At 33.3% G+C, this 62,610-nt stretch overlaps 4 protein-coding genes across 4 annotated transcripts; 3 read left to right on the forward strand and 1 right to left on the reverse strand.

Moving 5' to 3' along the window:
• The first annotated feature begins 6,987 nt into the window (after positions 1-6,987).
• Positions 6,988-35,884, forward strand: YAK1 (YAK1-like protein 1). The gene is made up of 18 exons (XM_088104527.1): positions 6,988-7,739; positions 12,714-12,913; positions 13,068-13,221; positions 13,312-13,421; positions 13,603-13,672; positions 13,761-13,843; positions 14,192-14,273; positions 14,364-14,404; positions 15,050-15,172; positions 21,533-21,683; positions 21,830-21,944; positions 22,060-22,142; positions 22,258-22,332; positions 24,872-24,946; positions 32,340-33,136; positions 34,178-34,330; positions 34,739-35,028; positions 35,548-35,884. Exons 1-18 carry the CDS (start codon positions 7,572-7,574, stop codon positions 35,622-35,624), a joined length of 2,847 nt encoding a protein of 948 aa, XP_087960653.1. The 5' UTR covers positions 6,988-7,571; the 3' UTR covers positions 35,625-35,884.
• Positions 35,885-40,535: 4,651 nt separating this feature from the next.
• CEST (death domain associated protein) lies at positions 40,536-46,533 on the forward strand. Its single transcript, XM_047298379.2, has 6 exons — positions 40,536-40,873; positions 40,958-41,002; positions 41,519-41,632; positions 42,509-42,589; positions 45,000-45,167; positions 46,296-46,533. The coding sequence occupies exons 1-6, from the start codon at positions 40,610-40,612 to the stop codon at positions 46,383-46,385; spliced, it is 762 nt and encodes a 253-aa protein (XP_047154335.1). The 5' UTR covers positions 40,536-40,609; the 3' UTR covers positions 46,386-46,533.
• A 139-nt stretch (positions 46,534-46,672) lies between these two features.
• On the forward strand, positions 46,673-48,095 carry LOC124825687 (uncharacterized). The gene has a single exon (XM_047298367.2). It carries the CDS (start codon positions 46,952-46,954, stop codon positions 47,861-47,863), a length of 912 nt encoding a protein of 303 aa, XP_047154323.2. The 5' UTR covers positions 46,673-46,951; the 3' UTR covers positions 47,864-48,095.
• A 4,129-nt stretch (positions 48,096-52,224) lies between these two features.
• LOC124845622 (galactan beta-1,4-galactosyltransferase GALS3-like) lies at positions 52,225-54,993 on the reverse strand. The gene is made up of 2 exons (XM_047322747.2): positions 53,534-54,993; positions 52,225-52,836 (listed from the first exon to the last, which is right to left on the reverse strand). Exons 1-2 carry the CDS (start codon positions 54,706-54,708, stop codon positions 52,491-52,493), a joined length of 1,521 nt encoding a protein of 506 aa, XP_047178703.1. The 5' UTR covers positions 54,709-54,993; the 3' UTR covers positions 52,225-52,490.
• Between the last annotated feature and the right edge of the window lie 7,617 nt (positions 54,994-62,610).

The raw sequence follows: 62,610 nt of genomic DNA on the forward strand, positions 1-62,610 counted from the left end.
AATGGATATTTTAATTTAAACTACATTTTTTAAAATATTTGTATTTTTATATGCTTTTTATACATTGAAATTTTATTTTAAAATAGTAGAGACCTTATGTTGGATTTATATTACGATAAATAGTTAGTTTTTGGAGTGTTACATGTTTCAAATAATATATACATATAATATAAGTTATAGAAAATACACTATCTTTTTAATTAAATATAAGTAAATTATAACTGTTTTTTACTTCATTTACTCAAGTTAATCGTGTATTATAATATTTTTTTCACATTTTTTTTAAAAAGAAAACATTTTTAATTATTTAATTGATAAAAATTAAAAATTATCAAAATACTCGTAGTTTTAAAAGTAATATGAAATGATAATTATTAATTTATATATAATTATAAAAATATTTATAAAAAGAAAAATTAATTTTTGAAATGTAAAAAGTAGTAATATAGTAAATTGAAATAAAAATAATAATAATAATTATTATTATTATTAATATTATTAATTTTTTTTATTATTATTATTTTTATAAAAAGAGAAAAAAATATTATTATTACTATTATTAATTATTATTATTAATTATTATTATTATTAATTATTATTTTTGTTTTCTTGGTTGAAGATGAAATACATTACAGTGGTAATAGAATGTATTTACATGATCATAAATGCAAGGGCTAAACGGACATATGATTATAAATTATCTCAAATTCACGCATAAGACCGATAAAAATACTTGATCCCGCAAATCATCCCTTTTAATGGCTCGTGATTGTTTCAAAACGAACATGAAATAAACTCTAAATCCATCTTCGTGAACTAACGTTAACAGTAATATACCTTAAAATTAACATAGTGTTAAGATTTCCAGAGATGAAAAGATTAACGTAGTGTTAAGATTTCCAGAGATGAAAAGACAGCGTGGAAATATTTTTAATGCCACATAACACCAATGCAATTTTCTTTTATTTTTTTTTTAATTTTCACCACAAAGATTTGCGAAGAAAGTGTCAATCTTTCGCCTCATTCAGTTATATAATAATTTTAATCAATTAAAACAATTAAATAATTAATATTAAAATATTATGTAAAATAAAATTAGTTTATTTCATTTTTTTCATAATTTATTTTAATGTATTTTAACTTGAGTTCACATTAAAAAATATATATTTAACTTTTTTAAAATGTATTTTATATTTAATTTAATTTTAACTTTTTTTATCATCTACAACAATGAAATCATTCAATAATATTATGTAATCCAAACAACTTTGCTTTTTACCTGTATTTTTCTTCAAATTCATTCATTTTTATTCCACAAATCATTTATTTGGTCTAAACACAAGCTGAAAGGGAGGTAAATAAAAATTATTTTAGTTGCTCTTTTACAATCAAAAGTAATAAAATAATTATTAATGTATGTTTACCTATATATGATTTTATTATTAAGAATATTTTTAATATGTTTTATTTTAAGTTTTTGAATAATTTTGTTTTAGTTATAATAAATTAAATTTTGTGACATATAAAGATATACAAAGTAATATTTTTCAAAGACAATATATTTTATATTATGTATGAATTATATGAATATTTTATTGTTTTCGTAAAATAATATAAAACTTAAATAGAAATGAGACAATTATTTGGGGGAAGTATTATCCCTCTCGTATACCCATACTTAGATGTATGTATATATACAATTGGAACAAAACAAATCAAATTACAAAGTGAAAAAAAAAAATAGTTGAATCCAAACTATGCAATTATTAAAGAGTCTTTAACTACTAGTGAACTTAAAGAAAAAAAGAGATGACAGAAGCAAAAAAGATAAGTATACTTTACATTCCTAAACACAAGAGAGTACGTAAAGAAGAAAAAGAGTAAGTAAAATTTATATTTTTAAACAATTTCAAGCGACTGGAATTATGCCTTAGTTTACTACGTAAAGAAAACCTCTTACTCCAAAGCATGACATGATACTTAAAAATAACTATCTTTCTACCCATTTCAAAATGTACTGTTATATCAAGTCATATAATTCTTCATTTCAAGTTTTGAAATTATCGTATTTTAAAAGACTCAATACATATTAAGGCTTAGATTTAGACAAAAGAATTAAAATAATAATGTTGATTTTGTTAAACTAAGATGGATGAACTGATTTTGAAAACTTTTTTGAATAAATATTTTTTTCTATATTTTTTCAAATATTTAATAACATAATGTACTTTTAATCAAAGTAGAGTGATTTTAAACTTTTTTTGAGTGATTTTAGGAAGATACTCCAGTGAGTCTTCTCACATATATCCTCTGTAATTCGAAGACGTATCTTTAGAGAATTAGAAGATGTTTTTTTCCTCTTTTTTTGCACTTCTTCATCATTCATGAGGAGCTAAATCTCTCCCTTGTCTTGAGGCATGATATAAAAGATTTAAACTCTTTTGTATTTGGTAAAACTTTTTATTTATGAATATTTCCATTTGATTTAAAGTGGTTAATTGGTTTATGCTTATTGTTTGATGAACTTTATACTGTCTAATTGGCTTAAAATTGAGTGAAATCTAGTCTTAAGTAGTGATCCAATCAGTTTTCCTGTATGCTTCTGGATGTTAAGAATAGATATGGGGTGTGTAATTGGGATAAAGTTTTAATCGTAATGCAGGTTAGTCATACACGATAACTGACAGGTTTCATACAAGACAACAACATACTAGTCTTTAGGTGCTAGGAATGGACCTAGAGTACCATGAACAGTACTCCAAGGACTTGGTCATCTGAGGCTTCATATTTGGAGATGGATATGATACAAGAGAGAAGAAATCTATGAAGTCAAGCTTCAACACAGTTTAATCACAAAAATTACTCTTTTGATCACTTAAACTGAATTCTAAGTTAGTTTTACAACACTATCAACTCTCACACTCACACTTTCTACACAAAACGGTTTTACAACAGATCAAGCTAGTCAAAACACTGTTATTTATGTCAAATCAATATGGATACGACACTTGTTTACTATAACAACTCATTATACTTGTTGGTATATTTCGGGTGTTGCAATTCCATCGCGAACAAGTTTTTGGCACCGTTGCCGATGATTTGAGTCAAGAAATATTTGTTTAAACCAGATTGATCATTGTACAAATCTATAATTAGTTATAAAAAGAGCTAACTCATTGTTTTTCTATTTTCATTTTACTGTTTTATTGGTTACTGTTGCATTGAGTTTCAACATTGTTTCCGCATAAAACTTGTGCTGAAAAGTTGTTCATCCATGTTGTATGATTCTTAACTTATTGGCAAGCATACAAAATCATTCAAGTAATAAAACCATGGTATGACCAAATATCATTTTCCTAAGATACTCATGTAATACTAGTTAATTGTACGATTATTAACTCATCTAGACTAACGAGTAGTTCATGAATTTACAACTATATGCAAGTAAATAAAGATTTACAAAGAAGGGTGGACTTTGGTAATTGGAGACACTTAGGAGTGGAAAAAAGGGTAGAAATCGTATGGAATGGCAATGCTAGGGGTAGATTTCACCGACTTCACTCTCTTGAACACACAAAATCATCTCATCTACATTAAATACTAATGTCAACCCTCTAAAACACTTAAACCCTAATCCCTTAGGTGAGAAAACCTATGTTTTCTAGCTAAGCACCAATCCCTTAATCACTCAACAAGTCAACCCGCATTAGGACCTAGGGTTTAAGACAACTAATGGGTCAAACTTCATTCCTAGCACACCTCAAAATATCCGAAGAACATTTATGCAACTAAAAAACTATTTTTATCATGTTTTTGTATCTCATGCTCAATAAACCCCAATTATAACAAATTATAATTAAAATATTCTATTAAAGTACAAAAACCAATTAAGAATCTAATATTAAAGGCTAAATAAGGGCATAAATATGCAGTCATCAAGATACCTTATGACATTGCCACAACTCACCATCTAGAGGTCGTTTCAGTGGAGAAAGGACTGCTGCAAAGGTCCTTCAAGCTGATTTCTTTTGGATTTCATTGTTTAAATATGCTTTTGATTATTGTAGAAGTTAAGACGATTTCCAAAGATCAACTAACATCTCAAGGAGGTATGTGATGCCTCTACAAAAACATATTGAAGTTGAACTATTCGACTATTGGGGCATAAATTTCGTTAGCCCTTTACCTAAGTCTAATTCAAAAGAGTATATTCTAGTGGTTGTAGATTATGTGTTCAAATGGGTGGAAACAATTGTAATTCAACAAGATGACTCAAGAATAATTATTAACTTCCTTAAAAATAACATTTTTTTTGTAGGCTACAACAATGATGAAGGCAGTCACTTTTGTAATAAGCAACTAAGACATGTGCTTAAGCACTACAATGTAAGACATAAAGTAGCTACAACTTTATAGGCGAAATCAATATGATAAAAATATTTTCTAGACTATATTGTCTAATGGATAAAGCTTTATAAGCATCATTTAATAAAAGAAAACATATTTCTTAATGAATCATCTAATAAGACGTGTGGGTAACAAACAACATTTTTAAAATAACATCTAAACGTCTATGCAAATAGCGTCTTACGAGTAAGTGTCTTATGAATAGAAGAACATTAAAACTTAAAATATGTTTTATTAAAAAATAGTGTTAAGTTGAAACAAACATCTTATGAAATATATTGTCTACCAGAAGACTACTAAACGCTACATATCTCAAAAAGTGTTTGCTAAAGCATATAATGTTTTACATCTGATGATCATATATGTTGAATGTTTTACCAAATGATGCATTTATTAATGAAATGACAAATGATAAAATGTTTTGAACACGAAATACGAACTAACACTTATCAACGTTCAAAATATTTAATGGATGTACATAAAGTGTTTTGATGCTTGTATACCTTGTTCTTGATATTTGTGTATGTCACAAAAGTAGAAAAAAATTATTAGAATAACTACACCTAAGAAAAAGACATTAAGAGATATGAAGAACATTCTCGGAATGTTTCCCTTGAAGACTTATGCTTTGACACATCATACAAGCTACACTTTTCTAAAGGCTATGACAAAGCATTGTACCTCTGTAAAATAGACTTAAGTTTGACTTCTCACTTAAAGGTTATTTGCTTTACATGAAGTCAATCTCTTTGTCTAACAGTCATCTTTCAAGAAAAGATATAAATAGACGAAAGTTTGAAGAAAAGATAAGAATGATCAATTTATGAAATCGCAAACTCTCAAACAAGCTTACTCTGATCATATAATTTGAAGCTAAATATTTTTCTAGAAAAGAACCTTAGCAAAATCTCACATTTCTTTGTATTATTCTCTTTGAGAGTTATCAATATGTATTTGCTCTTAACACTTACTATGTTGTACATTTTGAAGAGAATTAAAACATTTGGTGTTTAGCTTAGTTGAGTTAAATCGTCTAGACGTGTTGTCTAAGATTGAGACCAGAAGTGGTTATAATACTTATATACCATGACTGATTCAACTCAGACTAGTCGAGTTGACTAGATAAACTAGGAGTAGTAAGAATACTCGTTGTAAACATGGAGAGGTAAAACTTGTGTAATCTTCTTGAATATTAGTGGAACCTTTTAAGAGTTATTAAGGGAGAACTTGAGGTAGCTCAAGTTGTGTGAACCAATATAAAATTTATGTTTTATTGCTTTGCTCTTTAAAACGTTTTACATTTACGCATCTCATAAAAACCATCTTCTAAACATCTTATTTAGATTATAAATCTTTTACCATTTGCGAAAGAATTTTAAAAACGATATTCATCCCTATAATGTTTTCGTGTTTTCAAATATAAACTAATTTGTTTTAGTTATTTTATCATTTAAATTTATAGCTATCTTTTATAATTATTTTTTGAGAATATTTTTTTTTCTAATTTTAATAACATTTGTTATTTTATTAATAATTATTTGAATTATTTTTTATTTATACACTATTAAAAATATTTTAAATAATAATCAATTTTAGTAGTTGAACATAATTAGTTATTATACTGACAAACTTGATATCAATTTATAAATTAAAAATTATTAATACTTAAAATAATTTCTATTATACATAAAAAATTATAATTAATTTTTAAATTATTAACTAAAATAATTTTTATCATGAATTATTATATTAACTATTAATGTTTTGGTAATAACAAAAATTAGTCTCTAAATTAGTCTTGGTTTCTAAACATACTTCTGTTAATTAAAATAGGTAATTATTTAGAAATTTTCTGATATCATAATATAAGAATAGAAAAAATTTATGTTCAACACATTTATTTTCACTTGTAAAGACTATTCTTTTTATTAACTCTTTGTAAGAACTTTTTAATGTAGACATTTTGGTGTCATTTTATCTTTATCGATATAAATTATTTTAGTTTTTAAAATTTTTAATTATCTTTTAAAAAAATATATTTTAATATAATAACATTTTCTATTTTAATAATTTTTATTTTATTTTTTCACTAATATATATAAAGTAAAGGTGGAGACGTAAGTCTATATTTTCACTAATATTTATAATTATACAGTGTGTGATGTATTTTTATGCAGTCAACGGGTTAAAATATAGTTAAAATATTTTTTAAAACAATTACTATGGAATTTAACAATTTTATAATACAAAAAATTCATAATTAAATAACTATACACACAAACTTTACATTGTCAATATTACTTAATTTATTCATTGCATACTCCAATATTTTAAAATTTGTAAACTTAAAATTTTTTCTGACCATACCTTTTATTTAAATTTTATAATTTAAAAAAAAAATTAACATTTAAATCCTAGCAGTTAGTGGAAAATATCGGGAAAATCCTATAGGCATAGTTATTAATTATTAATTTACAATAATTAAAAGGTTAAAAAGCAAAGGAAGGCAGTGTTGGATGACCAAGTGGTGTGATTGATTGTGTCGCAGTGATCAAACAAACATTAAAAAGAGGATTTTTGTTAAAAAAAAAATAAAAAAGAAGAAGAAAGAAAGAAAGAAAGAAAGAAGCAACACCAAATAATTCCTCATCACTGCTTCGACCGAACCAAGACGGCGTGTTGTGTCCTGCCCGCCCTGCCTCTCTCGGAGACCAACGAAACGCTCATTCCATTGCATCGCTCTGTTTCTTTCTTTCTCTTTCTTTCTCTCTCTTCGTGAAACACGAAGCTAAATTGTAACCCAATCCCCTGTCAACGAAACAAAACCCCACTTCGATCGATCTGTTTTCTCCCTTCTCTGAATAAATTTCCCCTTTTGATTTATTGCCCTTTGCCGCAATCGGATTCAATTCCAAGCAGAAGGGAAAACCCGGCAATCGATGGATCTCGGGTTCGATGTGATTGTAGGACGGTTCTGGAGGTTGGGCCCGTGATGGGATTGAAATCCGTTGGATTGGAGGGTAGCAAGCACTTGCGCAGTGGAGAGAGGGTAATGAGAAGAAGGGAAGGGATACAATGGAAGTGAAATTGGGGAAACTCAATCTTTCTCTGACTTGAATTTGGCTCCTCTATTTCTCTTTTTCTATTAACTTTCTGTGTGGGTCATGGATGGGGTCGCACGTGCGGACAAGGCTCCGTCCACGGACTTGGTCTCGGAGTGGCGTCCCCGCGGTTCTGCGTTCGTCCCTTGTGTGCCAAAGCCTGGAGAAGAAGCTTCTGCTGCTGCTGCTGCTGAGAAGCCGCAACCGTCTCGCGTGGTTGTGAGGAAGCCCGTGAGTTTCTTGTGTTCTTTTTTATGGTTTTGTCTGAAAACGAGTATGGGTTGAACTTATTTGTGTATTTTTGTGATCAGAACTGTGCAGTGAGAGTTTTGGACTGAAAAGTAGTATGGGGTGTTGGGATTTAGGGATGCCGGAGGCGGAGACTTTGAAAATAGTCAAGTGAAACAAAACCTCGATTGACATACTCGCTAGTTGTAGTTAGTCCACATTGTCGGTATGTTAAGTATGATTTCTGGGTATGGTGGACTTTGTGCATTCTATAGGTATACTTTTGTTTTGTTCCGTGTAGATTGTCGCCCTCTTAGTATTCACCACTGTTGATCGCAGCAACAGTTGAAAACATGAAAGGGAAGAAGGGGGTTTTAGATTGAATGATGGCATACCATGCTATCCATTTGTATTGGATCCATGGCATACCATAGAGGTTCTTAGCTCCTTAAGTAACTATGCTACCCGCAATTTTGATCGTGTTGAAATTATATTTTTCTTGAACTATCGTATTATTTTTTTGTAAATGACAGCAAAATTCCTTAATGGTACTAGGAACTGGATCTTTTTTATTATATTCATTTGTCTTCAGTTTTGGATTAAATGTTTTGATTCCTTGTCTCATTTAGACTGTTTTTATGCAAATTCCTTTTCCAATTGATGACTTTTGTTGAATTGAGCTACTGATATATGTTCCAGGTCTGTGGTTAGTTTTGTCTAATATGCATGTTATGTTATGTTATTTTATGTATGGTGCATGTTCAGATTCTGCTCATCATCTCTTCCTAACTCCTTTTGCTACTGATTCTTCATTGAATACACCTGTTTGATTGATGCCTATCATATAACCTTGGAATAATATCTGTGGACTATCTTTAGTGGTTTGGTATATGGAGGATAAATCTCTATTTGCATTGGTTTAAGGCTTTTAACATAGAAAATTTGTATGACAAAGTAGAACTTATTCTACTATTGGTAGTGCATTTGGTTGGAGCCTATAGTTCCATTTAGCTTGGAAGTTGATTTCTGATAAGATTGAGTGATTGCATTCTATTTAATGTAAAACATGGCCTTCATAAGGGCTGTCAAGAAGAAAAAAAAAATGACTTAACTAAATGTATGTGTCTATGTAAACAGCTAATGTATTATTGTACAGCGTGGGTAATAATGATGGAGGAAATAATTGCCTAATTGGCATAACTGTGTAAATCCTATAATTTCCCTATTACCACAGTTAAGGATATCTGTAATATGAAACACTTCCCCTCATGTTGAAGCATAAAAATCATGTGCACCAAGCTTGTTTCAAATATAATCACTTTGAGGATTCCTTAAAGATTTAGTGAAGACATTTGCAAATTGATTGTTACAATTAACAGAACTAGTGATGATGTCACCCAACAAGAAATTCGCCTTGAGGAAGTGGTAATCTACCTCAATGTTATTGGTTTGAAGCAATGTGCAAGGCAACTTGATAATCACCAATGAGTTTCATCTAAGCAACAACCCCCAGACTTCATTCTTTGAGCAACTGTATAAGTCAAATTACAAGTCATTGAAGCCTTGGCTCAATACTTCCCTTCTGCACTGGACTTGCTTTTTAATTTTCTAGGAAATTAAGTTACCACCAATAAGAAGCAATATCTTGAGGCGAATCTTCTAGAACTGGGAGAATCTTCCAATTTGTATCCAAATATCCCACCATGTGAGTGTGATCTTTGTCTTCATGCAGAGGACCTTTTCCTGGAGCTCATTTGACGTATTTCAGATTATGAATGACAACATCTCTGTCATTCACGATGAGAGTTAAGAAATTGAATCACTATACCATTTGCAATGGAAATATCTAGTTGGATGACAGTGTGACAAATCTGCTAGCCAACCAATCTTTTCTACCCTTTTGGATCTGAAAGGGGACCCTAATCTGGTAGAGATGTTTGTAATTGAGATTCATAGGTGTGTCAAGAAGCTTAGCATGACCAGATTTGTTTTCTTGAAAATATCTATTGCGTACTTCCTTTGTGAAATGACAATATCACTATATCACTCATAGCTTGTGCTAGCTTTATCTACAATAACTCATGAAGTTTATTAAGATCTTGTGTTTGAAAATGGCGGCACAGGTTGCTATAATTGGGTGATGCCATGTTGATTATGTAATAACAAAGTTTTTAAAATAAACAACCTAGTTGAAACATCTTGTGCTAGAATGGTGATGGAAGACTTTTAGACGATGCAGTTGGATGTAATCCAACCCCTTAAAACTAGTCTGTGAGGTGAGGGTTGTCCCCCTCTTATTATATATTCTAGATTTTCAAAAAAAACTTGATGATGAGATGCAAACCGACTATAATTCCTAGATCCTAGTAGAAAACTTCGAAGTGAATAGACACAACATGGTAAATATTAGTGGGATAATTGATTCATTTACCTCAAACCTGACCAGGCATAGTCTTGGAAATTTAGTTACCCATTTCATTCACTTAGCACATAGAGAACAAGTTAATGCAATTTTCAGGATTGAGGTATTTAAAATGTGCTTTGGGCAGAGGACTATTTGTTAGGAAAACTGCCCGAAAGGCATGGAAATGCTTACAATGTGGATTGCATCTATTATTGACAGGAACTTAACATCTAGCTACTGTACTCGGAGAAGTAAAAAAGAATGTTATGTAGTAGTATAATGGATAAAATATAGAGCAATGATAAAAGGAGTTTGTGGAATTCTATGTTTTAAAAGAATTCTTGAATAGTTACGTTACAGCTTCCTCTGGCTCTCTCCATGAAGCTCTCTCCATGAAGTTCTACTGTCAAAACACAAATGTTATTAATATTTTCTAGAATGCAGTTCTATGACTGGATGAAGCATGTAGAAATTAGTAGACATTTTATAAAAGTGAATGTGAATGGAGACCTTATTTGTATGACATTTATTCTGACATCATGGCAAATGGCATTCTTATGAAAGGATTGTTGAAACCCAAATTGCGACTTCTTCCTATAGTTATTATTATAAAGATCCTATCCTAATTAAATAAGTAAATAAGTTAAAATATAAAACAAGAATAAATTCTCAGAGATCATCTAAGATACTAAGAATATTCTAGTATAGTACCCTTGGATATTTTTCGTTTGTAACACTCCCCTCAAGTTGAAGATTACTAAGATTTAGCTTGTTAAAAGAAAATAGCTCACTTTCTTCCAAGTAAAAATTAAGAAAACATAAAATTTGAAGTACACTAAAGATAATAGTTGGAATAGCAACTCAATGATACTGGAGAGAAAGATAGCTTAGCTAGATAATTGGAATGGTCATCAACTTGAGAGAAAATTCATGACAATCAAAGCAGGTCCGTCCTTCTCAAAATCAAATTTGAAAGATTTTAACTAATATTATTGGAGGCCCACAAATTTTTAAACTTGAAACTAGGTTCGATAATGGCTTTTGGGATTAGGGATAAGGTCAGTACATATAAGGTGAAGATGACGCCAGATTAGTGCATCTAGGATATCAATGAGGCTAGTGCATCTAAAAGTTGCCAAACATTAGATAAAGTTGCCAAACATAAGATTGGTGAATGATGAAGTTGGCGATGATGAATGATAACCATGAATCAGAGTGGAATACAAGTTAAGACATTGTGGAAAAGTGACACTCATAGAAAACGGAAGAGGTGACTGATTGTTCCACTTTTTGTTTTTGTTTTGGGGTACCTAGCTGCAAGATGTTAACAAAATAGGTTATGAAGGATGGTACTGCTTTGATACTATGATGGGAAAGAGAGAAAGATAGATGAAAGAGATGCTAAAATTGTGTAACGGAGTAGTGCATTTTATATAAACTGATTACAATAATACAAATAATTATAGGGTTTGTTGAAACTGTTGACAATAAATACAGTGTTATTGAGGTGAAACTAGACCTCCAACTGGAGTGAGAGAATTGACTTAAGCTTTAATTCAAAGAAGAAATTTAGATATGGATATGTTGTCAAGGACTTTCTAGTGTGACTCAGTTCACATTTAATGAGTTTTAGCATGAGTCTGCTTATGGATTTAGTCATGGATCTTGTCCCGAACATGATATGTATGTGCATTGCTAGGAACTCAAGGAAGATGATTGTAGCCAATATAGAAGCATTTGATCTTACTGATTGTAGACGGTGTATTGAGGATTGACTTTCCCTGTATCTCAGTCTGATTCAGTTCAGAATCAAAGTGGAGCTCATAAACAAACAATGAAATGTTAAGGACAATGTGTCTTGATGATAGCTTTAGCATGTTCGTGGTAGAGGGGGGGAGTTATTGTCATCTAATTTCTCATAATCAAGAGTCTGAAGGTGATAGGGGAAGAAGAGGAGGGAAGCACACTAGTAGTTTTTTCCATTGTGGACCTTCAAGCTTTTTCTTGGAGATCCCATATCGAGTAGAGATATGGTGAAGTTATAGTATATGAGTTGGAAAACCTCATCTTACAAGTTAGTTTGGTAGAGTTAAGGTAGGTTTAAAAAGTCTACTTTTTGAGACTCTTGATATCGGGCTAATGGATAGAGATAATTATGAAGAAGAAAATATCAGATGTTATTGCTTAATGATCAAAGTCTTACATTGAGGTATTTATAGGTACAGTTATCATGGTGACAGCTAGCTAAACTACCTATAGTACAGCCGTGTAACAGACTTAACCATTTGCAAACAACTAACTAGCCAACAGACAATTGAGTAAATGCTCTTATACAATACTCACCCGTCTGCCTATATAATTCTCCCCTATAGATGTACCTATCTATTGTTGTCTGGGAATTGTTTTATAGGCTATTGCTTTTCTCTCTTATTCATTTCTAATTACATATATTGCAGTAGCATAATTTTATATAAGATGGAAATTTTATACATTATTTTCTTGTCGTTTATATCTGGCTGCTGGAGCTTATGATACCTAAAATATTGAACTGATGCTCACCTTCAAATTTACAGTTGGTGGCTAGATTGACCAAGGAAATAGTTCAAACATACCAAATATGCAATCCACAGTTTAAATATTCTGAAGATCTAAATCCAAAAAGATTTTTGACCAGCCCGTCAGTGGGAGTGCTTAATGATGGCTATGATAATGTAAACTCAGATCTTATTTTGACAGTGAATTTTGTCTTGAACCATTTAGACAAAAATAAAAGGTTTGTTGTCCATATATCCTTTGTTTTTATGTTGTCATTATATATAATTCTTTTTAAATATCGAAAGCTAAATGTTGATTTTCGGATGATGCCACCTTAGTCTTCTTGCAACCTCGGGATGTCTTTATAAACTTTGCATTTTGATGTGGTACAGCTATATTGTCAAAGATCTCCTTGGCCATGGGACATTTGGACAAGTGGCTAAATGCTGGGATTCAGATACCAACAGTTTTGTTGCGGTGAAGATCATTAAAAACCAACCTGCATACTATCAACAAGCACTGGTTGAAGTAACTATCTTATCAACGGTAACCTCCTGATGTGACTTGTTATTATCAAGGTGCTCGTTATTATCAACAGTTTTGTTACTCATGTATGCTCTTTTTTTTTTCATGCAGTTAAATAAGAAGTATGATCATGAGGATAAGCATCACATTGTTCGTATATATGATTATTTTGTACATCAACGACATTTGTGCATTTGCTTTGAATTGTTGGACACAAACTTGTGAGTTCCAGACCTCTGTTTTTCTTTCAGAGTTTATAATCATTGAGAGTCAGGAGTGAATTCAAAGCTTGAAGGGTGTTCACATTCTACTTCACAATTCATATTTGATTGGTTTTGCATGGCTATCCTAGATTTTCTTTTTCTCCCGTATATTTTAGTGTTGACATTGTGTAGTGTACAGGTATGAGCTTATCAAGATGAATCATTTTAGGGGATTGTCCCTTGGTATTGTTCAGCTATTCTCTAAGCAGGTACTACAATTTGATGTATGGCCTTTCTTACTTGGTCCTTTTTCCAGTTTTGATATTTCATAATCAATTTTCTTAAATTTGTTTTAAGATTTTATGCGGACTTGCTCTGCTAAAAGAGGCTGGAGTTATTCATTGTGATCTGAAGCCAGAAAACATTCTTTTATGTACGAGGTTGGTTTCTTGCATCAAGGTGCTCATAAACAACTGTATGCTGCAGCTATTTTGTTAAGGATTTAACACCTATAAAAGGACAGATTTGTTTGAGGGAGTAAAATGAAGAGTTATAACTATCGTTTACAAAATTACCAGTTGAGTTTTAAAGAACTAAATTTATCATATAAATCAGCATGCTTTTAATCACAATCTGAGGGTTACTTTTGTAGTCATTGGTTATAACTCTTCTCTTTATTCTCTAAGGCGAGTCTGTCAGTTCATAGGAATAAATCCTTTCCTTAGATTTTCTGTGTATGCTGCAGCTATTTTATTGTGATATTTTATGTATTTATGTTTCATATGTAGCACTGTGAAGCCAGCAGAAATAAAAATTATTGACTTTGGATCAGCATGCATGGAAAACCGCACTGTTTACTCTTACATTCAGGTTTATATTTACTGTAGAAAGTAGGACTTTATGATTCCTATTGTAATTATATTTGTTCTGGTACCTACCCTTGTCCTCTTTTTATTGCAGAGTCGATATTATAGATCTCCTGAGGTTCTTCTTGGATATCAGTATCCTAACTGATGGAAACAGTAGTTGATGCCTTTCTTTTCAAGCCTTTTTACTTTTGGGGTTTCTCTTTTTGTTGTTTTATTGATTTTCCTTTCTATTACTTCACCATCTTTCTACATTGCAATACTTGAACAAATAGCCTGGTATTCTTAATTGCTTTTAATGTAAAAATGTGCTGCAGCAGGTGGAGCTATAGTTTGAGTTGCCTTATGGCTTTGTTTTTAAAAAGCTTTTGGCTTCTACATTTACTTGTTACTTGTTTATTTTACTTGTATGGCTTATTTGGGGAAAATTAATGAAGAAAGTTTTAAATTACAGATCCACTGGAACTACTATCCATAAATCTGTTCCATATTTTCCTTTAATTTTTTGGGATGTGAGGCAATGGATGATTCTGTGATGCGTTGTCTTTCTTTAGTACTTCTTTTAATACATCAATCTTGTAAACATTTTACGACATGTTTGTTATACTAATTTGAACGTGGTTTTCATCATCCTCATGCTTTCAAATATACTTAAGGACACTAAAGATCTTTGGGGTGTCTCACATTTTATTGTATACTCTTCAGAAATTTCTCTTTCTTTAATTTTTCAGCTTATTTTGTTGCACTTCTAGCTTCAGTTTTGTCCTTAACTCTTATCAGATACACAACAGCTATTGATATGTGGTCCTTTGGATGCATAGTGGCGGAATTGTTTCTTGGATTACCATTATTCCCTGGAGCTTCAGAATTTGATCTTTTGAAACGGATGATTGAAATACTTGGGTATGCCACTTTCTCTCAAGGGAGCATTTTAATTAAATAGCTATACAAATTGTATAACAAGGGGGCACTTTCAAGGGTAAAATGCAGTTATAACAGTTGATTAAAAAACTTATGATTGAGCTTTTAGTAACTTCATATTTTGTTACCATTTATCCTCCAACTAAGCGTATGTTTTCCTTCCTCTAAAATCATGACATGTAATCTGTTTAACAAAGAAACACTTGTAAAACATCAATGGGTTAAACACCAGGGCTGAATAAATAACCATTCCTTTAAATGTTGACTTGAGATGAAGTTCACTTCAAAATTGTAGCATTCTTTAACAAAGACGCTAGAACACAACAAAGACATAGCACTGCCTGGGGAGAAACTGGTGCAGGTCGTTAGGGCAGATCCAATTCTTAATAACAAATTTGAAAAACTTATTCTGAAGAAATTTTGGTGGATTCCAATGCATAATAGGATTTGTTAAAATGTGAGAAAAAAACAAAGATATTTTGCTGAAACTGTATTTTAATACACAACAGTTGTTGGTTTATATAGGCTTATTTCATTAATTATACCTAAATCCAGGTTATAAATATGAACCTAGCATGATACCAACCTAACCAATTCATGGGCACCTTAAAAGACTCAGTGAAGACATCTATTAACTAATCACTAGATTTGGCGAAGCTTGTAGTAAAGTTGCCAGAGTCATGTTTGGTAGCTAGCCTCCACATGTTTGGTCTTCTCATAGAAGATCGGATTAGATGCAATATGCAAAGCCACTGGTTATCACAAATGAGGTTCATTTTGTCGATTGTTTGAATTTGTGTTCGCGAAGAAGCAATTTGAACTAGGTCTTCACATGTTATTAAATCCATGATCCCGTATCTCGTTTCAACATTTGATCTTGCTACAACATGTGTCTCACTTTTCCAGGGTATAAAGTTTCCTCTTATTATTATAGAAATAAGGAACTGATCTAGTATAATCAAGAATATTTAGATTGTATATATCAAATCTCCTCTATTTATTGTATTAATTCTTTTTTCTCAATATGAATAAAGCACTCGTTCATAGTCTCTGAAACACAGTTTCAGCTCAATGTTTCTCTCGTGCCTAGACTTTAACATGATATCTATGCTTTTTTCAAAACCATGTTGACTTGGTAGACCCACTATCTCTAAAGGAGTTTTCTTTTATGAACCTTCCTCCGAGGTTTGCTTTCACAGTTCTAGTGTCATCATTGGTGAGTTTCTTGACAAAGTTTTCGGTGATCTTCCTTTTCTCCAGCGAAAACAGGGTTGGGATCATGTGTCCACTGTTGACATGAGCCCCCCATTCTTTTTTGATGGTTTGATATGCTTTCACTCTCCTTAGGTTATTTTATTATTTTTTCTAGCTTTTTGAAAATAACATTCCTTCTAACGCACCACCTCAGCCTCTAGAACAAATTCTCCTATCTTTTCTAACCATATTGTTAGTATCAAGAAGATGGACATCTGTAACTATTCCACTTGGGCTTCTGAAATCTGGTTATGATTAAGTGGGTCAGGCTACAAATTCCATCTCACTACCCTGGTTGAATTTGTTCCTACAAAAAATCGTGAACAATGTATAAAGATTGATGCTCAACTTTGTAGTGTTATTAAATCCACTATTCACACCTCACTCAACTATTTTCCGTCCCTATGGGACATGTGCATCAATTTGGATTGAGGCATGTGCCCTTTATACTAGGGACACAAAATGTCTATATGGCATGTGCTAATATCTCTTAACACTTCTTGCTCCGCAACATTATGAGTGTTTGGTGTCTCTTGGCAGCTTCATGTTGCCTTACATGATTTTAAAAGGCTCCTTCCACCACATGTAGATGTGAGGTGAACAAGGAACTCGAGAATAAAAATATGTTCTCTATGGCCTTGGGCTTGTATGGCTTGCAACAAAAGTATATAAGTGAGTGCAAACTTCACTTTACAAATTGGTTTTGTAATATTAAGTTAAATTTAAAGTCAACTTTCTAAGATGTTAGGCCTATTGTGCTACTTGCTATTATTGAACTGTCCACAATTATCTCATTTTATGCTCAAGGTGTTTAGGTCTCGGTGTGATGAATGTGTTGAATATCAACTAAAGATATGATCAAATTATGGTATATAAGTGGGTGAAATATACCAGTTTCTTTTAGGATGTCAAGAGCATATATCTTATGAGATATTACTATAATAATCTTTGGTTTGTTATAACAATCTTTCCTTGGATTTAAAAAAAGAATCTTTGGATTGAGCAACTCTTTTACCTTGAAATTCTAAAGATTTCCTAGGTCTTTGATGAAGAATGCCCTTCTACTCCATATTTTATTGAAACCGATTAGATAAATATTCTCATGAATTACCATTGCTAAAACAACATATAGGGATGCCATACTACAATTTTATTTTATGATGGAGCTTCTCAATGAAGGAAAACATTTTGGACTTGTTTTCAATTAAAAGAGTATAGTAGAATTGGGTTAAATATGTTTTCGTCCTCAAACGATTATAAAAAGTTGCATTTGTCCCTAAATTAGACTATGTACCTATTTTGTCTTGCACTTTATAAACGACACGTGAGGTTATGTTTTAGTCCATTGTGGAACTTTGTGTCACATGAAAAACACTCCACTCCATGTGCCGATTGTTGGGAAGAATTTCTTACATAACTTTCATAAAGTGCAGGGGATGTAATACAACTTTTTAGAATAGTTTGAGGATGAAAAACATATTTAATCCTAGTAGAATTAACAAGGAGTGTTACTTCTCTTTTAATTTGAGCTCATTTGCTGTAGTATAGGCTTCTTAATTTGATTGGGCCTTAGTTGAGCCCATAGGCTTCTTAGTATTGTAATTGAATAGTCTTAGCTACTTAAAAATAGGCAAGCCTAGGCTCATTGTTATGAATTTATCTTAAACAAATAGACTCTTCTATCCTGTGTGCAAGAGTTCTAACATAATTTTGTCAACAATTACCCATAATCACGAACAAAATAAAATAATCATTGAAAAACTTGACGAAATATTTAATTCAAGAAATATGACAATACGTTATGATTCTAGTGTAGATTAGACAATTAGAGAGACTTGGAATCAACTTCTAAAGCTTCACCAAACTAGGATGTCACAATTGAGCTAGTATTGTCAATGGAGAAATAGTGTTGGAGAACCTTGTGACTATATAGAGATATAAGATAGGTCATGAGACTTGGATTTAATGTCGATCATATGTTCCTTCAAGGTAAACAAATCTTTAGTGAACATAATGTCGAAGTGGTAGGATTGCGTAAGATGATAGCCAAGAAGTTAAAAGGACAATTTTGTATGCATAGAACTCATGGATGGTGAGAGAAGAAAGGGGATGTTGGTGTCAATGCCTTTTGAGGACTATTGATAGAAGTAATAATGGGTATACAACTAAATGTAGAATGGGAGAAAAAAAAGTATTGTTAGGAGTCCCACATCGACTAGAGATATGATCAATTTACAATATATTTGGGTGCAAATCTCACCTTACAAGCTAGTTTTGTGGTAGCACTCCTCCTAGCTAGGTTGGGCCAAAACTAGAAGATATGTTGTGGTGATGATAGGAATGGAGATATGGTTCGAAAGCTTGTGGGAAAATGAGGTGAGGCTCTCGACCATGGTGTTGTGTAGTAGAAGGGGTGTTCTTTGATGTTACTCTAAGTGAGATTAGGCCAACTCTTGAGGAAGGTGGTTAGAGGAGACCACTTGGGATTCTCTAGCCTCGGGTGACCTAAGATGAGTAGCATAGCACAAAATGGCAACATAACATTACTCAAATTCAAAGGTGAATACAAGATGGGGAGAAACCTCTATTTATAGGCTAAGGGTATCTCCAAAATGTAGAAGCAAAACCCTAAAAACACTACCTTGACCTAACTTGGAGACGAAGGCAAAAATCCTCTCTAATAGGAGGAGGACATGTGGCCACTACCTATGGAGAATCCTCTCCATCCCTAGAGTGACATGTAACAACTAACTATGAAAAAACCTCTCTAATGTGAGCACGACACATGACCACTCTCACATGGGACACCCCACACACCCTTGTCCACCAAGCTAGGTTAAAACTTTGACCACATGGTCAACCTAAGCTCATAGACATCCACTTTGGGTCAACATTGGACCTTGACCTTTGTTGACCCAAAAGTGGTCTAAAAACCCTACACTACTTGGCTCAAAATACAAGGTCCAAAATAAAATCTACACTACTTGGCCCATAATACAAAGTCCAAATAAATCCTAGACTACTCGGCCTAAAATACCAGGCCCAAAAATTATTCATACTCTAGAATCTCCATGATGGCCCAAGATGACCCAAGAGAAGGAGTTTAGGCCCATTTTTTCCAAATGACTTCAACTCTCCTTAAAAGTGTTTGACCATGGCTAGGTGGTATGTTATCATTTTTAAGGTTTAGTTAGGCTTAAAATTTACTCTTAACAAGTACAAATACTAGATGAATGGTTAGATGCACCAAAGTCAAGCTCTCTAACCTAGTGAAGGAGATTGAGAAGTGCCCATAATAGATTTATTGGTATCTGCACCCAAGTAAAATGGTAATGCCAAGGGTTTGGCAGTTCTTAAACCATTGCATGAAATAATTAGTAACGATAGTGTCTCAAGTATAATCTATAGGCTGAGGGGTTTTTGTTACAAGTGTGTGGACCATATTTTCATCTTGAGCGAGGTTGCCATGAAGCTTGGTATGACCATGAGAAAGACAATGCTTACACTTATGAAAAATCATGGTGTGAAATGTCCCTATTTGAGAGCATTTGGATTCATCCCCCATCATAGTTGTAGGAAACTTCGTACTAACCTGTGGTGGAATCTGAAAAAAGGCCAGAAAGTGAATGTCCTTGCAGGGACCTTGAGTGACCCAAGAATTTGGTCATGTGTAGCAATATACTCTGGTGGCAGACCGTAAAGTACAAGAACTTTCAAGAAAGTGATATGGTTCTCCAGTTCTTTCTTGACCTCAGCTGGAATAGGGGTAGTGGGAGGTTATAACTCATTAAAATCATGTAAGGCTGCTGCATGAACACTCTCAAGATATGCAGACTTAAGGCCATGAAATTGCTGAGGGGTACAAAAGTCTTCATGTCATAGCACACTCCATATATCCGATAAGTATCATTAGTGTGCAAAGCATTTGCCTTACTGCAAACCCTTTCAAACATGCCATGGGGACTGAAATGTTTGTTTGATAGAGGGTGAAGTGTCAGTCTTCTCCCAGTTGGCACAATCATCTGCTGCCACAGAATCGGTAGAAGTAGTGAGATGATGACAATTCCTAAAATCACTAACCTATATGGTCCCAAAGTGAGATAGTTTGAAACATCCAATTTTTTCAATATAGAGAAAAGTCTGAAAATATTGGCCATGCCCTGGCGGATTTGAGAACCAATATAAGCTATGTTTAGTGAAAATGAAACAAAATCTTGTCATGGGACTAAACACACTCCTGGACACTGAAATGAAGGTCTAAAGGTTGCAATGAAGGTGGCACAAATATGTTGCAATTAAGGTGGGTTAGGAGTGATTGCAAATACGGCGACATTCCAGCCCTGAATAACAAGTGATACGGGCATGAAAAGAGGTTATTCATAGTGGCTAAACAGTGGATTTGGTGATATTGCAGAGATGGACATGATTTCCTTGGGTATAAGAGTGCTCTACTGCAGCCACTGTCAACTTTGGAAGTTAGGTGAGCGCTGTAATCCTACCAGGTAAGCCAAAACTTAATATTTGAGGCCCAAATATAACAGTTGTTATTATCCAACTTGTCAGTTGACTTAGCTTTTCATTAGAACCATTAGAAGGGGAATTCCAGCCATGGTTCCTAAATACAAGTATTTTTATTTACCATAATTAATAAAATTAAACTATGTATGATATTCCTTATTTACATTGTTTCTGACTAGTTATTTGTGTATTCTCTTGTGCACATACGCATTATGTTGCTTGGATTAGTTGGTTTGACTGGTTTTTCAGTCCACCAGTTGAACTGCCTGGTCTGAGGTGAGTTTCAGACCATTGTTTCTGTGCTGAAAATAAGTCCCGAATTAGTCACTGCAAGACTGTTTTGAACTGATGAATCGGATCATCAATAAGTTTTTCTCGCTTTCTCCACCCTAGAAATCTTTTAACACCTTACATTCTTCTGTCTCACTTCTGAACAAATGAAGAATAGCTTTTAGATTTTGAATATGAAATAATCATATTAGATTTAGTTTGTGTCTGCACATTAGTTGGTTTCTTTTATTTTCTTTCACTATTTCTGATTAATATTATCATGTTGCAAATATATTGTAGAGGACAACCACCTGATTATGTACTTAGGGATGCTAAAAACTCAAGTAAATTCTTTAAGTGTGTTGGGAGTCTCCAGAACATAGAGAGCAGTGAGAGTTCCAAAAATGGAAGAAGTCTTTATCAAGTATTGACAGTGGAAGAATATGAAACTGTAAGTCTTGTACGTTACTGTTTCTGCTGTTGGGTCTTTGTCCAAAATGAACAAATCGGCATCTCTTCAATTTTTGTTTTCTCTTTTTGATTCCTTTTTTGAATATTACATGACTATCAACCATCATGTTTCTGGTTCTTGTTCAGAGAGAATTGAAGAAGCCGGCAATTGGAAAAGAGTATTTTAATCATATGAATCTAGAGGCAATTGTTACAAACTATCCCTACCGAAAAAATCTAGCTAAAGAAGATATTGTCAAAGGTTAGGTTCCAAAGAAGGCATCAACTTATTTCTTTTCTACGATCTGTGCATGTTTTAGTTCCCTTACTCGGCTTGATTGAACTAATGAATGCTGTATATACTCAACTTGTAATAGAAAGTCAAATACGACTGGCTCTTATTGATTTTTTGAAAGGGCTTGTTGAATTGGATCCTTCAAAGCGCTGGTCACCTGTTCAGGTAATAATTGAATGTCTTATTTTCTACATTAACCCCTCTTTGAAATTATATTTGTCTGGCGCTAATGCAAAATTTAAGTTGTAATTACTTAAAATGCTTTTTTGATTTCTTACAGGCTTCAAAACACCCTTTTGTAACTGGGGAACCTTTTACACATCCTTACAAGCCTCCCCCTGAGACTCCTCAAATGGTAAGTAAATCTCCATTTTAAGCACCTATATTTTTATGTTTAGGTTTAATGTGATAGGATATAATAAGATAGGTTTTAATGGGTAATAGGGGCAGGACAGAGAAAAGAATTTTAGGAATTAATTGTTGTTGGGTAGTTAGAAGTGGGTGGCCTTTATAAGAAGGCAAGGGGGGTCTGGTAGAGGGTAGTTTTTGGATTTGTGAATTGTTAGACTGGAACATTGTCCAGTGGAGGGAGGAAGGCTCCCTTGGGGATGCATACTTGTATTTTTCCATACTTTACAGAGTTAATACTACGTATACATATACATTCACTTTTGCTGTTTGAGTATTGTGGTGAAGAGAGTGTTATAGATCTGGTTTCTTGAATAAAGAAACATAACATAATGTTTATTAGTACTGACTATCCTTTAAATCATTCTCTGAATACTTTGTTACAAGCCTCCCCCTGTTTTAGTTGTTTAACTGATGAATTTTGTGCCAAATGTATCTAGATGACTAAACTAAGATAACTGAAATGGTTTTGATTTATTAAGGATGCACTGCAATGGCTGTCGATTAGGATATACATTCTTGTAGTGATATATGCAGTTTGAAAATTGAAATTGTGAAAATAGGATTCCTGTAGATCTTAGTGAGTTCCCATAGTCCATCTTCATGTCTTCCAGCAAACCGTGTCTTGATTTCAATTATTTTGAACTGGCTACAAGCATTGAAATATCTTGAAATGGACTATTTTAGTCAAATTTCCAAATTTATCAGGGCAGAACAGGCTTCCCTTGGCTGGTATAAGTGGGGTGGCCACACGTAGAGTGATGTTCAAGAAGAACTTGTTGCTTTGGAGTGATAACAGCATTTTACTGCTTTTGCTCTACTTCTCTGAGTATCTTTTCCGTCCCCATTATATCCTTCTCCAGTGGAATCCATTATATTCTCCAGTGGAATCCATTATATCCTTCTCCAGTGGAATGGGATATATTACAAGGAGTAGACTGTCAGCTATCTTTACTATTGAATCAAACAAGCCGTCTCTTTTCACTGACCCTACTACAGGTAGCTTTCCTTGTGTTCTCCAGTTTCATGAAGCTTCAATTGAAACTAAAGTCCATACACCATCCTCTAATTCAAAAAATAAAAGCTTCACAGCTAGTTCTAGGATTGTTCCATTTGGGGAATATGCCAGAGCTGGACCTGTTCTTGTTTATGTTGACTAAGCTCCATGTATATAAAACTCCAATTCATTGTATAGAATCTATTTCTCTTCTTTTATCCAAATCGTTTCTTTGTTTTTCCTGTGACAAAAAAAGAAGATATTAGAATGACAATAGTGGAATCATATCTCTATCACTATTGGGAAAAATTCGAGTCTTATGTTGAATAGAGATAGAGTCTGAAAAGATGGTGAGGGGAAATCCTCACTCCACAAGCATGTTTTGTGGGGTTGAATAAGGTCTACACTGAATGAGTGCTTATTCTAGATCCATTGCAAAGATCACTTGCCTAGCCCTATGGTATCGGCACAAAAGGATGACTTGGGAAAGAGTTATTGAAGTAATTTCCCTATATTATGCTTCAGAACTAGAATTAATGGCTACAGTCTGTTTCTTGCTCTTACAAGAAATAATATTACCTTCAATGAATACTCAATATCTAGTGGTTGAACACCTGTCTAGAGGGGATTCCTACCTTGTCAGCATTGCAATACCCAAAATTTTTGGTACTTTATTTTCATACAGCAGTCGGTGTCCTGTATGTAGCCTTTTTGAGGTATCTTGAAATATGAATCACGTCATTTCAATGAACAACATGAGGAGATTGCATGAATTAACGAACCACTAAATCTGCAAAGACCGCTAAGTGTAGTAATTGTGAGAGTAATTCCTGCTGTGGTTTTGTGGTCTGTCAGTGATCCTGCCCAGTGCCCAATCTGCAGTTGAATAACGTTGGTATCTCATGTTAGAATCGTGTATTAATGTGTCTAGGCTCAATTTTGTCATGTAAATATAGTTTGGAGGAAAATTGTATCCATATTCTTTGAAAATATCCAATTTGTTAAAGACATACTATGCATATGCTATTCTTCTCTATCTTAACACCTATTTTCTTTCAAATGGTATTTGATTAATGTTTTGCATAGTTCATTCATTTAGTTTTGTTCTTGCTAGATATATTACGTTTTATGTTAATAAGGGAAGCATAGACTTTTGATATTGTTTGGTATTGGTAGATACTATTGATATTGTTTTTAACAATATCTTTTATTTACCATATTTATGTTTAGTTGCCATATATATTTGTATAATTCTTCATTTAAATATATTACCCTATCTGTGTTTTGGACACAAAGGAGAATAATCCTATGTCTAGTTTTACTATGTTCAATAGTTCTCATGTTATTTATTGGTATACTCCCATCATTTAATCAGTCTTTTATTTGGATGTTGCTGTTGTATCTTGTAGTTAGTTATCTGATCAAATCATTACATAAATTCCAAAATCTTCATCATTTAAAATTCGTCTTATTTATGGTTACTTTACAGCCAGTAGTTCAGAATATCAAGGTGGATAACCATCCAGGAGGAGGACACTGGTTTGCTGCCGGTCTATCACCTAATGTGAGCATGCTACTTCGCTAAACATTGCTGTCTTTATGTTCTCATGTATAGTTGGATACATTTAACTGTTGACAGTGGGGTGCACTTTTATTTTAAATTTAAATACCAAAATAGAGTTCTAGAAGATTTAGGTTGTTAGTTGAGAAATAAAAGAGGCTATATTTGAGAGAGTTTGAGATCTTGAACACTCTCATGTTCTCATTTATTTTGATAGAGTTCTGATACAATGAGTGTAGGGAAGAGCAAATATCAACCTAGATTCTTAAGTACAAAGATAAGTACAACATATGACAATTTTCCAATACAAATATTTCTGTCTTATATTTAATACCTATTATAACACTCTCCTTGAAGCTGGAGCATATAAATTGAATGTATCAAGCTTGGAACAAATGATTCAACTCAAGGCCCCCTTAAGGATTTTGTTAGCATACTGCAAGTTGATCATTGGAACCAACCAACTCAGTACAACTTTCCTTGAACAACAACTTTTTTCAAATAAAGTGACAGTCAATTTTTATGTGTTTAATCCTCTTTTGAAACATTGGACTGGAAGCAAGGTGCAGAGTAGCCTAGTTATCACAATTAAATTTAATTTGCTAAATCTCGCATAAGTTAAGTTCTTAAGGAAATTGTTTCACCCATACAAGTTCACAAATAAGAGACGTCATTGTCCTATATTCAACTTCAATGGGAGTAACTACATTTTTTTTCTTACTTCTTCAAGAAATAGTGTTTCCTCCAAGGAAAGCACAATATCATGTTGTGGGGTGTCGTCAATAGGAGATCCTGCTTAGTCAGTCGGCATTACAATTGCAAAGATTTGGATATTTTCTGTCTTCTTAAAACAGCCTTGTCCTACAACCTTTTTGAGGTAACTTAGGATAGGAATGACAACATTCCAATAGTAAATACAAGAAGCTTGCATGAACTGATTAACACAAATTGCTAAAGCAGATCAAGTCTAGTAATAGTAAGATAAATAAGTTTTCCAATTATGTTTTTGAATCAAAGAAAGATTCACCTGGTTCTATCATTAACTTTTGATCTAGTCCATAGGACTTTCCAGTGGCCTACAATCAATCATACCTATCTCTTTTAGGATATGAAGAGCATATTTCCTTTGACATATTACAATACCTTTTGAATGAGCTACTTCAATACACAAGAAGTAGTTGAGGCTTCCAAAACCTTTGGTTTGAAAAATGCTTACACAAATGCTGCTTTAGTTGAGATATTCAAGCAACATCATTCCCTAGAATGATTATATCAACATACACTGAATGATGTGCTTACACATAGTGATTGTTTGAGACCATAGAGAGAGCAGCACAACTCACAAACTAAACCAGACTCCATAAAGCCACAAACCCAAAAAATTTCTCCATGTAGATTTCCTCTTCTAGATCTTAGTGGAGAAAAGAGTTTTTAATGACCAGTTGTTGAAGTGCCCAATGATGAATAATTTCCATGTCAAAGAAAAGACCAACAATGTCATTTTGGTCATAGGAGAAAAAGTATCACTATAATCAAGGCCATAGATCTAAGTGCATCCTTTGACAATTAAGCATGCTTTGACTGATCGACTTCACCATTGGGGCCAACACATGGCATGAACCCATTGAGATCCAACTGTCTCTATAATCATGGTTTGTCACTATCTAGAATAATCAAATGCTTCATTCACATTTTGGGAGTAATAATAGAAGATACAAATGATAGAAAAGAACAACAGAAAGGAGACAACCTGTGATAGTTATGAAAATTATAAATTCGATGTGGATTATGGTTAAAACAAGTACCATTTTGGAGGGCAATGGGTGAATTTGAATCATCATAACTAGCATGGTTATCAAACTCGCAAGTTAACTCGTTAGCATCCGAGTTAACTCAGAAGCAAACTTACTTTTGGTGTAAACTTGGTAAAATTGGAAGCAAACTCGTTCAACTTGCCCAAACTCGAGAGTTTGTAATCGAGTTGGCAAGTTCAAAGGAGAAATTTTTTAAACCTGTTAGATATATCATCTTTATTTTATATTTATCTTTTATCTTTAGTTAGTTTGTTATTATTTTTTATTTGTATTTTGGGCTTAGCCCATATTTCTTCTATCATAAATAGAGGACCCTATGTGTATATTCAACACAAGGAAGATTAATCTCATATATAATTTTCACTATATTCAACCTGGTATCAGAGCAATTTGTTAGAGTCTCTTCCTACTTTGTGTTTGTTGTTGCCAGTGGTCGGTGGCCACTGCCACCGGCGGCTTCAAAAATCTCATCGTTTTTGAAATACCTCAATGAGTAATCCGGTCTTTCTCAGCCTCAAGATCAGGCTTGTAGTGCTTGACCTGGCCCTTCTTCAGTATTTTTGACAACAACTTTCTTCTGTCTCATATCATCTATCCGGTGCCGCCGTCCGTTGCCGTCTGTCGCTGCCCGTCCTTGGCGGCCGTCGCCGTTCCTCGCTGGGCCACCGTTTCGTCAGCATAGTTTAGTTCGGGGACCAGCAGATCTAGATCGCTGGGTCACCGTTTGTGTCAGGACCACATTCCTCTCAACGTGACGCCTTTTTCCAGCTGCGCTCGGACGCGTGTTTGTCAAGCGCCGCCTTCTTGAATCATGTTGTTTCGCGTTGGACCTCCTTCTCTCCCTCCATAGTAGCATCTTCGTTTTCTTTCCTTCTCACTAGATTCGCTGCAAGCTTCTGCCTCAGGTCGATGATGATCCAGCTCGACCCCAGATTCTCCTACAGGCGTGCCAGTACAGATTCCAGCCTTCACACCTTGCATTTCCACTTCATCACATAGGCCAAGCAAGCCGTGTTGTTGTTCGTGCCTCTTCTGAAGGACTTTCTGCACCACCAATGGTTTTGGAGGCTATAACTCAAACCTAGGGCTTGGATCCAAAGTCCTTTTCTTCTTGTTCGGATAAAAATTGTTCACAAGAAAGTGAACCCTTGCTCTTGCAAGGGATAAGTTGATAGATGACTCTGGAAAGCCATTTTCTTGTTCTCAACAGTGATGTTCAGCAGACCGCTCTTGACGTCACTACGTCACTTCTTGCTTCAATCCTTGATCGTTGTTGGTTGCTTTCTTCTTGGGCTCGAGCCTAGTTTGTTTAGCTTGTACTTCTTGTGATACAATACTAAGTATCACCATTTAGGAGAACCTTTGGACTTGTCTTTTGCATTTTAATGTCATCATAAGTCCCAATCTTTATTCCTCGACTCTGTCATCTTTACAAGTCTCGGTTCCTAGTGGTGTTTTGGTTTCTGCCATCACCACGTTCTTTCTTCTCTTTTCTTACGTGCCACAATTATTAAAAGAAAAAAAAAAGTTACTCTTCAACATTGTCCCTTGATTATTTTTGTTTGATTTGTTCTAGCTCTTTGTTGATGGTAACTAGCTCACTCTAATGACCTTAGTCTCCTTCATCGATGTGTGTTTAGCTTTGTATGTTGTAGCAGCTGTGATGCTCCTATTGGGTGTCATTTATTTACAAGTCTCCAAGGACAGTTGGTGGTTAACACCAAGGAATTTCAACACCAAATTCATGGGTTGAAGGTTGCTCAGGGAGTCTATTTCTGGCAAGATTCAAAATCTTAGTCAACAATTTCACCAACCCTTTTTAGATTTGTTTTTGAGTCCTTTGATGAATAAAGGAGACTATTATGATCTTCCACTTTCACGATTTGTCATCGGCGCGCTGTCATTTCCACCGTTCGCCATGAGGGGGAGTATGTTTCCAGCCACTGCAGGCCCCACTAGTCAGAGATGACAATTCTTGCAATTTTGTCACTTTCAACCACTGCAGGCCCCATACCTACTTGATGGCAATCCAGTCCTTGCAGTTTGTCATTGTCCTCTTTTGTCAAAGTCATTCTACTTGAAGTTTCATGGTGATAGTTGAAGTTTCATAGTTGTTCGTCGACATGTGATTGCACATCTTTTTGCTGCACAGTCTTGAAGACAGATCATATATTTCAAATTGAGTTTATTTTATATTATTTTTATTTTATATTATCTTTTATCTTTAGTTAGTTTGTTATCATTTCTTATTTGTATTTTTGGCTTAACCCATATTTCTTCTATTATAAATAGAGGACCCTATGTGTATATTCAACACAAGGGAGATTAATCTCATATATAGTTTTTACTATATTCAACTAAACCTAAAACGACAACAACCATAGTAATTTGGTGTGCGAAATTGAAAAAAAAAACTTGTCGTGAATAGATTGGGGTTTCACTGCATGATTGTGTCGCTCACCACTTGTGGCTCCACTGCTTGCTCACCACTTGTGGCGCCACCGCTTGCTCACTACGCCATTGTTTGCTCGTTGCATAGCTGTTTGGTTGTTGTTCATGTTGTCGAGGTTGTCTCCATTTTAGTCTTTGCTAACTAAGTGTTGTGGGTCCTCTTCTTTATTCCAAAAAGGTGGGTCTTTTTGTTGGTCAGCTGGTGCATCGCACCGTTTTGGAGGAAGGGATTATCGAATTTTTATTGTTTGGTGGTGTGCTACAACTTTTAGGAAAGGTAATATTATATATATATATATATATATATATATATATATATATATATATATATATATATGAAATTAGGATTTTTAATTTCATTTTTTATTAAGAATTAGGGACTATTTTCAGTTATTTAATAATTGTATAATATGTTTCTTTATTGTTGTAGTTCAGAACTAAAATTAGGAATCAATTTAAAGTATGTCTCGGAATGAATCAAATGTAAAAGTGCTCCTGAAGTGGTTTGATATTTAGAGTACTTTTTGAATTAAACTTATTTGTATAAACTTATTTTCTTTAACTATTTTGCTTAATTATTTTATCGTAATATTTGAATTAATATGTTATTTATACTTTTTTTCATGGGAAGTAAACTCTTACAAGTCTACAAGTCGAGTTTATGTAAACTCTTGAGTTGGATAACCTTGATTACTAGGAGTTATGGTGTTTGAGTAACAATTGAGAAGAACTTGATGAAGACCTTGGGGAATTGGACTAGTCATTTGGATCCTGTGTCGGCAGTTAATAAGAGGAGGTGACGATGGTACAAGAGGAGTTTGGACATAATTTGGATTGAGGAACACAAGGAACACCAATCTCAACAAATTGTATAGGAGGACCTGCTGGATGGAAGGAATATCTTGGACAAACGAAGAGAAGAAATGAGTTTGTTCAAAGGTAACAGTAGCTAATATGCAATACTTCTTGGTTTCATGATAGTAACAATATACCCTTTATGATGTCGAGAATAGGCCAAGAAGGCACATTTAACAACACGGGTATAGAGTTTATCCGATCTTGGAAGCAAATCATGAACAAAACATACACAACCAAACATGGGAGACATGAAATCGAAGCAAATTGCTTTATCTTTGATATAGGGCTTCCTATGGAAGGTTTCTATGTAGTAGAAGGAAAATGGAAGAGGAAGCTCCTCCCAAAAGGTTAAACTTGCAGATTGTGGTATCTCTAACACGCTCCCTTGTTTTTGAGAACTTGACATCTCAAGTGGTGTGCAAAATTAGAAATCTGTGAGAATCAATTAGCAGATATGTTAACAAAAGGTCTTCCCACTAAGTGGTTTCTTGATCTAGCATGCAAGTTGGAATGATAGATATCCATTCATCAGGTTGAGGGGGAGTGTTTTTAGTAGGATATTAAATGTTCTACTAGAAGTTGTTAGAAGCTGTTAGAAGGTTATAGACTTTTTGTAGTTATTACTTTAGGGTTAGAATTCTCTATATCTAGACGTTGATGTATTTCAGATTAATCAATTTGAATAAATATCTTGTTTCTTTTATATTAATCATTTCAAGTATAACATTATTTTAATCAATGGTGATGTAATTAATTAAAATATAACATAAACTTGATTATAACAAGTCCATAAATTATTTTTCTTGTTTTCACTGTATGATCTTGTACTGTTAGTTTATAACACCTCAATTTTTATTGGAAATTTCCATTGAACTTACACCAAAATTATATATATTCATTGTATTAATTTTTCTTATCTACTTTATATTTTCACTTATAATTATTGTCAGTAGATCTAATAACAAATTGAGGAACGACAAGTATGACACTTATGTGCTTAAGTTGAGAAGGTTGCATCCTTATTGTAATTTTTGGTCTAGCGCTGTGTGCTTAATCCAACAAGTCTTATTAAAGCAAGGACTGAATTTAATTTGCAAAGAGGTATGGATTGTTGACGTGTACTTGAAGGGGCATAATTTGTTGTATGCCTTTGCCAACTTTTAGGATTTTTTTTTCTTAAAAAAAATAGCTCATGGGAAGTATCACTGTGTATCTTGATATCTGAGCTAAGCTAAGCTGACATTCCAAGATACATCTATCATTTGCCATCACATGAAAATAGTATTAAAAAATAATAACAATAAATGATGAAATAACAAAATTCACGGGGACCAAACCAAAACCCTCAAAACCAATATTTGATAGCATACTAAGCCTGATTGCATTACAAAGACTTCATGGAAATTGTTGAACATAATAAAATTAAAGTTCCTCGTGACGAGTTCATGGAAATTGTTGACTCAATAATCAATAAATTCTCCCTAATATTTACTATCAGGCAGCAGCTTTCTAGGGTAGAATTAATTGTTATATTTCCTAAATGAAAATGCACATCATACATACATACATCTGATGACAATCTTGTTGGAAATGTAAATCTTAAACTTCTTGCTACTTGTTAGTATTCATTTTATTGAGGGTTATTGAGTGACTGACTTGACCTTCGAAGTATTATAGGATTAAGAATCCTGATGGGCATAACAAAAGTATATTTCATTTTGTTGAAGATCCTACATCAACTAGAGAGACAAACCAATTTTGTGGGATATAGTTGAACCTAAATTTACTTTTTAAGATGGTATTAGAGTTATCCTACCACTCATTATCTTGTTGGGTCTATTGTGCTACCTGTTATCTGACCACTCATTATCTAGTCTATCCTTGACATGAAAATGTGTGTTGGAGATCACACATTGAATAAAAGCATGACCAAACTATAGTGGGTGGAAACTTCATCTTGCAAGTTGGTTTTGTAGGGTTGTCTAAATACACTTTGTAAGACAATCTTTATGATTAAAATCCACCAACTATTATGTTTCTTAATGTATCAACATATATATTTTCCTGAGTAAGTTATTCAACCCACAATTATCTCCTTAATAATTTTCCAGTTCCTAATACCAAACTCACCTTTCTGAACAATGCCCATCCTTCAAATCTGAAATTTGTAATTTGAAATCTATCCTTCTTTCCATTCTGATATAGCTTGTGATATTCTATTCTGAAATAATTATATCAAATTCGTCCTAGCTGAGTATATTTTGTTCCGACAGGTTCAGGGCAAAAGCAGAGCTTCACTCTATAGCAGTCCACATTTTCAGATGGTTCAACATCAGCCCGCTAATAGTTATGGGAGTGTAGGAAGCCATGGGAGCTATAATGATAGTATTGGGCTTGGAAGCAGCTACGGAAGTTATGGAGAAAGCACTAACATGTTTGCTTACTATTCACCTATTGGTCCATCTGGTATGAACATGCACAATCAGGGAGGTATGTCAATGCTTGGGAATAGTCCCGATGCTAGGAGAAGAGTTAAATACCAGCCTGGGAATGGCTTGGGCATAAGTCCATCAGCTGGAAATTTTGCTCCCCTGCCCCTTGGTGCGAGCCCGTCTCAATTTACTCCACCTAGTTCCTACAGTCAGGTTTCAGTTGTTTCTCCAGGACACTTTGGACCAACATCTCCTGCAAGAGGAACTTCTCACGGATCACCTTTAGGCAAGACAGCTGCAGTTAGCCAGTTTAATAGAAGAAAAAATTGGGGACATTCTGGAAGTCCTCAAGCTCAAGAAACAACGTTTTCTTCACATTGGCAAAGTCCATATCCTGACAGCACAAGCCATACTGAGGGAACAACACAACCTCTCGGCAATTCACCATCATATCTACAGTCAACTTGTATTCCTGTAAACCGGAAACAGCGAGGAAGTGGAGGATTATCTGCGAACCACAACATTTCGTGTTTGATTAAGCCCGGTGCTAATTTGAACTCACAAACAGAATTGGTTCATGACAATGCTGAGACAGGCATTTCATTGCCTGATCCTGGCGATTGGGACCCTAATTACAGGTACATTATTGGCTCCCAAACAGCTTAATTGTCATTCATTAATTTTTTAATTAAAATTGATATCTTGGATTCTTCTTGTGTATCTATGCAACATTTTTTTTTTCTACATATAACTATCATTCCGACGAGTTGAATATTTTTTTTACAACATGCAAAAAATTAAAGAGTAGAGGGTCAGCAAGGAGCATTTAACAAAGGCGGTATGTGAATAGTTAATGGTAGTGGAGACACAATAAAGAGGAATCTGGATTAGGGGATGGGCAAGAAAAATTGAACTATAACTTCACAACCTTTCACCATGATAGATGTTTTGAAAATCGTGATAGAATATTTACATTTAGTGTATAGATTTTTCTAGGCAATAAAATCTATTATTTAGTGGATACAGAATATCTAATGATTTGTGATAATGCAATGGGCCTATCTATACCTACATTTGTTGTGCCTTTTGACACTGTTTTCACCTTATTATTCCTCTAATTACGTGATCTCTTTTGTCTCGTTTAAAGTGGTATCCAAGGTCATGTAAATTGGATTCCTAAACTTGTAAAAAGTTTGCTCAATGTAAACATAATACTAAATTACCTATAATATACTGAAATATATTCCCAAACCTAAATATTATGTTGTAAACATTATGAAGGAGATGCTTGAAGTCTACATCGAACATTGCATGGTTGGTTTAGACCAAAGTTGTGGTCATGAACCGGTGTCCAAATTGATTTTGGACAAGATGGAAAAATTTAACAAAAAATTGAAGACCTCATTTACTTTTCATAACGTCTCTCCATGGCTCAAGTACAATCATCAATAAAAATAATAAATCTTTTTGCTCCAAAATAGATTCTAAAACAGGTCTCTAAACATCAGAGTGGATAGAGTCAAATGGAAAATTACTTTTTTTACCATATATGGGATAAGATGCACGATGATGCTTTGATAGTTATGAGATTCACTCTAGTAGTCATTCGCTGAAGTTAATTAGTAACCGGATATTTGATGATATTTATGTTCTCATCACTAAATTTAATTTCATTCCAGTGATGAATTACTTCTTCAAGAGGATGGTTCAGATGAAAGCTCTTTGGCAAATGAGTTTGGCAGAAGTATGAATCTTGGATCTACTGAAACATGGGCTGGATTTGGAAGGTTCAACCATGTGTCCAGCTCTAATACTCCAATGACCATGCAAAGGTGGTTTGTTTTCTTTTAATTTGTTATCATTTTGCTTTACGTTTTCCATGGTTGAAGTGCTTTTATATTTGTGCCTTCCTTAGCTGCAGCTTGGGTTGATTCATTTTCTCATTAGATTAAGATTGGCTGATGTAACTCCATATGCCTTGCTTTTAAAATAGGGGGGAATCTATTTGCCTTTATCAGCATATCAAAGAATGTAAATGTGATTTTGAGCAAAAAATTATGTTGGTGAACTCTTATGGCTGTAAAATTGTGGGAACGTTGACAGTAGTGCAATTTATGTACTTTTTCTTTGTTTAACTTAATGAGGAATCAAAATCCGTGGAATATTTTTGTTCCTTTATAATTTGAATATCCTTGTTTTAGTATTATTGATCCCTTCTCACTCATTAACTTGTTCTTCAGACTAAATGGACCAAATCAATCTTTTACTAACGTCGAGATGGGTAGCCTTCCAACGCATGATCTTCAAGCAGCATATGTACCCTCTCTGTCTAAGCAGTTTCATCTCATGCCTCATATTTTACATAATTCTCCAAGCCGTTTTGGACACCAATCTGTTCAAAGATATACACATGGTAGACCTCCCCAGGGTGCTGATTGGAATCAAATTAAAATTCAGGCTCCTTCTGGTTTCGGCAGTGTGGGTCCTCGTTCTCCGAGGAGTAACTCATTCACCAACAGTATGACATGGGGTATGTAATATTTGCCTAATTTTACCATTTTTCTCTCTTTTTCATGTTATTAGGATTATTAATTTCTTTTAAAAATTCTTTATTCAATTGACATATTTTGTCATGAAGTATATCAAATTCTCTATAAATATGAATTTCCTTCTAAAAATCTTTGATCCAGACATAACTACTAAATGACATTACTCCGGACACAAGGGATCACTCAAATACTTAAGTTTTTTTTTTTTTTTTGTGGTACCTATATCCTGATTAGTGGATAAACTTTATTACTTTTTTTCTTGGTGAGCATCGAATGGTTATTGTGAGAATCAACAATGAATAAAAATGTGAACGTAATGTGATACTGCTATAAATAAAATGAAACTCGTGGTAACACGGAAGCTCGTGTGATGATCTTCATCCACCACCACTTTTGTTTTCTGGTTTTTATCAAAATTAACTATTAATTTACAAAAAAAAAAATAAAAAAGAAAACCATTATGATGCATATCAATTTAACTTGACTGGTATATATTGTAGGGCGCAGAATGGATCCTCAGGTATCAAGCATGCCTCCGACTTCCCGCTCAAGAAAAGATTATGCAAGGATAGACTAGCACTCCGATTAATGGTTCAGCTTATTTTTAATTTTTTTATCTGAGGAGAGGGAGGTGGGGGATCGTGGGTCATGACAGGGTAGTCTGTGTAGAAGCACGGGGAGAAAAGGGGAGGGGAGTGAAGGGGCAAAAGTGAGAAAAAAAAGAAAAGAAAAATAGGCCAGTACCCAATGGTTCGTTGGCAAACCCTTCTATGTTTGATCAGTTATTGTGCTTGCGCTTAAAATTAATTTGTGTTATAGTTTGCATGCCATTGATCATTTATTGGGGTATTAGTATTCAGTAATTCAAAGGTACTATATATATGCGCCGATTTACCTTCTGGAAAGGTTGTGCTTGCTGAAATCTGAGTTCGTCGCGTGTGAAAAAAAATTAATATTCAGTCCCGTCTTTTGCAGTGGCTATTGGAGCCACTATTAAATGCTTCTAAAGTTCTCTCTTCTTCCTGTTAGTTTGAAGTTTGAACTATTTTTGTAAATTTCATTTCGTTGCACATAGGTTTTACTGGTTGTCTTATAACTGGACTTGATTCTAATATGAAGTGTGGCAAAAGGCCAGAATTAGTAATGTTTTAAAGCCTTGGATGATTGACCTGATAGCATAATGGGTTAGTGGATCACAGATTCACTTATTTAGTAGAGTCACTTGGATTTATGAATAAATAGAATTTTTACACCAGTAATATCATAAACTTGAATTGTGTAGCGTATTGGTAGTTGAAACCTGTCGCGAGTTCAATTTTATTGAAATATGAATTTTTATCATTTTAGTGAAATATAAATTTAGTTATTTTAGTGGGTGCATGTGGAGAACCTGTATTGCGTGAGAGATGGTACGGCGGACATCATGGAGCAAGCAACACAAAAGGTGGTGTGGACACTGATAAGCAATCAACTCCTATTTGTATCCGATGTTCGGGATACATTGTCAAATATTTACGATGATAATTTATAATTTTTTATTCTAATGTTTAATTAATGTGATTTTGTTTTGGATTTATCCAATTGTAATTATATATTATTTTATATTTTAAGTACTCTTATACATTTTTCAACAGGGATGTCTCACATGTTGTATCTTGTTATGGTCAAAAGAGCAATCAACAGATGTTTGAAATTGGAGTTTCGTAGTCTGCGAAGGTGATTTAGTTGAGATTTACAATTCTTCATCAAGCAATTTCGCTTTTCACATGTGACATTCTCCGCTGGCACCATTATAATAACGTATTATTGATTTGTGTGATTTATGGTTGAATGTTTAAGGATAATTCCTTGACGTAGATATATTTCTTAATTCTTTTTTGAAAATTTAATTGTGCATCTAGCCATATAAATCATTAGTTTATGTTTACCATGTGTTGATACAAAATGCTTGGATTCTTATGTTTGAATGGAAATCATTAACTATAGAATCGAACCAAATAACGGCCATGTCAACTGTGTCAATGCGCCATTCTCAATCTCTACATTCTTGTCATAAGACATTTACCGTTTCTCATGTTGCAAATTCTTCCCATACCCAAACCCATCACACTCATCCATATACTTCTCTAGTAGATTTTGATCTATAATTTTTTGAAATATAATACATGTATGTATAATTTCATTAATATAATAAAAATGAATATATGATTTAATTAATTATAACTGTAGAAAAAGATCTCTCATTTAAATAATTGTTCTTCATTTTTCAAATTTTTAAATTCATCAATAATTAAATTAGAATAAATGATGTGAAACTTAATTATCAAAAGAAAAATGTACTATAAATAAATCACATCTAAAAAATAGTTATAAAAAATATATATAATATAACATTTCAATTTGTGTTTCTAAAAAAATTACAAAAAAGTTTTAAGAAAATAAGAATAGTTAAATTAATTAAAATGTCATGACTTCTTGAAAAGAAAACAAGGTATAATTTCTTATATTCCAAATATTCTTTAGAGATAAAAAAAAATAAGTAAAAGTTTATGCATAAGAGATATTCTATTTTGAACTAATATTTCATTTTAAGTGGATCAAGAGATAAGTATCTTTTTCTATTGTAAAGATTTTCTTTGGGTTTATTTTTTAAAATTCTTATATAACATAAAAAGAAAAGAAAAAAAAGAGTTTTTGTTTTTTAAATTGAAAAGGTGAAAAGAAAAATATAAAAAATATTTTAATTTTCTTTTCTACATTGTAGAATAAGAAATATATGTTTTTCATTAAGCTTAATTAGAAATTTAGTTTCTATTTTTAAATTTATGATTCACTTTAGTTTTTATATATTTTTTTAATTAAGTTTTATTATTATTTTTTATTCAATTGAGTTATAATATTTGTTAAATAAAGTAAATGTGGTTCATTCTATTAAATTGTTCTTAATGTTAGTCAGAAAGTCTTATGTGTCAAAATTTGGATAAATGGTGTCACGTACAAAAATCAAAATAATTTTTAAAGATGACAAACATTTGACAAATCCAAAAGATTTTGACAATAATATATTTCAAACGATGTCAATGTTAGTTTAACGCAAAAGAGTACATTATGTATTTTTTTAAATAAAAAAGGGTTCGATTGAGTATTTTTTTTAAAATAGAAGTCAGTTAAAGAAATAAACATATGTTGCTAAGTGATTCTTTATATTTGTATTTGGATTTGGGAGGACGAACAAATAAACATAAATAATGAAATGTTTATTCTACTAATATATTACTACTATATTGTTTTTATAGAAGTAAGCTTTCTTCTTATTTCATATAAAACTAATACTTGTTTTCTTTTATGCAAGAATAAAACAATTAAAATTTGTGGACGAATTTCTCTTATGAATAAAAGGGTTCAAAGAAAGAGAAAGGAGACTTCAAGCTAAATTTGAACTTATTATTCTCTTCCCTAATATACAAATGATGTGTATTTGATTTTTATATTTAAAACTAATTAACTATCTAGAGAGAGAGAGAGAGAGAAAAAAAGTAGCCAAAACAACGAATACTTAACACCACCATTTTTTATGGGCTGATCATTCTCATTGAACCCATCGTTTTTCCGAACCCACCACCTTTTCTTATAAAGAGTTGCTTTCTTCATCATCACACAGTGCGCTTTGCATCTCCTTATTCTTTTTTTGCCCTTATGTAAATTTTTAATTTATATTTTTACTTTCACCAATATCCAATTATTTCACTAAATTTCATTAATGGTCCCACCATTGTATCAATGCATCCCCATACTCCACCACTTTCACATAGATCAAATTGTTCCTTATTTTCTTCTCCTCTACTATGATTCTTCTTTGTTGTGATTTTTGAAAACAAAATTAATTAACTGTAATTAAATTAATTATAATTATTTGATTAAATAAAATAAAATTAATTTAGATATAATTACGTAACAAATTAAAAAGGAAGAGAAAGGAGAAAATAAGAAAATAGAAAAAGGGAGAAGAGAGTAGTGAGTATGGTACCATGAGTTTTTGTAAAAGGAAGAGAAAAAAATCGTAACAGTACAATGGTGGAGTTTCAAGTTAAAAAGGAAGATGAGTTTTGATAAGAGGAGAGTGAGTGTTGTTTTGAACGATAAGAGGAGAGTGAGTGCTGTTTTGAACGTTGTTGGTGAGGAGAAAGGAAGATAGAAAAATAGTGTTGAGAATTGTTGGGAAAAGGTGAGTGATTTAATGAAGATAAAAGAGTTGATGGTTTGAGAATGAACGAGGATACAGATAGAAGTGTGTGAAGTGTTTGGAAATTAATGAGAGAGTTTTCTTCTTGTTGGTAGTAAAGGAGATAATGATAAGATGAGTTTTTGGTAAAGAGAAAGAAAAAAAAGTAGAAAAGTATGAGAGAGGTTACATGTGATATATGCATGGAGTAATGGAGAATGGTAGGGAAAGAAATAGATATGGAAAGAAAGAGAGAAAGTGAGATTGTGGGGTGGAACTGCAGCTAATTATGAGTGAAAATAAGAAAGATGTGTAGGATAATTAAGATTTTGACATAAAAGTAAAAAAGAGGTAATTTTGGAATTTAAAAAAAAAAAATTAGAGAGGTATAAGGAGCATTGCCTTAAAGGCTATTGCTTCCTACACCTCACAATTACTAATTGCATTCCCACAATAGGATAAAAAGACTTAATTTGTAAAGAACTATTTTCATAGTTAGGGTTTTGTTTATAACTATTTTCTTAGTTAGGTTTTTGTTGAGTTAATATAACATATCGATTGTGATGAAGCGTTATAATTAAATATCCTAATTTGTAATGAAATTAGATATCTAATATTGAGCTTCAATGTGAAGAGTGTTATGGAGGAAAGTGTGTTCCTAAAGAATGAGCTGCTAGAGTGAGAGAGATGATGAGGTTTATGAAAGAAATAGTAACACTTACCATCAATTTGTAGTCATTCCATTAGACTTTATCATATTACTCCTCTCTCAAAGTCGTTTCTGAATATCTAATAAAAACTTAAGAGAAAATTTACTTGAAGCTTTATAAAAAATTTGGATCAAAGAAGTAATATACCAAATATTTTGTTAGTTATTTTTAACTTTTTCTTTTTAGAAATGGTTAATATTAATTTATGACGATTTTTTTCCAATAAAATGTTATAATATTTCTTTAATAAAATTAACACCGGTTTTCCTTAAAATCTTATCTATATTAATATATATAATTTTAATCTTTATTTTTAAATTAAAATTTATTTTTAAATCCTTTTTTTCAACAATTAAAAATATTCTCACGTCAAAATGTTAATGATTATCATAAATATAATATTTAAATATTAAAAATATTCATTGCTATAACCTTCACAAAATAAGTATTTATCCCATATAAAACTACAAGCATATTATCAAAAGTAAGAGTTTAGAAAGTGTTGTAATATTTAATTACGGTCTGATCCAAGGTATATCTCAAAGGAATTTGCTGCAGCGTCACCACAGCCAGAAAAACAAAATCGAAGGGAACAACAGAACACAACAGAACACTACACATGATAGGATAATGGCATGGTCACTCACACTGCCACCACCTCCTTCCCTTCCCACCTTCCACCACCACACCACCCACTTTCTTTTTTGCCATCGAGTACCCTTCACCAGGCTCCGCCACCGCCCAATCCTTTCCCTTGTTCCCTCTGCTGGGAACAAAGACACCGACCTGCGTGTCTCTTCTCTTCAGGATCAGCAACGCGATGACGACGACGACGACGGCAACGAAGAAGAGCCAACCCCTCAGGACCTTCAATACATTGCCCAAATCAAAAGGGTATCTCTATTTTTCGTAAATTTTGTATGTTCGTTTACTTGTTTTCTGTCCGGTTTCTTATTGTATCTTCCTGCTCACCTCAAGGTTTTGGAGCTTCTCAAGAAAAACCGGGACATGATCTTCGGTGAGGTACCTTCTCTTTTATTAATTTCATTTTGCTTTACTAATCAATACTGTGTTTTATGATAAGGGTAATCATGGTGTCTTATGATAAGATATCGATTCTTGTGAGATAGAGGGGATACTGGTAGTGTACAGGGAGAGAGATAATTGTCATGTGTAAAATGTTGGAGTGGAAATAACACTTAGTGCTTGTTAAGGCAGGTACTGAGGATTTCCTTATCCTCAAATTTTTTATTTAAGCTTCATTCTTAAAGGGATATTGAAAAGTTAAAGGTGGTGATTTAAAATTGTTGTACGACCATTTCTGTCTCTAGATTTCAGATGTGATGGAGGAGCAGAAATATGAAGCGTGTGCGTTTCTTTGGTGGGTGGTGGAAAGGCCAGAAATTATCCAAAGATTTAAAAAATGAACTTATTTCTTTTGCTTTTTATACCCTATTTTTTCTTGCTATGCCATTGCGTTTCCCTATGACAGTCTTTGCCTATGAAGACCCTGTGAGTCTTTTTCTATCCTGTTTCCAGGTCAAATTAACCGTAATGATTGAGGACCCCAGAGAAGTTGAGAGAAGAAGATTACTTGGTATTGAATATTCTGAAGGCCCAACAAGAGAGGATCTAGTTGAGGCTTTGGAAGAAGTGAGTTTTTCTTCTATAATTTTGATTTTTAGAACTGTGCTTGAAATGCTTAAAGCTATAGAAATTCTTCAAATCTTGTTTGGACTGAACATCTAGTTTTTTTATAGGGTACTGATATCTGGCTTTTCAAAACTGATCCAACCTCTTTAGAATTAAGTATAATGTACTACACATGGGATAGATGGAGGGTACTATATTATATTGTATATCTAGCCTTATTTAATAAATGTAAATACTATAATTATCCAAAGAAATATTCCCTCAATTGTCCCCTATTTCTTTACCTTTTCAGCATTTAAGCACACACACGAATAAACCCTTGCAAACACATGACCTAGGTAATGCTCTTATTTGATGTGGTCATTTTAGTTATTTTCTGGTTTGTGGAGTGGTACGTGTGTGTGGTTTTCATGGATTATTAATTATATTACGGTGACATGTCTGGACGTTTCTGCCAACAATTATAGTTGGTCCGTTCATGTCATCTCCGTGAAGTTCTCTGGGATGCAGTGCTGTACATTTTAAAGTATTTGAAAGGAACCCCATGTCATGGGATTCTTTTTGAATAGGATATTCTAATGCAAACTGGGCTGAGTGTCATGTACATTGGTTATCAACCTTTTACTATTTTGTAATAAAATAAAGTATTGCCAGAGTCATTAACTATTCATGTCTTTTGCTAATTTTTAGCAGCCTGTTATATGTTTCTAAACCCAAAATGTTAAGGATGAGAGAGTAACAAGCATTTATTTTCTGCGATGATATCTTGTGTAATTATCTAAGCGAATAACTGATTTCAGGAAAGATGATATCTTGTATAATTATCTAAGCGAATAACTGATTTCAGGAAAAAAATAACGCCTTTGCATTTACTAGGTCAATGAAGGAAAGATTCCAAAGAATAGAGCTGCTCTCCAAATGCTTGCTGAGGAATTGGCTTCATGGCCTAATATAGAGGTATGATTGAATTTGATCATTTGATAATATTTGTTTCATCTTGCACATGTCTTGAATATGATTGAATTTGAATATTTGATTGCTTTTTGTTTGTACTTCATATAGTTTGATCTTTACGTGTCCATTCCTTGTGTTGTTTGTTTGATGGTTTTTTTTTTTATATATTTTTATTGACAGGTGGAATTTGTTGGATTTTAAGATAGATTGAACTCTAATATAATGGGAAAAGGCTCTTCATATACAACCTTTGGTTCTATATTGCTTCATATCAATTTTAGTACTTACCTTACTTGGGAGTCTTGGTTGTTTTAGGGAAATTTTGTCAGTCCTTCTTGGTAATGCACAAATCACATAGGTACTAAGAAATGGGAAATTCAAGATGCAAATAAAGAATTTAGAAATTGAGAGTTACAAACTAAGTGGAGTCAATGAGGGTACATACTTGGAGGTTTGTCTAAACAAATATCCTTTTAGCAGGTGGCACAATAGGCCAACCAAACAAAAAATCTCGCTAAGATAAGCTTTGAACCATGACTCTAATACCATGTTAAAACCGGCTTATAAGGTGAGGTTTGACTCTAGGTTCTGGATGAGGTTTGACTCTAGGTTCTAGATGGTAGTGACTTCGGGTTCTGGAAGATGCAGATAGAGAACTACCTGTTTTAGAAGAAGTTGTTAGGAACAAGACGATAAAAGAAAAGAAAAATAAATGACACAAAAATTTAACATGGTTCAACATATAATGTGTATGTCTATGTCCACGACTATACTAGGAAATATTTTTATTTTAGTGTGTTTCAAGCTTTACATAGGGTTACTTATATAGCAAAATAGAGAACATCTCACAATACCAAACGATGTGGGACTAAATCAAGCTCCATAATACTAACTATTCTTCCACTTAGAGATTAATTTACATTATCACTAGTGTAGTTGCCTTCATCATCAATTATTCTTGAAGGCTAGTTGAGACAATATAAAACTTCAACTTATTTGTTGTGACCGTCTTGGACAATATATCAACTGAATTCTCTACATCTGTAATGTTCGACAAAGAAAAGTCTCCATCATTTATCAAGTTTTTGATAAAATGATACTTCAATTCAATGTGCTAGCATCTAGAATGAAGAATTGGATTTTTAGCAAGATATATTACACTGATTGTCATTGAACGATGGAGAGCCATCTTGCTCTTTCCTAATTCTTTTAGAAGGTTTTTCAACCATATCATCTTTGCTTCTGAGATAGCTACATACTTAGCTTTAGTGGTTGAGAGGGAGACTCTTCCTTGAAGTTTAGACTTCTAATTGATAGTTGTACCACCCAACCTAAAAATGTTAAATTGTTGTGCTTTTTCTACCATCCAGATCTCCTCCTAAGTCTACATCAGAAAATTCTTGTAAAGTGAGATTACTTCTTCTAAAAGAAAAATGCATCTTTGAAGTGCTATGCAAATATCTCAATATCCACTTCACATATTCCCAATGCTCCTTTTTGGGATTTGATAGAAACTTACTCACAACTTCCACTACATGTGATATGTCAGGTTTGGTGCAAACCATAACATACATCAAGCTCCCTATAGATGCATATGACACTTTAGACATGTAACTTTCTTCTTCAATTGTCTGTGAAAATTGCCCTTTTGAAAATGTGAGTTCCCAAAGGTGTATTCTAGATTTTAGCACTTCCATCACTAAATATGCTAAGCAATTTTTCTATATATTTCTCGTGACATAAGTTGATAATATCTTCATATCTATCCCTGGAGATTTTCATGCCAAGAATTTGTTTGGCTGGACCATTCTTTATGAAGTTTTAATCTGTATGCTTGCACTATCCTTTGCAAAGGGTCAGCATGTTTGTGATTTCTTCATATTACTCTTTTCCTGTCCTAGTGTTGAATATCGAAGCATTCTTGAACCATCCTTTGCAAAGGTTGAGTGTTTGTGATTTCATTTTACTCTGTTCGTGGCCAAGTGTTGAATATCAATGCATGCTTACACTATCCTTAGCCAAGGGAATGGTGAGAGTGTCTGTGATCTTTTTTGGACTATGTTCCTAGTGTAATGGTGAATGTCAAGTACATGTTAATTGCCATGAAATTCTCATAAATTATTGATATAGTAAACAAATGCTTTCTGGCTACCTTGCTGCTTCTCTTATACATGTTTGATATATTTGATTTTTGAGGTTGAATTACTTAAAGGTCATACACTTATGTAATGCCTAATTGAAACTTCTAAGTTTGTCACTTTTTCCTGAATTAATTGTTTAGTACCATGTATTCATCTCCTCTGATAAAATTTACTATATTCAAACCTTCAGATATATGCATTTACTGATTGTGATGAACTATTTCATTGAAGCTGATCAATTTTACAATTATTTCTATTTTTAAATTGTAAAGGATGAAGCACCAAAGAAAAAGCGCGGCAAATCTCTCTATGCCAAAGCCACTGACACTGGAATTGATCCTGAAGTGGCCGCAAAGAAACTGAACCTTGATTGGGATTCAGCTGCTGCTGAAATTGAAGAGGTGAATGTCGACGATGACACACAAGTGCCTCCAGCAGTGGTCAGTTTCTAACCGGCCTTAGAGATTCTCTTATTTTTCTTGTTTGGTTTGGTTAAGCAACAATGTTTCTTTCTCTTTGAATTAGGATGCCAATAATAATAATAATAATAATAATAATAATAATAATAATAATTTATAATTAAGGAATTTGGGGCAACCATATACTTATAGTCAACAGTGTATGTCCAAAAAATATAGAGTATCTTCACTGTCATCCAATACAAATATAAGAAACAAACGAGTCCTTATTTTGGTCTTAATTACTAAAAACATGAACTGACTTTAGTATGTATTAATTATCAATTCTCTTTTATACCTAATTTGTTGTAAAATTTATTAATGAGATGCACACTCATTGTTTTTTTTGAAGTGATGTTTTTATTGACCTATTAACAATACTTAGCGGTGGAAAAAATATTTATTTTGAATTGTGTGCAGTGTCATTACATATTGTCACAACTTAAAAATTTTAATTTTATTGGTATTTTTTAAATAAAATTTAAATTTTGACATTATTATTTAAGTTACCTAGCTTACCTACTTTTGTTGGTTTTGATGAATTAGTTATTTTTGTTTCGTATATAAGGCACCTAAGTTTTGTAAACATGTTATGCTTTGTAATAAGTATCTTAAAGGTGATACCTAGTATGGTTTCTGATTGGTTGACAACTTAAATTTAGTTAGACTGGATAAAAATTGTAATCTAAACTTATATGAATGTGTACCTCAACAATTTTATTACTCATTCATTAACTGATTTCTCTTGTAATAATGTAGTTAGTATAAATATTTAGTTGTGTAGGCTGATTAGATTACACTTCTTGTTTTACACCAAAGTCTCCTCTAATTCTATATTATATTAGTTGTTTAGTGATTCACCCAAATGGGTTTGAAAGTCAAACTTGGGTCAGAGAAGCCAATAACATATGCCTTATATTTTCGATCTGTGACACGAGTTATTTATTTGCTACGAGTTTGGAACAAACCAAGGAGTTCTTATAATAATGTCTAAGATAGTTTTTGCTCCTTTTCTTTTAGTATAAACCTGTTTTTAGATATCTATTACTGTTGTTATTATTGACGGTTAACTCTAGGAGCTTTCAACTGAAAATGTTCTTCCTCCTGCAGGGTTATGGAGCACTATATTTGGTTTCGGCTTTCCCTATTATTATAGGTATTTCAGTAGTTCTGATTTTGTTTTACAATTCCCTACAGTAGGAATTGTTATTCCACTCACATTCAGTGTATAATGTTACACTGTAATGAAATGAGCAAGTAAATCTCAATGTTCACTGTTTGTTAGCATAATTATATTGAAAAGCAAATTTACTTATCCTACTTAGTAAATGCACGTTGATATTAATTATTCCCTGTGGTTGTTGACCTAGGTTCTTTTGTGTGCATCACACACCCATGGTTTCTTTCTTTCTATTTGAGAGAGGCCAGCACGTTAAGATTCTGATTTACTGGGATGTCTGACTCATGTTTTATCAACATATTTTTATAAAATATGTAATTAATGTTGATTAGAGAGAGAACATGATCATCACGACTAAGACATGGATGGACATGTTGCACACTCTTCACGTCCTGTGCATTTTTTTTATATTCAAATACTGAATTCCGCTACGTTCTCCCACTCCACAAGTCCATGACAATCCCAGTTCTTGATCCTGATACAAAAGTACCTAATATCAAAACGCGTGGCTTCCAAAAGTACATGAATTTAAGATGAAGCAGACGTTGCACTGATAGCTGAAGGTGATTTCCCAGTAACAAAGATCATGAAAGCCAAAACCTCAAACACTGAGACGGCCCATAAAGAAAAAATTCTGGTGGATGTAGGGTCTCACAAAGAATATTATGATGTTAGTACAACGTTGGCAGCCACTGATTTGCACAGTCTATCTTTACAACCCCCAAAACCAAGATTTCCGAGCCTTAGCCTTCCAAATTCAACCAACTCAACACCTTCAAATCTGATGAAGAAGAAACTGAAACAAAGGATCATAGAATCACCATGTCAAGGTAGAACACTCATGCATCAGCATAACCAATTACAAGAAATGCACTTGAGGAGGAGCAAGTCATGTGGCGAGGGAAGAGCTCGTGCACCATCAGATGAATTTGATCTCTGGTGGGCTACACCAAATGCAGTTGAATGTGTTCATCAGAACAGCTTCTCCAAAACTGAAACCACCAGAGATATTCTTGTGAGTGGGAAGGATATGGAAGCATATGAAGAGGAGGGGTTTAAGTGCAGTGCTCTTTGCCTGTATCTTCCTGGCTTTGGGAAAGGAAAACCTGTTAAAATGAGAAAAGAAGGATCAGTGATGGAAGGTGCTGTAATATCTAGGACGGTTTCTTTGGAAAAGTTTGAGTGTGGTTCTTGGGCTTCTTCGGCGCTGTTTCATGAGATTGAAGTAGACCCCATGAATTCCTCGTACTTTGATCTGCCATTGGAGTTGATCAAATGCAGTGCTAGTGATGTGCATGCCCCAGTTGCCTCAGCTTTTGTCTTTGAGAAGGACCTTAAAGGGCTTCCTAAGACTGGATCTTCTACAAAACCTCAACATGTTCGGTTTTCAACATCATCTTCTACATCAAAGCCCGCCTCTCCAGCATCCTGCATTACTCCTCCTTTAAGCAAAGCCAGAGAGGATTTTACAGCCTTCTTAGAAGCTCAAAGGGCATGAAGATGGAGTCTCTACTGCGGAAAGTGTTGCTAACAAAAATAACGAAACTTCTCACTCTATTTCAAGTTGGTTCTGTCACTTCTATCACTAGTGTTAGCGTGCGTGGAATATTGATGGGTGATTTTCAATGGAAAATTTTCAGAAAATCTTCTCATCATGCGAAATGTATATTCTAATATGTCACTTGAGGCATATAATCTCTTGAAATGAGTGTGTTTCGATGTCGTTTTGATCCATGTTATCCTTCAAATTCACATCAAAACAACAATATGATGCAAAAACGAGCTTACAGGGTTTTAGATAAAAGCATGTCATGGAAAATAGTATGTGCAATCACACATGCTCATGTTTGGGCTGAATAACCAATATATGTTATTTTAATTAAAAAACAAGGAAAAGTATGTTTTGGTCCTGTACTTTTTTTAAACTTGTTTTTGTGCTCATTAATCTTTCAAATTGATGAATTCAGTTATCTCGATTTTGAAAATATGCGATTTTAGTCCTTGATGTTTAAATAACATCTGGTGACATTTTTTACTATGATAGTTAATAAAACGACTAAGTTCACATACTATTTGATTTTAGTTATTATTTATATTTAAATTGAGCATTTAGTGATCTTTTTCTATTATCACAAAGTTTATAAAAAGATCCCTAACTTTAAAGTTAGATAATTAATAAATCAATTCTTAGAGTAAAAAATAAAAACTAAGTTTGATGATTAGTACACAGACCAAAATCATATTTAATATTAAAAACAAGTTATGTCTCCTAAGTAAAGAGTATTTTCTCTAAAACATTATAACATTGAGATTTTCATACAATCGAAACTATTTAGTTTCAAGTAAAAGGGTTAATTTTAAATAATAGGTTTGCGCTAATTTTACTTGAATGCTACCTTCCGTTTTAAAATAATATGTCTTTGAATGTTCATAGTCTTCAAGTGGCATTATCAGAAGATATTCCCAACTGGAGACTAGATGAATTTGGAATTTTGATCAAAAATCAACATGGAAGTTTCTTTCTATCGTTACAAATGATGGCAAATAAAACCTTCATGTGAGTATTGTACAAACTCGTCCCATTTTAATAGAAAATCTTTATATTTATATTGTTCTAGTCAATTTTTTCAACTTGAGGTCAGAAAAAAGCGGAAGAAGCGCTGTGCTAGTGAATCGAGAAGTCTTTCACAGTCTTCTTTATTGAAGTGAACTTTCAGCAATAGCCGAGTTCATCGAAGGAGCAGAAGAGGGTAGAGGAGGAATCTGTCGCTACTGTAGTTGCTCTTTTGTCTCTATCTGTCGGTCCATTCCGTATTCCCGTTCTCTTAGAAAGAATGACTTCTTTTCTCTGATATCATTGTCTTTATCGATCTCACAAATATTTTCTTTCAATAAGGACTAGGAAAGAAACTCATAGGATTGATCCCATAGATAGGTTAGTTTAAGGGACCTATTCACAAAATACTAATCCTTTTCTTTTGAATTCTTAATCAAAGTAAACATGTGAAATGATTAAAATCTTGGTAAACCAAAAGGAAAGTGTAATTTTATCACCATCCAATATACATTTAAGTTCAAAAAATGACTTAAATTTTAATTATTTTTAGTTTAAACTTTTTTTTGGATTTCTTTTTAAAATACTTTTAAACATGGAAGAGAACTTGTTTCTTTTTTATAACTTTTTGAAAATATTTTTTAATTTTATCGACTTTATTGGTTCTTATGAAATATTATTTGGTATTTTATATTTAAATGCATGCACTTGAAAATAAAAACAAGGAAACGAGATCAGCCCATTAGAGATATATTCAGCCAACAATAAAAGAAAATAACTGGAAATGCATGTTGAGTAAAAATGAGTTTCTTTATGGGGTAAGTCGGAAGGTTAGGTTTTGGGAAGCTTAAGGTAGGTGAGTGGGAAAACCTGCGTTTGGACTCATTAATTTTGGATTCAACAAGTTCTGTCATGCCTAAAGCTTACCACATATATTCAGTTTGTAAATGGCTAATTCATCTCAAATTTTGAGAGTGATGTCAGAGATAAAGTAATTTAGGATCATCTTCAAAGTAAATCTAGTTAGTTACATGCACTTTTCTCTCTACTATTATAACATAAAAGAAAATAAAACATTTAACACCATCAAAACGACCAGCATGTGTCGGTCATCATGCACGGTCCACGAAAAAAAAAATCATCTAAAAACTCTTCCTAGAGCATTAAACCTCGACACATAAATCATATATTTTACTTCACATTTATAGACCACAAAAAATCAAAAACAAAATTAAGAAGAAAAAAGTAAGAAAGTTTATTTATCGAATCAAATTTGGTTTATTTAATATAATTAAGCCACAACTTTCATTTTTTTAATGACAAATAATTCGGGTTTCTCCTATAGAAAATGTGATATTTTACTAATTTAAAGATTTAAGTCACCGTGTTTGTCTTCATCAATAATGATCAATTTACAATTTTTTTATAAAAATAAGGTATAACTACTAACTCTAATAAGTTACTATTAAAAAACTGGGTTTCATCAACCTTTCTTTTTTAAGTATAAAAATGTTTAAAATAAATGCTTTACATCAATATAGTTTTAAAGTATCTCAACATAACATAAATGTATAACGATTAATATATTATTGTGGATTAAACAAAATAATTAGATTAAGAATACTTACATATTTAAAACTAGACGGATTTCAAAATTTAAAGAACATTTCTACAAATACTAACATATTAGCTATCAACAACCTCTTCACATACACAGCAAAAATGAAACTATGGTATTTTTATTCTTTGGCAGCTAAACTGATCAGAGAGATCTTCTGATGAAATTTGTTCATTAATAAAATGAGTAAATATTTTGTACTAATATAAAAATGATTAACTTTTGATGGTGAGTTGATATTTGTATCATATGGTATGTCACTCATGTGTTAAGTATTTTTTGCCTTAAAACTAAGCATCACTCAAGTAGTCTATTCTAGTCGTCTTTTTAAGTTGTCTACTCAGGCTGTCTTTTTAGGTCATCTACTCAAATAGTCTTTCCAGGTCGTTCACTAAGGCCATCCTCCTAGACTGTCCTTCCAAGCTGTCAATCCAGACCGTCCTTCCAAATCATCCACGTAGGCCTAGGCTGTGCCTAGTATGACCTAACAGTATGGTCATATTATTAGTGGTAGTGACTCATTAAGTTCCTAATACAGATTAAGGTATGATTTAGTAAAAGGTAAGAGGCTCATCACAACTATTATAAATAAATATCCCAAATATAACTTTAGGATCATTATGCACATTATAAGTATCACTTATTGTGCTAACTGGTAGGTTATATTAATGACTTGAACTTCTCATCCACACAACTTCAACAAGAAGAAGGAAGAGCGAATAATGATGAAAGACCACTAAAAAACTCATCCAACCTTAAGAAACCTTAACCTCATACCTAAAACAATATTATATATGTTGTTATCATATGTTTAATATATTAATATACTATCTTATCATGTTTAATAGTTTTATAATTTTAAAAAATTAACATTTAAAACAGTTTAAATACTTTTTTTTTATTCTTTTAAATAATTGTAAATCCAAAATTTTCTCTTATTAGCGTGACGAAGCTGCGGTTGACACAGTTAGATCAAAATAATATACTTAAATAATTAAATAAGTGTTTGTTATACCTATTTATTTTTTAAAAGAAATATTTTAACAAGTTATAGCTTTAAATATATTTAATCAACCCCAAAACCATAGTTTATTGTGATAGATGCTCTTGGTACACGATTAGATAATTAGAGATTCTCTTGGTACATTTCTTTTAGTTATCAAATAGTAAGAACAACGATCGTGTAAAACAAAACCAGTTTTCAAACTAATGATTCGGCATGTCCTGGGACCACTTTCTTTGATGTCTATATAAATTAAGAGAACTCATCTCATTGACATCCACCTACTCGTCCTTTTTGTCTTTCTTTCATCAATCATATGTAACAAGTAAAAAAATTTGTTACAACCATATATAGTATATAAAAAATTACACTACTTTTAATTTAAAATTCTAGAATAATATTGCATAGTGTTTAACTTTTTCAGTAGTCCTTAAACTCAAACCTATATTTGGAACTAGACATCCTTAAAACAACATCATAAAAATTCCCATTTTCCCAGAAATAAAAGGAATTCTTTGAACGAAATTTACTGAGGAACAAGGATTGAAGAAGAAGCAAGGTCCAAAATAATGATGAAGAATAAAAGGGAAAGATGCAGTATGAGAAAGCAACACAACACATTGGTCTCACTTTCATATGATGGCGCCTAAGTTGGGGGATGCTCTGGTCCCCTCACCGACAGCATTATTAAATCATTCATCTTTATTCATTAATTTTTACAAAATACAGCATATAGAAAAAACTCAAATAACCAAACGAAGGACCCAGAATAATCTTAATATGCAACAAGATCGTATACCCGTGTACCAAATAATTAAAAAAATTATATTTATAATACAGATATTAGAAAAAGAAATGGGTGAATCTTCTTCTATCCTGACACAAGTTAAATGACATATTTCTTTAGGAAAGCCCCACGAAGAGAAAAAGAAAGAAAGATTTGAAGTATGTCATTGCTTTGTCTTGTTCAACCTTGATCCAATCATCTTGTGCTCAAATTTCTTGATTACCCCAGCAATGTCCCTCAATGTGGTGTCCAACACATAAGGGATCTTTTCATTTGTGACTTGTGTCGTGTTTACCAGTATTTTACATGATTCTCTTCTTTCTGATATCGTTCCATGATAGTGGAAGTACATGATTCTACCTTCAGTTTTGTGTGTTGTTTTTCCTGATAGATCCTGTGACATGTGCACCCCTGTTGCATACAGGTTGCGTGGTTGCACTGCATATTTTCGATCTCTACGAATGCCTGTGATTGAATCTCTATACACAAGCTTCTCAAAACCCCATTTCCTGTTAAGTTCATATCACACCATGTCAAACACCACATATTACACAACCATGATTAAGGCCACATTTTGGTAATAAACAGTGTTGATAAGTTCAATTAGACGACATCCTATATAAAGCAGAAATCATACTCTAGAACAAGGTTCAAACAAGCCCCACTATTCCACCTGTCCTGTTACACTAAAGAGGACAGAATCAATGCTAAAGGGATGGGCAAATGTTTCCAAACGCATCCAGGCCACAATAATGCAACTCCTATCCTCCATCCACATAACAAATAAACAGTGTCCAACCACTCAATATCCTCTATGATTACGAGAATCAAAACAAAAGAAGAAAGGACAATCACATCAAATCGATGCCTCAGGTGAACAGCAAAAGTCAAAATTTTCATACTTAGCAAAACTTATTGATCCATCCAATTCAGTCTCCCAATTGTTTGAGCCATATCAGTAAAGGAACATGGATTTAACAAAGCAACCAGCTACTTTATATGAAAAATACGCAAAGATTCACTAAATGATTGAACTTTAATAAAAGTTAAGTTAATTTTGACTTACGGGACAACTCAACTCATTTTACCATTTTTTTTTTCTTCTCCTGCGTTGCGTACAAGTTTATCAAGCAAGACTGAAGTGTTTAAGTTAATTGAAGCAAAAGGAAGAAAGAAAATTGTGAATGATGGCATGCAAAAGTGTACCTGTGAGTTTTGCCGTAATCCTGAGAGAGGCAAATCTTGCCGCTCATGGGCATCTGTTCAATGGTGAACTGATCGTATTCTGAGAGCGAGTCGAGGACTGTCTTGATAGTACTCTTAGGTGGAACATAAATGTACTCATCGACATCGAAAAAGAACATCCACTTGGCCATGAACTTGTACCTATGCAAGCAATCATTCACCACCATGAACTGGTTATGATAATACCCATCAAACCTCTCTTGGTCCCTGATATCCTGCACCGTCACATAACCCAGTTCCATCCACGGCTTCAGCACCTCCAGCACGTCCTCGTGCACCCCACCAGCATCATGAATAACAAAATGCGACCTTGGCCCAAAAAACTTCACGTGGTAAGCAATCCACTCCCTCACCCTCTGAGGGTTCAAGTTCCCGTAGAGAGAAGAGCCACAGTAGAAGTAGTCGTACTTAGGCTTTGACAAAAAGAGTGAAGCATTAAAACTCCCTGGCGCTTCTTCCAGAACCTCTATTGTGTCAGTGACATTGAAGTTGGCGTCACCAGCTCCCGAGGTGGAAGCATGGAGCACCAACTTGCCACCAGTGTTGGCGGCATTGACGGTTGTGCCATTGAAGGTGCAGTTAACAACCACTACGGTGTAGACATGACCATAGCCCCAGTCAGGGAGGTACTTTAAACCCTTCGTGGAGATGGGTTTTGGAGAAGAGGTGGTGTTTTGCCGTGGGATCCACTCACACTCGTAGGTGGGTTTTCCATAAACATGAAGTGGCTTGGAAGAAAGGCCAACGATGGCGAAGGTGTTGAGTCCTCCTCGGTATCCTCCCATGGTGATGAAGTTGTAGGCTGCGGAGCCATAAGTGTTGAAGACACGCTTAATGGTGGCGTTGGGAAGGAGAGCGGTGGAAGAGGGTGGTGGAGGGGGTGTGGGAAGTGGTGGTGGGGGTGAAGAAAGTGGTGTAGAGGGTGGTGGGGATTGTAGGGAGACCCTTGAGATGCAGAGGCGGAGATCGGAGGATGAGATGGTGAAACGTGAAGGGAGGAACTGAAGGAGAGTGGCGACGCCGCAAAGGAGAAGGACGGTAGTGAGAAGCAGCTTCAGTTCTGCAGCGTAGTTCACTAGTGACCCAACAAAGAAGAGTTTTTTCTCTCTGTCTTTGCTTGTCATTGCCATTGCCATTGCTGTGTTATGTTATGCACGTGCTCTCTCTCTCTCTCTCTCTCTCGAACAAGAGAGAGAAGAGAAGATGGGTTATGATGAAGGGAAGAAAGTTTTGTGTTGGTTTTGGTTTTGGGTTGGGTGTGTGTTGTCTTATACAATGAGAATATTGTTTGGTTTCAAGATTTAGGTGCAGAGAGTTGAGAAGTTAGAATTGAAATTGAATCTGATTCGGTATAGAAAATAAAATGATGTGATTGGTGATGATTGAGGGTTGTATGGGAACTGAAACTACGCCCTTCATCTAACTTGATTTATGCGGAAGAACAGAAAGATGGAGTGGAGATTAACTAGGAATGAATTTGACGTTGTAAAATACAGAGGAAAAGGAAATTAAGCTACGTAAAATCAATTAAAACTAATAATATATTGAACTTTTTTTTAACAAAATAATCTTTTTACAACTGGTCTCTCTCAAAGAATTGTATTAATTGCTTGTTGGTTGATCATACTAAACAATCATTGTTGCACTAGGCCAAGTGCAATAAGTTAAGAAAAATAACACTAACACAACAATATATTAAGTTGTGTGCAACCGGTTGCATCAACCCCCACCTCATAAGTACGTACCAAAGTGAAAAAAAAAGGGTCATAACAAAGAGAGAAAGAAAAAGAAAAGTAATTCCTTTGTTGAAAGTAAAACAAATTTAGTCCTTTTGTTTTTGTAATGAGAGACTACTCATGCTTGTTATATTAGTAGGCTTTCAACCTATTTTACCCTAAAAACGGGACTTTTGAAGTAATACAAGGTGAGGAAGAAAAAACATTGAAACATGTCAGTCTTATTTATGAAGATATAAAATGGGTTTAATTTGAAAAAGGTTTACTATGAAGAACAAGATTTTTTCAATTTAAAGTTAACAATTGGATACGATATTAATTCTAATGAAAGTGAACAATATATTGGATACGTTATTAATTATAATGATATTATTTCAATGAATTTGAAATAAGAGTATTGGTGCGTGACCTAACAATATTATTTTATTAGATATGAGATCAAAATATTAGTATTGTTTGTAAAAATGAAAATGAGATTTTAAACATAATTTTTTTTATTTTACATAAAAATTGAAACCTTCGTTTTCTTAACCCCGGTTTAAGAGCTTTGTTCCAATATGTCTAATCATATAGCATGCTTAGAAGTTGAGATAAAGCAACAATTTAAATACATACTTTTTCTTCAATCTTAAAATGTTTTTTCAAGACAAAATTACGATAAAAGTTCGAGTTTCAAAATGAGCAATATAGTGGATATGGTGATTAATCTTAATGACGTTATCTACATTACAAAAACTCTTGAAATTATCAACGAAATTTTACCAAGAGAAATAAATATGTCGTTAAATTTAAATTACTTACGAATTTTATATGTATGATAATACATATTTAATTTACCAACAAATTTGTTTGTCAGTAAAATATCCAGATACTTATAAATTCTAAAATTTGTTAGTAAAATATGTTGATAGTTTAAAATGCTTATTACCAACGGTAAATCCATTGGTAAAAATATGACAAATTTTTCACCCAAACCTGTATCTAGATACATGAAAAGAGTCCAAGTCTATTCATCTTCATCTCCTCTTCACGCCCTTAACAACAAAGAAACGCTAAAGAGGCAAGTGTTAACTCAAAGAGTAATATTGTTCCTCGGTGAAGAAAGTGCCTCTCCCACCCTCCGTCTATAAAGCACTCATCCATCACGTTGTCGCCTCCAACGTCTCTACCAAGCCTATGTCCTCTACAAAGCTCACCACCCTCTCAAAAGCCCTCATCTTTATGTTACGCCCTCACATTCAAAGCCTCTGGTCTCTCTTACAAGTCCCTCCTCTGGGCAGCACTCAACAACTAGGGGCGCATTATCTTCCTTTATAAGAATGAATACACCATCTCTAAGTTTGAGCAATCCTCTCCTGGCATTGAAGCCTACGACATCCATCTCACCACCAAAGTCTCTAACTTCTCCAAACTTCTCTCCCAAGCTCGTGCTGAGTCCCAACCTAACTATCGGCCCATCTAGGACCTTTTGTTCTCAGAACGCAAGCTCGCCATCAACCCGAAGTGTGAAGGTCAGCAAGACCCGCATCTTTTTCCATGATTTTGGGAGAGAGGTGGAGAGGGTTTTCAACAACGAATTTCTTGGCCAAGTTGTTGTCATTGCCGAGTTGGATGAGCTTCTGAGTTGGTCGAGATTATGAAGGACAATCACAAGTTCAAGTTTTCCCTTAAGATTAAGGACTTAGAGCTAGCGCAAGGCATGGGAAGAATAAAAAACTTGGAGGCAGAGTTAGCCTTGCTAAAGAAATTCCTAAAGGATGTATGAATGATGAATATGAAAATTGGTGGAAGAAGAGAAATGGGAAAGAAGAAAAAGATGAACCAGATCGTAGTATTTATCGACGGATTTTTTCTTCGATAATTACTGACGAATTTTTCCTTTGCTCATTATCGACAAATATCAATTTTTGTCATCAAATGTTACCAATTGCACTTTTACCAACAAGTTTCGGTCTATCAGAATTCCATTATAAAAAATTAATTATCATAAACTTTTATGTTTTATATGGATTTTGGTGGTCGGTAATACATCTTTTTGTATTAATGGTCATGAGGTTGAGATACTAGCGTTGTCACTAAGAATGAAAATGAGGTTCCAAACACAAAACCCTCGTTCCCTTGGCCCTCGACTAAGGGGTTTGTTCTAATAAGTTCCACTTGCTTAGAAGTCGAGAATGATATGATCTTAAGGAATCTTTTAAGCTTTCTTTATAGATTTCATCTTTTAATTAAATATAGAAAATAAAGATTCATATAATAGAAATTAAATGTAATAATGTAGAATTAAGAGGGTTTTTCCTAATTCATTCTCCAGAATGATGTACTTTGTAATATAATTAGATAGATATTAATTTAAGAGAGTGATGAGTGCATATTTATGCCTACATTTATGCTTTAAAATTAAAATTTTGATGGGATAATTGTGTTTAAATGGTTGATTTTAAGTGAATTTGTGATTATTGGAATTATTGTGTTTGGGAATAAAAAGGGACTTAAAAGGTGATTTTTAGATGCATAAATTATTCTTGGAAATTCTTACGTTTATTTGTGCAGTTGAGAATATAAGTTTTATTGGTCCAAATGGCAATTTAAGGCCCAAAATTAGATTTTATTCAGAAAATAAGATACAAATGGGCCAAACAAATAGACTTTACCCTTACACCTCCCAATTTTCCTACATACACCCATCTTCTCTTAACTAGGCCCAACACTAAGCCAAACAGTAATCCTATTCTGAATACACCCCCTAAATTTCCTTACCCATACCCCTCCTACCACTAACTAGTCAGACTTCACCAACCATGCCGCCGTGACACCACCGTCAACCATCAAGCCACCGCAAGCAACCACCACGCTTCTCACTCACCATCTTCATTTCTCCCTAGCACCGTCGGCATCATCACTGTCGCACAACCCCGGACCACTGTCAACCTTCAAACAGCGCCATCAGCCTCCATCAAAACCGAGAGAACCAGCCACCCAGAATCACGATCTTCATCGCGTCTCTCCTCGCGAGTTCGCCAAATCGCGTCCGTCACTGCCGCACCACCACCACGCCGCGACCTCCATCATCAATCTCCATCTCTGATCGCGACATCACCTCGCGGGACACCTTGCCGCCTCCACGCCACTCACGCCTTGCCACTACAGCACCGCCGCTGCCATGGCCGCAACCATCTTGCAGCCGTCGCACGACCTTCTTCCCCGGCCAATCATCATCTCAGACCTGCAAATCCAAAAACCAAGAAAATCCAATCCGAACAAAGCTCGCATACCATCCTCACCGCACCATCTCCTCGTTGAGCCGCCGCCGCAAGAACCGTCATCCACCATCACAGCCCATCAGTCACGCCCGCCACCACTCGGTGAGTCCCTCCACCTTCGCGCAACCAACCGCACTTCCATAACCTGCAAATCAATCAGAGAAGCCGCAGAGCAATGCGGCACAGAGAAAGCCCTTTCCCCCAATCTGCAAAACCCTAATTTTGGATGGAAAGGGGCTGACACGTGGCGAGTTTCCATTGGCCACGACCATATGAGTCAAAGCTGGTCAACAAGCCTTCTCTGGTCAAAGTCTGGTCAAACAGGGACTTCTGGTGCAATTTTGGGAAGTTCAGAAGGGACTAAAGTGTAGATAGAAGAAATTTTAGGGCTTATGTGTAATTTTGGAAAATTTAGAAAAAACTAAAAGATAAAAGTCAGTTGTTGAAATAATTTAATTTGGGAATATCAACAGAAAATATCTTCCAAATAATGTTTTAATTATCTAAATCTTTTAGTTATTTGGAAGATATAAGATAAAAGATTCTGTCAACTGAATATTCAGAGTCCAAGCCCAATCAAGCCCTATATAAAGAAACCCAGGGGAGGCAGAAAAGGGGACTTTACTTCATTCATTCATTCACTACTTCTTTCTCTTATTTCATCTTGTATTCAACTTCATTCATTCACTATTCTGCTGTAATTTCATGATGGATTCTGAGGTTGCGTTCAGTTAATACAATTGTTTACTTTGATTATTGATTTAAGTTGTTCTCTCTATGTCTTTCATCTCTCTATCTTGTTAAAAGTAAAGATTTTTGCATCATAATGTGTTTGAATCTACATGCATATTGATTATATGAGTTCTAGGATTTCTAGGTTTAATTAAGAATCTACTTTGATTTAATTTAGGAACTTTCATATGGTTAAATGGTTTTTACTATCAATTGAAAATGTACTTTGGTTGGTAGTAATAATTTCAACTATAATTAATTGAGAATTTAATTTGATTGATTAACTTTTAAGCTGGTTAGGGGATTTAAGAATATACATGATTAAACACAATAGAATTTGATTGAGAATGTACTTTGGTTGAATTTATTGTGAATAATCTAGAAAGGTTTTGCATTTGATTCAGAATTTATTTTGATTAAATGCATGGTCGCCCTCAAATTAATTAAGAATGTACTTTAATTAATTTGAAACTTAAACAATAATTAATTGAACAATTATTCGTTAATAACCGATGATGAATCTATCTTGGAAAAGCAGTGGAATTAGCCTATTTAATCATAACTGTTTTTAAGTTTCTTATTTATTCTTTAAACATTCTTCAACCATTACTTTTATTCATAAGCATTGCATGACATTCATAAGAGTCAGATATTCAAAAGCAATTCCGTGTTCGTAAGGAGACGACTCAGGGTTACTTTAGCCCTATCTACTTTCTTGGATACTACTTGGCAATACTGAAGTTGCCTTGAAAAGTAGTATTAATTTGATAGCTTCAACGACAGCTTATCAAATTTGAGAGAGAATGGTATTTCTTTTTATGAGAACCTTTTCAAGTCCTCAATTATAAGAACCCAATTTTGATGATCTTATTTGGGTAACTTGTGACAATTATTTCCTAACTTATCACTCATTTTTTTCATCTTTCTTGAGTGTAGGTCAATATCCTTCCCGAAATTGAATATCAGAATGGTTCTTCCTCTTGGTTTTCATAAGAGACCAAGGACAATTTAAATGCACTTTCCTCTTCAACCTTTTGAGATGTCTTTTAAGAACAAAATCATAATGGAACTTTATGCTTCGAAGTGAACAATATCTTAGATGTGACAATTAATTATAATGAAGTTATCTCAATGAACTAGGGGTTGAAACACTAGTGTCATCTATGGAGATAAAAGTGGGGTTCCAAACATAAACTCTTGTTTTACGAGGGAATTGAAACCTTGTTCCCTTAGCCCTCAATTAGGGGGTTTGTTCTAATATGTCTAATTGTCACACATTGTTTAGAAGTCGATACCAAGGATAATCTAATACTTTTTCCTTTCTTAACCTTTTGAGGTGTCTTTTAAGAAAAAAATCGTGATAAAATTTCGAGCTTCAAAACGGACAATACCTTAGATGTGGTGATTAATTATGACAATGTTATCTTAAGGAACTTGAGATTGAAACATTGGTGTTGTCTGTGAAAACAAAACCAGGGTTCCAAACACAAACCCTTATTCTTCAAGGGAATTGAAACACTTATTCTCTTAGCTCCCAACTAGGAGTATGGAAAAGTAGTTCCAAATATGAGCCATTCTTCTCTTATACCTCAACTAAGGAGCTTGTTTTGTATATTCAATAGTCTCACATTGCTTAGGAGTTAAGATCAAGGACAATTTAAATACACATATCTCCAAATTCCTAAGAGACCTTTAAAGAACAAAATTGTAACATAGTTTCAACCTCCAAAATAGACAATATATCTTAAATGTGGTGATTTTTCAGCACACTTAATAACCACATCATTTAGAAATTGAGGTCAAGAAAAATTTAACTACATTTTTATTCTTTAACCTTTCGAAGAACCTCCTAAAAAAATCGTAATAAAACTTTGAACTCAAAAGTAAAAAATATCTTAAATATAGTTATTCACTATAACAAAATTATCCCAACAGATTTATAATCAAAACATCAACTCTATAAATAAAAACAAAAACAAAAACGAGATTCCAGACTTATTAACGTTTAATGTATGAAAAAAAACGAAATTACAAATATAAGTCCTGAATCTCCAAAACTATTGAAATTATCGTTTTCTTAGTCCTCATAAAAGTCAAAATATTGATAATTTACCATAAAACTATTATATCACAAAGTTGATACCGTTTGAATTTCAAAAAGCCAACTTTCATATATTTACTTATTTAAAACTTTTATTCATTAATCCGAATTGTATCATGAACTCATCAAAGTATTAAAATGTTAACTCCTTAAACAAATAAGCCTAAATTGATAAGCCTAAATTGATTTATTATAATCTCAAATTCTTACCAATTATAGTTAATCAAATAGCATTACAGAACATGAGTTTTTAAAGACACTTAAATAAAATCAATATATTCCTAACATTAATTCCAATTAAATGTTATTGCCAATATTGTAGGATTAGAAGATTGTTTTATGTTCACCATATCCAAATAAGAAAATATAAAAATAATACAAGCATTAAACATAAAAAAAAACAATAAAATTGAGAAAATTATAAATTCAAAATTATGTATTTACATGAATTTGAATTTAATTACATCAAATTATAACAAAAACGAAAATCAAATACTCGTGTTCTCACTAGAGAATAATTTCTTATATTTGAAAGTTTATTTGTGGTAATGCTTTAAAATATGTTTTCTATACCTCGCTTAGATATTTTAAAATATTTTCTATCCACCAAAAATATTTATAAAACCTCTCTCGTCTTAATATAAAGCAAAAATAATATATATATATATATATATATATATATATATATATATATATATATATATATTATAAAAGATTCTCATTATCATAAGTCTATTTGAGTTAATATTGTACATAGTTTTAAGTGAGGTTAATAAGATTTTATATAATTGAACAAACAATTAAATATGTTTTTAATCCCTAAACTATTATACGATATTAGTTTTCGTCCATCTCCAAAACTTCAATCCATTTTTATCTATCTTCTTTTAAAAAGTGTCATATTTAGTCCTTTGTGACTTACGACTAAATATGACACTTTTTAAAAAAAATGAATGAAAATAGATCAAAATTTTGGAGAGAAACGGAAATTAAAATCGCATAATAGTTTAGATATCAAAAACATATTTAACCCTTAAATAAAAATTACACTTTAAATCTAAATTGTTATTTATTTCTTCTCATCATATAATACTCGCTTAAGCCTAAAATATTTCACTTTAATCAAATTTTCTTATGTTATCAAATCAAATTATCTTTCCTAACTAAATCTTAAATGTTTTTCTTAGATGTTGAAAGCATATTTCT

Source organism: Vigna umbellata, chromosome 1 (assembly GCF_029865625.1).
Source record: "Vigna umbellata cultivar VRB3 chromosome 1, Vumbellata_1.0, whole genome shotgun sequence".
Lineage (NCBI taxonomy): Eukaryota > Viridiplantae > Streptophyta > Magnoliopsida > Fabales > Fabaceae > Vigna > Vigna umbellata.

Bases quoted from the DNA above. Each gene is read 5' to 3' on its own strand.
- YAK1 (XM_088104527.1), top strand. From the start codon at position 7,572: ATGGATGGGGTCGCACGTGCGGACAAGGCTCCGTCCACGGACTTGGTC. The intron at 13,222-13,311 runs GTAACCTCCTGA...TTTTTCATGCAG, and splicing joins AAGTAACTATCTTATCAACG to TTAAATAAGAAGTATGATCA. The intron at 13,844-14,191 runs GTTGGTTTCTTG...TTTCATATGTAG, and splicing joins AACATTCTTTTATGTACGAG to CACTGTGAAGCCAGCAGAAA.
- CEST (XM_047298379.2), top strand. From the start codon at position 40,610: ATGGCATGGTCACTCACACTGCCACCACCTCCTTCCCTTCCCACCTTC. The intron at 41,633-42,508 runs GTGAGTTTTTCT...TGCATTTACTAG, and splicing joins TAGTTGAGGCTTTGGAAGAA to GTCAATGAAGGAAAGATTCC. The intron at 45,168-46,295 runs GTCAGTTTCTAA...TTCCTCCTGCAG, and splicing joins CACAAGTGCCTCCAGCAGTG to GGTTATGGAGCACTATATTT.
- LOC124825687 (XM_047298367.2), top strand. From the start codon at position 46,952: ATGAAAGCCAAAACCTCAAACACTGAGACGGCCCATAAAGAAAAAATT.
- LOC124845622 (XM_047322747.2), bottom strand. From the start codon at position 54,708: ATGGCAATGGCAATGACAAGCAAAGACAGAGAGAAAAAACTCTTCTTT. The intron at 52,837-53,533 runs GTACACTTTTGC...TGAACTTAACAG, and splicing joins GATTACGGCAAAACTCACAG to GAAATGGGGTTTTGAGAAGC.